At 40.5% G+C, this 71,701-nt stretch overlaps 4 protein-coding genes and 1 pseudogene across 5 annotated transcripts; 2 read left to right on the forward strand and 3 right to left on the reverse strand.

Moving 5' to 3' along the window:
- Positions 1-18,650: 18,650 nt before the first annotated feature.
- Positions 18,651-25,444, forward strand: LOC104598091 (2-hydroxy-palmitic acid dioxygenase mpo1-like). The gene is made up of 4 exons (XM_010259991.3): positions 18,651-19,344; positions 24,708-24,770; positions 24,848-24,919; positions 25,005-25,444. The coding sequence occupies exons 1-4, from the start codon at positions 18,988-18,990 to the stop codon at positions 25,119-25,121; spliced, it is 609 nt and encodes a 202-aa protein (XP_010258293.1). The 5' UTR covers positions 18,651-18,987; the 3' UTR covers positions 25,122-25,444.
- Positions 25,445-26,314: 870 nt separating this feature from the next.
- On the reverse strand, positions 26,315-28,288 carry LOC104598090 (pentatricopeptide repeat-containing protein At4g21065 pseudogene; annotated as a pseudogene). The gene has a single exon (XR_016085156.1). The product of XR_016085156.1 is annotated as a pentatricopeptide repeat-containing protein At4g21065 pseudogene (transcript).
- A 2,191-nt stretch (positions 28,289-30,479) lies between these two features.
- LOC104598089 (pentatricopeptide repeat-containing protein At5g15300) lies at positions 30,480-32,428 on the reverse strand. Its single transcript, XM_010259989.3, has one exon. It carries the CDS (start codon positions 32,224-32,226, stop codon positions 30,595-30,597), a length of 1,632 nt encoding a protein of 543 aa, XP_010258291.2. The 5' UTR covers positions 32,227-32,428; the 3' UTR covers positions 30,480-30,594.
- A 16,333-nt stretch (positions 32,429-48,761) lies between these two features.
- On the reverse strand, positions 48,762-51,130 carry LOC148792056 (cytochrome P450 704B1-like). The gene is made up of 6 exons (XM_088886650.1): positions 50,799-51,130; positions 50,489-50,704; positions 50,042-50,338; positions 49,518-49,904; positions 49,085-49,285; positions 48,762-48,972 (listed from the first exon to the last, which is right to left on the reverse strand). The coding sequence occupies exons 1-6, from the start codon at positions 51,120-51,122 to the stop codon at positions 48,793-48,795; spliced, it is 1,605 nt and encodes a 534-aa protein (XP_088742776.1). The 5' UTR covers positions 51,123-51,130; the 3' UTR covers positions 48,762-48,792.
- Positions 51,131-57,578: 6,448 nt separating this feature from the next.
- Positions 57,579-59,588, forward strand: LOC104598088 (NAC domain-containing protein 100-like). The gene is made up of 3 exons (XM_010259988.3): positions 57,579-58,171; positions 58,278-58,555; positions 58,684-59,588. The coding sequence occupies exons 1-3, from the start codon at positions 57,985-57,987 to the stop codon at positions 59,287-59,289; spliced, it is 1,071 nt and encodes a 356-aa protein (XP_010258290.1). The 5' UTR covers positions 57,579-57,984; the 3' UTR covers positions 59,290-59,588.
- Positions 59,589-71,701: the final 12,113 nt, after the last annotated feature.

A 71,701-nucleotide genomic window follows, 5' to 3' on the forward strand; every position in this document is an offset into this window, starting at 1 on the left:
TCCCCGCTAACGGGGACAATGATGGGGATGGGGATTTTCATGAGGATGGGGATGGGGGGAGACTCCTTGTCCCTACCCCACCCCGTTGCCATTCCTAATCAAACCAGACCAAATGGTCGAAACAAAAAAAAAAAAAAATCGAGAATTGGTCAAGTAACCAGACCATATGCTTTTAAATCAATTCTATATTATTTTAAATTATTCACTAACTATAAACAACTAGTTAACTAAAATACAATATGTTAGGTAATAAACACTTGAAAATACATTAGTTGTATCATAAAAAAGTTGTAAAAAAAAATCTTTTATACAATTTGCAACTTCCCAATCATCATCAATTATAAAATCATGGGGCATTTTCTCATTATAAAAATTAATAAGAATGTCTTTATATGAAATACAACTATCTAATACAAAATAGGTAAAATTCCATCTATGTTAAACATTTAATACAATTTTTTTATTTTATCCTATATTTTTATATAAATATTTAAATTCTTGTTTTCTTGTTCTAGAAGTTTTAATACACATAAAAGAACTTTATTTTCAATACCATAAGTATGTAAAATATTTATACTTACAACAATTTCCAGACCAATATATGGCCTTTTAAGTCTTGTAAAACTTAAAATTCTTTTCTTTTCTATTTTTTTTGTAAAAGTCATGATTCATAAATTAAATGCCCCATGACACAAATATAAATGATTTTATATTTGCAGCCTTGCAAGTCCAAATATCATATGTAAGTGAAATTTTAGAATTAAGATGTGACAAAGTAGAAATTAAATTTTGTTTATATGAATAAAAAAATAAAGCATTTTCTCTAATAGTATTTCTAGAAACTTTTTTGAATTATAGGTTTATAGATTGTTGTAAAAATCTTTCAAGCCTAGGTTTCTCAACTAATAAAATTGGTTATTTAGCATGTACAATATATTTTTCTAATCTTTGCATTATTTTTCTTGTAAATATTCAAAATTACCAAAAAGTCTATTGCCCAATTTGTGATTGATTTTCATTACCTTTTTCTTCAAATGACTAGCTATGTATTTAGCCAAATGGCTAGTACCACCTTTCCTACTATAACTAAAATCATTCCAACATTTTATGCAAACTCCTCTTTTTATCTTTCCCTCAATAGTTTCTATATAAACATATTCCGCTCTTCATTAGTCTTTCTCTTGCCATCCCTACCACTAGTAGTGGCAAGGGTGGCTTCATCGATAACGGTACCACTAACATCCATATTGGTGCTATTGTACTATGATTGGACATCATTGAAGCCAAGGCTATAGGGAAAGGGATTTTGAGAAGAACCATCCATTTAAAAATTTTGAAATATTAAAACCCTAAAAATGAAATTTACTTACCACTTACTCGGTTTGGCAGTTTGAAATCTCAACTTGATTTCAACTTATGAAGCTTCTAAGCCTCCCAAATTGTTAACTGAGACACTTGAGCAAGCCTTTTTTGTTAAAATTTAGATAAAGTTAAGAATTAGGGACTAGGGAGAAAGTGACTAGGAGGATGAGAGAGTACAAAAATTGGGGTTATGAGAATAAGGGAAGGTAAGGGTATTTAGGGGTGATCAAGAAAAAATGAAAAATTGAACCGAACCAATGAGACCAAACTGAAAATTCCGGTCTAGTTTTTATTAACCAATATTAAAAATTGACGATTAACCGAACTAACCGAAATGCACACACACACAAATATACATATGTATGTATGTATGTATATTATATATTTTTTTCATATAGATTTTATATTATATTATAAATATATATTTGTAATATATAATATATTATTTATTATTTATAATATAATATAACATTTTATATTTATTATATAATATTATGAAAATAAAAAAACTGAAAAACTGATGAACCTGACTGGTGGTTAACTGAACCAATCAACTGGTTAACCGATCAACTTCGGTTCGACTTTTGTTACCAGTTTTCCAAAAACCAACACTACTGGTTCAATTTGGAGAAAAGGCCCGTGTTCCGGTTAACCGAACCTTGAGCACCCCTAAAGGTATTTATAAGAGTTGGAAATAATTTAGTTATTCAAAATACCCTTAAAATAGCCATTTTATAATTATTGGAAAGAGTATTTTTGCCTTTCAAAATCTTAATTATTACATTACTAAGATGCCCCCAAACTAGCTATTATATAGTTGTTAGGGGCATTTAAGTCATTTTGCCCCAAACTAGCTATCGCATGCCAACTTCATGTCGTGTTGGGCTGAACTGTACCGTGTTGGGGCACGGGTCACACTAGCACGACCAACTTTTTTTATTCCATGTATCAACCTGTAGGTCTTAAAATGCAATTCAGACATGGCACGAGGCTATGGGTTGGGCCTGGCATTATAGTGATTGGGTGGTGCTAGGCTCGACCAATGTCATTCTGGTCCACGAGTGGTCCATCCCACTTTAGAACACTATTTCTGGCATAATTTTTATTTATTCAACAAATATTTTTAGGGTAAAACACTTTAACCTCCCCTAAGATTTCTCTTAAATAATAAAGGGTTCAACTATGATATGGAAAAGATATGACCTTGGAAAAATAATTGACCAATAAACTGGAATCATAAACATGGTAATAAATAAAGTGTTATTTATCAAAATTCATGGGTGAGTTTTGATTGGTCAAAACTCTTTCCATACCATATCTTTTTCGCATCATAAATTTTCTCAATAATAAAACATCTCCTCATTTTTCAAATTGGACTTAGATTTCCCATCTTGGATCCATAAACCGTTTTCTTTAATAGAAGAAGAAAAATAATAATATACCTTGAATTAAATTTGGAATTAAATGGGTTTAATAAATTGGGTGAAAAACTCCAATCGTCTACACCATTGGAATATTAAAAACTTGATTGTCCTTTATATTACTCTTGGGTTTCTCCAGCAAAAGATAGATGGACCAATTATTAGCACTTTTATAAGGAAATCATATGGGGAAATCAGTCTCATTTTTCTTAGTTTTCCAAAAAAAATCAGTTATTTTTTATCTATGGGGAAGTCAGAATCTGTTATGGGTTTTTACATTTTCATTGATTTTGTATTGTTTGAATGGAAATATAATTGGAGAAATAGTTGCAGTTCCATATCACCGAACAAGAAAACGAATGGTGAAAAAACTGGTAAAATATCTAATAGTCACTCCTTTCTTTTGCCTTCACCTCTTCAAAATAATTAATGGCATCATGTATTCGCCAGAAAATATGGAAGAACTCTTCCACCCTGTTCTTCTCTCCACAGTTCTTATCTTCACAAGCCCTACTTCTTTGTTTTCCTGCCGATTCATCTTATTCGATTGCATTTTCTGTTATTTGTTTCATTGCTAGAGTTTTAATCAGGACGACTGGTTTTCTTCTGGAGGAAGTTGCAAGAAATGGGTAAGAATTTAATAAAGGGTAGAACTGTATTTTTAAAAGAGCTTAAGGCTCAGTTTAGAAAGAGTATAAATGCAAATATGTACGATATAAATATATATAAAATAATATAAAATACAATGTTTTACACCCTACATATTTATATTTGTATTCCTTTCAAATTGAGCCTAAATTGCACATTATGTCATTTACTAACAAATATGGAAGGAAAGGGAGGCCTGGGTCCATTAACATCACTGACAGGGAGGTCTAAATCCAATTTAAAAGGTGAGGGGATGTTTTAGTATTTAAAAAAAACCTTGGGGAGGCTCAAGTCCTTTTGCCATTTTTAACCTGCCAATATATACAACAAACTTACAAATGATTCTTAGAATAAAAAATAATAATAATGGAAATTGATTTCGTGAAAACATGCCAAAAACAGCGTTTCCCGCTAGAATTTAAATTCCTTTACAATAATTATGTTGTCATATTTAGGTACCTCATTTATGTTTACCTACTACTTTCTACCCACCCAGGTTTTTAAAACTAAACCGAACAACGAACGGGTCAGGGGTCTGCTTTATGGGTCTAACGGTTTGATTGTTCAAATTGAACGGACGGCTCATTTTGACAAAAAATAAAAACATTCAAAACCATTGGATTTGGACAGTTCGAACGGTTTGACTGCTCCGGTTGATGATTTATTGACCAAATCAATGGTTTTTGGCAAAATAACGGTTTTGGAGTAAAACAGACCTGATCAGTTCCCAGCTTTTTTGATCCAACCATCCGATCTGGTCCAGTTTTGAAAACCATGCTACCTGCATAAATATCCCTATCTTTTTTCTCCTCTTCATTAATATCATCCAAATGTAATGCATGCCATTTTCCTTTAGGATGTGTTTGGTTGAAGTGCAATTGTATTTTCATTAATACAAATGTATGGAAGTGCAAATGAAAAAAATGCAAATTCTCATTTAATTTTGTTTTGGGTTTTACTTTATTCTGCTTCAGATCTTAATTTACTTCATTTGTACTATAGTCAAAACAAAATAAATTAAAATTTGAGACAAAAATATATCAGAATTTAAACTCAAATCATTTGCATTATCATAATTTTGCATCAATACAAATTTATTTGATTGCAATCAAACACAACCTAAGGCTCAGTTTGAAAGGAGCACAAATACAAATATATACAGTACAAATACAAAATTTTACACTCTACATGTTTGTATTTATACTCCTTCCAAATGGAGCCTTAGTAGAAATAGACGATCCAGGTTGTAGGGACAAATTGGGGGATGGGGACCAAGAAGGATGCAAGGTAAACCCTACTAGACATAACACAAAGAGCTCGTAGATGTGTACATTTGATCTTGTGCCACATTGGACCATTGCAACCAAATAGAAATAGTGAGGATCGATGCCCCTACAAGGTGAACCGGGATATGCTATCCACAAGACACTGCGTACTGGTTTGACTAAGAGTTCACATCAGTGCCCACAGTACCCCACATAACATCCCGACCTTATATTGGAAATATCTCCAGATGATAGTATGAGAAATGATGAGACTTTATCGGGAGATGTTTGACTGGAACCCACCTTACAAATTTTGATGGGTAAAGAAAAAAGCGTACCCTGTAGTTTTGAGAAAAACTACAGTTACCTCTTTTCCATCATTGTTATAGATGGAAAGCGTTGGCCTAATGTATTATTATTTTCTGAAAATACTAAAAGAAATAACTTTTAACTTTAGCTAAAAATATTACTTGGGTCAAATTGAAAAGAGTGAAGACTTTGTAAATTCTTCAATTAGAGTGGTCTAAAAGGGTAAATCTGACATTTTGAATTATGTAAAAACTTGCCCTAACAAATGTATGTCAAGCAGCTCTGGTAAGACAATAGTATTGGTCTAACTCCGAAAGTCTAAGGGAGAACGGCGGTGGTTACAAAGAGAGAGAGAGGAGAGAGAAAATACGGGTTTCTCTCCTTCCATGATGGGTTTAATGGTGAATTATAAAATTGGGTCCCTATGGTGCCCTATTTATAGTTGATGCGGCGCAATCCGGTCACTCCTAACTGGCATTCGTGTGGCCCCTCGAAGACATCTGAGACAGGGAAGAATAAGAAGAATCCTTTGGGGGGCTGCCCGGCGGGGACACTCCGATGCTTAAGTCAGTACTCAGTAGAAGCAAGGGAAAGACGAAAGCTAAGAGTGAGGATAGCGCGTTACCACTATGTTCAAGAGGTCAGAGATTCAAGAAGAAGTTTCTCTTCTGCCCTAAGGGCTTTTATAGGGACACTCACATTAGGTCGGGCATAACCGCCACTAAGCCCTGCCACAGCCGTTACCTGCCAAGGCTGCGCAGGTGGCCGTTGTGGCGTACGCTTCGCCCGGGTGAGTGACACGTTTCCAAAGTGGCAGGCACGCCTTCGCCTGCTGAGAGACATAGACGCAGACTATCGAAAGGACTGGGACTGCGCCGTCAGTAGAGGATATGGCGCAGTCTGACCGGTACGGTCTGTTAGTCGAGAGCTTCTTGAAGAGCGCTAGTGCGGCTCGTTCGTGAGCTATTTTTTGGCGAGCTTGAAACACTCCAGGATCACCCTTGATGGAATTGGTCCTCAGAATGAGTCGTTCTCTAGGGAGCTCAGGCGAGCTAATAACTTTAGCTCGCGAGCTACAGTTGCCTCGGAGTATCTCTTTAAAGATAGCACGGGGAGCCCGGAGTTCGTATTGCAGCGGACTCCTCCCCTCGTGAGCTGTAACGTAGCGGACTGTTTCGTGGGCCCGTCACCTGGGCGCACCGGGCTTCAACGCTGGGCTGTCGCTCATGCTGAGTCAGCGTCTACGTGTCACCTTTTCATAGGTTGGGTCAAATCATCCTTCATCAATAGCCCCCCACTCCTCGAGCTAAGGGTACTGCCTTAGCGCGGGGAGTCTATGAAGCGCGATGGACTGATTTGACCGAAATTCAAACTTGATTGACTGCCCTTATTAAATGCATTTGCTGGAATCAAGAGATTTTCTGATTTTCCTGACTTTTCGGATTCCGAAAATGTGCTGAGGTGGCTTTTAACTCCGAACATCGTGCAGCTGCAACTACCTTAATTGTGGAAGACGTGCCGCCAATCGCCTTCAGTTTTCAGAAGGCGGGCACCCGCGGGCCGTTGGATCTGCTTTGATCCGGGCCGTCAAATTGAAAGGGTGGAGACTATAAATAGGGGGCCCCCTCGGGCCTTATTTTCTCCCACGCCATCTTGCTGTCTTTGGATTCTGAGGTCGCGCACTTCACCTAGTCTACCCGAGTTCCTCAGTTTGCTCTGTTCCGTCTACTCTGGTGAGTCCCAATCGCTGTCAGCCATGTCTGGGTACCCATACCACACCTATCACATGGGCAATAGCCAGGATGATGATGCTCCCTCGAGCTCGGCGGGAGCATGGGAGCAGATCCCGAAGGCTCGGGAGGCCTCTGGCGACATGGCATCTACTTCTAGGGGGAGGGAGCTTGATACCTTTGGCCCTTCCTTGATGATAGCGGAGAGACTCAGGTCTCTGATCCGCTACTTTCGCCTCCCTGGGGACCTGGTTTACAGCCTCCCTACTGACAACTTTCCTTGGGAGCATGGTCCCAATGATATAGTAATCTTTCAGGAACAACGACATTCGAAACATGGTTGGGACTATATTGCTGTGTTATGAGTACTGCCTTCCTTTGGACCTTGATATTTTTGTCTCTATCCTTTGTATAAAGAACGCTGCTCTTGGGGTTCCTCTGGAGAGGCGCTTTTATTACCTCTCTCCCCGCCGCGACTATAAGCTCTTGTACGAGCTGCCGAATAAGATTCCCGCCTGGAAGCAGGATTACTTTGTGGTCCGTAACCCCGAGGGGTGGCCCTTCCCTACTACTTGGAGGGGTGCCATCTAGGACCCCGGGGCCGAGCTGGACCCTGAAATTCGGAAAACGATGCTGTCCTGGGCGTCGGTAGGCTTCCTTTGCTCGGACTACTTGACCGAGGAGAATCTCGTGCAGGCATGCTTGAGCCCGGGTAGGTCGGCCTTTTAGGTCGCATAGTGCCTTGTGACAATATTGTGTACACATGTATTTTGTTTCTTGTCGGACTAATATCTTGTGGTCTTTTGGCAGCCATCATGTCCAGTGCCAATTCGCGCCGCCTTCTCTCGGGCAGCCAGAGACGCCATGCGAAGAGGACGCGCCCCGACCGGACCCTCCCTTCGGGAAGTACTGAGTTTGGGTCTGCCGAGCCGGTTCTACCCTCTCCTCCGCCCGAGGTTCTGATGCCCCCACCTGAGGGGGCTAGTGGGATTAACCCTGGGGGAAACGAGCTCCCTCAACCAGGGGAGGCTCCCTGTAATCCCCTTCAGCCCTGTCCTTACCCCCAGTTCCCAGTGGGAAACTAGGAAGGGGTAAATGATTATCTGGTGGCTCATTGGAGGAGCCGGAAGGCGATCACTAATGACGAGGTCACTCAGTAGGGAAACATGGAGCCCGGGGACCTCTCTGCGTTCGCCTCTGCCCATTGCATGGTGGTAAGTGACCTTTTTCCCTTTTTCTCTCTTGGTTTGCCCTTTTCCGCTGTCATCTGAAATTCTTTTCCGTCAGCAGGTGAATTCCTCCATCCATGCCATGGCTCTCCAGATGCGCATCCATCGCGTCGACGCCCTCGACCAGCGGGCTTCCAACCAGAAGCCCGCAAGGGGAGCAAGTCTCAGGAGCTGCTCGTCCACGACCAAGAGGCTTAAATCACCCGGCTTTCTGAAGAGAGCACACGTTACAGGGAGGAATCATCGAGGATGGCGGCGGAGAGGGAGCTCCTTAGGCAGCAGGTGCGGGACTTGGAGTCCACTCTTCTAAATCGGACTCGAAACTTTGATCAGATGGTGGAGGCTGAGCGAGAGAAAGCGGTCTAGGATTTTAAAGACTCCTAGAAATTTCAGGACCTCCAGGCGGAGTATGGTTCGGGTTTGTACCGCTCGGGGTTTAAGCTTTGCCGGTGGCTGGTTCGGAAGAAGTTCTCCGGACTCAACCTCGATGACATTACTATGAAGGGTCTGTCTCCTGAGACGGTGGACCAAGCAGAGGAAGAGGAGCCTAACTCCCCAGAGGATGAGGAGGCGGATCCTTGATGCGGCGTTTCTCTGGGCTTCTGGTGGCTTCCGGGTGTCATAAACCTGATCTTTCACAAGTCTTTGGTTGGGCGGTTGTGCCCTGTGTTAGTCAAACTTTCCTGAGCTGTTTAGCTCGGTTACCGCATTTGTTATTTTTCTTCTTTCTTCTCTTTTTTTTTTTGAAGTGACAATGAAAGTTCTTTCCTTCTGAGTATGATGAACTCTTTGTATCTTTGCTAAGGTGATCTCGATACCTAAGCTATTAGAGCTATTTACACGAAGTAAGGCACCTCCATGGTGCACGAGTCGATTGCTACGTGCACCCAAACTATTTGTCCGTTGGTCATTCTTTACTTCAATCGTTGTACTAGGACTAGCCACATTTGGTGGGGTTTAAACCCGAGCTGCGTACACTCCTCACCTTGACAAGCTACCTTGGAGACGATTGGGTTTGGCTGCGCCGAGATCGTGTTAGCTCGGCATTTTTGCCCTTAGGCTTTGGGAGCGGCCCGTGGCCTACTCGGTTGTTACAGGTAGTATTGTCTCAAGTTGACGATATTCCATGCCCGAGGTACTTGTTTCCCTTCAAGGGTCTCGAGCTCGTACGTTCCTTCCCCGAGAACTCGCTTCACTCGGTAGGGACCTTCCCAGTTGGACCCGAGCTTGCCAACGCCAGGCTCAGGTACCATAACTTTACGAAGGACCAGGTCGCCAACGCGGAGGTTCCGCCTCTTGACCCTGGCATTATAGTATAGAGCTACTCTCTGCTGGTAGGCTACGGTTCTGATGTACGCGAGGTCCCTTACTTCGTCGAGTAGATCGAGGTTGGTACGTAGCTCATCTCCGTTCGTCTGATCACTGTATGCTTCTAGTCGCAGCGTGGGCACTTCGATCTCTGCAGGGATTACTGCTTCAGTGCCATAAGTGAGATTGAAGGGTGTTTCTCCTGTGGCGGTCTTCTCTGTGGTCCGATATGCCCACAGAACACTGGGTAGTTCATCTGCCCACAATCCTTTAGCTCGGTCCAACCGTGCCTTTAATCCGCGGAGGATGGCTCTATTCGTTACTTCTGCCTGACCGTTTGTTTGAGGGTGTGCGACTGAAGTAAAGTTCTGTCGGATTCCCACGTCTTGGCACCAGTCTTGGAATTTGATGTCTTCGAACTGTTTGCTGTTGTCGGAAATCAATACTCGAGGTAATCCGAAGCAGCATACAATGTTTTTCCAAAAGAAGTTTTGAACATTTCGGGCCGTGATTGTTACGAGGGGTTCAACTTCTACCCACTTGGTAAAATAGTCCACTGCTACCACTAAGAACTTCCTTCCACCCGTTGCTGGCGGGAATGACTCGAGTAGATCGATGCCCCACTGTGCAAAGGGCCACAGACTGGTGAGATACTTGAGGTCGGCAGTGGGTTGGTGGTGAATATTAGCATGTCTCTGGCATTTGTCACATTTTTTAACGAGCTCAATAGCGTCTGCCTTCATTGTTGGCCAATAATACCCCTGTCGAAGCGCTTTCTGGGCAAGGGCTCTACCCCCCAAGTGCCCGCCGCACAACCCCTCATGAGTGTCGTGGAGTACGAGCTCGGCTTCGGTAGGCCGCAAGCAACGCAGATAGGGGAGCGTGTAGGATCTCCTGTACAGCCGCTCGTCTATCATGACGTATTTGGCTACCTGGCGCTGCACCCTTTTGGCTGCATTGCGATCTGCAGGGAGGGTCTCGTGTAGCAAAAAGCTCGTGAGAAGGTCAATCTAGCTCGGCTCTGCTTGAACGACAGGAGCAACCTCCTCTGCCCCCCTGAGAATGCTAGGCCGAGACAGGTCCTCTATGTACACGGTTCTCATGGTGGTGTCGCTAGTGCTGGCTAACTTGGACAGGGCGTCGGCCTCAGCATTCTCCGACCTAGGGATCTGTCTAATGAAGTGTGACTGGAAGTCGAGCAAGGCCTCTCTAACTTTGGTCAAGTAGGCAATCATGGTTAGCTCACGAGCTTCATACTCGCCGGTGACCTGGTTAACCACAAGCTAGGAATCGCTGCAGATAACAATGTGCTTTGCTTTTACTTCTCTGGCTAGGGCTAGTCCAGCTATCAACGCCTCGTACTCTGCTTCATTGTTAGACGCCGCGAACTTGAAGCGTAGTACGTATTCCAGTTTTGTGCCGCTTGGGCCGTGTAGAACTATTCCGGCTCCGTTGCCCTGTTGGTTTGAGGAGCCATCTACGTGAAGGATCCAGGGCTCCTCATCCCAGCTCGCGGTTGGCTGAGCTAGGAGAGATGCCACACTGGCTGCTACTTCACGGGGTTCGGACTCGATTGGCTTGGGAGCTTCGGGCTCATCCGAGCTGGGAGCCTCGTGCTCGACCGGCCTGGGGACTTCGGAACTGAAAGTACATTCGGCTATGAAATCTGCTAAGGCTTGGGCCTTAATGGTAGTTCACGGCTTGTACGGGAGGTCGTACTCGCTGAGCTCAACGGCCCACTTCGTCAACCGATCAGAGATCTCGGGTTTAAGCAACACTTGCCTCAGAGGTTTGTCGGTGAGGACGATAATAGTATGAGCTTGGAAGTATGGGCGGAGCTTCTGAGCTGCAATTATCAATGCGTATGCTAGCTTTTTCATCTCCGGGTATCTCGTTTCTGCTCCCTGCAATACTTTACTAACATAATAGATGGGTCATTGGACCCGATCTACTTCCTTTTTTAGTACCGAACTGACCACTTCGTCGCTCGCCGAGAGGTACAGTTCTAAAACATCGCCCTCCTCGGGCCGGGTTAAGGTCGGCACACTAGCGAGGTATTTCTTGAGCTCGTCGAACACGAGCTGGCAATCTTGGGTCCATTCGAACCCTTTGCTCTTAATTGCCTTGAAGAATGATAGACAGCGGTCTGCCGATTTAGACATGAAATGGCTCAGAGCGGCTATGCGGCCATTCAACCTCTGAACCTCCTTCAGCTTCCGGGGTGGTCTCATATCTAAAATGGCCTTAATCTTATTCGGGTTGGCTTCGATGCCACGCCGGTTAACGATGTATCTTAGGAACTTGCCCGAGGTCACACCAAATACACACTTGTTTGGGTTCGGTCTCATATTAAACTTACGCAGAATTTCAAAACAGAATGCAAATCTTGTATTAATTCATGTGAGAATTGAGTTTTGACGACCATGTCGTCTACATAGCATTCTACTACTTTTTGCCGATTAACGGCGCAAACAACTTATTTACAAGCCTTTGAAAGGTTGCCCTTACGTTTTTCAACCCGAAGGGCATAACCTTGTAACAATATAGACCAAATTCCGTGATGAAGACAGTCTTTTCTTCGTCCACCGGGTCCATCTTAATTTGGTTATAGCCCGAATAGGCATCCAAGAAACTTAGCAGCTCGTGCCCTGAGGTCGCGTCCACCAAGCGGTCGATTTTGGGGAGCGGGAAGCAATATTTTGGGCAAGCCCGGTTCAGGTCGGTGTAGTCGACGCACATGCGCCATTTGCCATTGGCATTTTTTACCCGGACGGGGTTGGCTACCCATTAGTGGAGTTCTCTTATGAAGTCAGCCGCGAGGAGCTTTTCGACCTCCTCGTCAACCGCTTTCCACCGCTCTGGGGCTAGGTTGCGTTTCTTCTGTCTAACGGGCCTAACTACAGGATTAGTATTCAGCTTGTGAGTTATGAGTTCGTGGTCTATACTAGGCATCTTTGTCGTGGACCATGCAAAAATATCTAAATTTTGAAGTAAGAAACTTACCAGTTCGGATCGTAGAGGTTCCTGGATAGAAGCGTCGATCTAAAGCGTCCGAGCTGGGTCTGTGGCGGAGGTCGGAACTGTGACTGTTTCTTCTGTGGGCGCGACTCGTTCTCCGCTTTGCTCCACAGGCCGCTCCAGCTCGAGGTCATCGGCCACCTTGGTTTTTCCCTTCAGGGCGACGACATAGCACTTGCGGGATTCGAGCTGGTCGCCCCCGCGCTACCCCCACACCGAAGTCTGTTGGAAACTTCATAGCCAGATGGTAAGTGCAGACCACCGCCCGTAGGACATGGGTGATCGGTCGACCTATTATGGCATTGTAGGGGGAGGGGGTCACGACCACCAGGAAGTCGTGCTTGAACCTGACCACGCAAGGCCATGTGCCAACTTCCACAGGTATTGTTACTTTCCCAAGGGGTCGGACTTCTTCTCCGCTGAAGCCTACCAAAGGAGTGTCTGTAAGCCTCAGGTCGCCTCTCTGCAACTGAAGCTGGTCAAACGCGGCTTTGAAGAGGATGTCCGCTGAGCTGCCTGAGTCGACGAGTACGCGCCTGACCTCGAAGTTGTTGATTCTTAGCTTTATCACAAGCGCATCGTCGTGGGGGTAGTGGACTCCTCACGCATCATCTTCTGTGAAGAAAATTGGCTCTTCTGTCCTTGGCCGCTTTGGGGGGTTCTGATCCTCCCGGGTGGCCTCACGAACCGACGTCCAAGCTACTGTTGAAGTGCAACCCGCAACGATCGAACCTCCCACTATCATGTGGATGGTCCCCCGAACTAGCCTCTCCTCCGGAGGTTGCCTCTGCAGTTGTTCGGCCGGCCTGCTGCTGGACTCGGGAGCATCCTTACCGTGCTCTCCTTGTCGACCTATTTTATTACTATTATTATTATTCTGTACAAAGTTTCTTAGATATCCGCGACGGATGAGCTCCTCTATCTCGTCGCGGAGGTTTTTACAACTCTCGGTACTGTGACCGTGATCTTGGTGAAAACTGCAATACAAATTCTTATTTCTTTCATTGGGATTCCCCCTCAGACGGAGTGGCCACTTCACGTACGGGGTGTCCTTGATCGCCATCAGGATTTCAGCCTGCTTCGCGTTCAGTGGGGTGTAATCAGATCGATCCACTACAGGAGGTCGGGAAAACTGACCCGGTCTTGCCCCCCGAGCTGTGTCCTTTTTCTTCCGGCTGTCCCCTTGACTGGAAAGCTCTCCTTCCCTCGTTATTTTTTCGGGCGCGCCCTCGCCCTTTTGGTTGATCTACTCTTCGGTGGCTATGAATCTGTCTGCAAGCTTCAGAAACTCGGTTATGGTCGCTGGTTGGTTGACGACCATGTGCCATTTGAACTCTTTGTGTGTCACGCCCTTCTTGGCTGCTGCAAGGCGTACAACAGGGTCCAGGCGTGGTATCTACATACAAGCATCGTTGAACCGCTTGATATAGCCCCGGATGGACTCTCCCTCTCTCTGCACTATGATGAGGAGGCTTTCTTCAATTCGCAGGCACCGTTTGCTGGTGACGAAGTGGGACACAAAGGTTTGTGCGAACTGCGCCCAACTTCTTATCGACCCAGGTGCCAAATTCTGGTACCACGTGCGGGCCGCTCCTCTAAAAGTAGTAGAGAAGGCCACGCACATGCACGATTCACTGGCTCTCGCCAGGTGCATCTGTGACTGAAAGGCATCTACATGATCATTCGGGTCAAACGACCCGTCATACTTGTCAAGAGGGGGGAGCTTGAAGTCTTTGGGCATTGGGGCTGCCAGGAGTTCGGAAGACAGGGGGATGAAACCGAGAGGAGGGGAGCTTTGACTTCGGCTGAGCTTACCTCTTCTTTGCCCATGAGCTCGGGCAAATCGCGGGTGACAAATCGGCAAGCTCGGCGGCGGCGTCTCTGCTTCTTGGTGTGCTCGGTGTTCGTGCTGCTCACCTCTGCGCTGTCTGGAATGGTTTGTGCAGGAAGTAGCCCGGTCTGCTGGTGATGGCTGTGCACAGAGGGATCCCGCTTGGAGTTTGTTGCCAGGATCTCAAACCGGTTTTCAAGGGTTAGGGTTTCAAACTTCGACTGCCGAGGTGATGTAGACTTGGCGAGCTGGGGTCCTCCCGACCTGTTCGCCTGCGGCGAGACCGGGGTAGCCGGTCTCTCTCGTCTGCCGCGGGGGGAGGCCTGGTTTTTTGGGAGGTTTTGGGGTCCCTCTCCTTGGCCAAAGGGGTGCTCGTCCTGGCGGCGAGACTTAGCTTGCTGCAAGGTTGGGTGCCGAGGCGGGAATTGCAGCTGAAGTTAAGGTTGAGGCAGTTAGGGGAACTGCTGTTGATACTGATACTGGGAGACCTGGTGCAGTACGTGTTGTTGATAGAGCTGAAGTTGCTGGAACTGTTGCATTTGGGCCTGCATGGCCCGAATGCACTGCATCAAGTCCTCCAGTTGGTTTGGGCTGGCCACTGGGTGCACGACCGAAGGTTCGGTGAACGTCGCTCCAATTGTAGCAGGGAGTGGGGCGATGACAGGTGCCACTGTGAGAGGCACATTCAAGCTGGGGATTCCGTCCGTTGAGAGGGGGACAGTGAACTGTCTGATACAGACGGTAGGAAGCTGGGGTTGTTCCCTGAAGTTACCCATTTCCGTGCTTCGTCCGATGTTGCTAGAGAAAGCAATGAGAGTTGGATTTTTTCAAGGAAGAAAAGAACCGTGAGGGTTTAGAGAGAAAAGCCTTTTGAAGCGTTTCCCACAGACGACGTCAAATGATGCGGCGCAATCCGGTCACTCCTAGCTGGCATTCGTGTGGCTCCTTGAAGACACCTGAGACGGGGAAGAATAAGAAGAATCCCTTGGGGGGCTGCCCGGCGGGGACACTCCGATGCTTAAGTCAGTTCTCGATAGAAGCAAGGGAAAGACGAAAGGCTAAGAGTGAGGATAGCGCGTTACCACTATGTTCAAGCGGTCAGAGATTCAAGAAGAAGTTTCTCTTCTGCCCTGAGGGCTTTTATAGGGACACTCACATTAGGTCGGACATAACTGCCACTGGGCTCCTACCACAGCCGTTACTTGCCAGGGCTGCGCAGGTGGCCGTTGTGGCGTACGCTTTGCCCGGGTGAGTGACACGTTTCCAAAGTGGCAGGCACGCCTTTGCTTGTTGAGAGACGTGGACGCAGACTGTCAAAAGGACTGGGACTGCACCGTCAATAGAGGATATGGCACAGTCTGACCGGTACGGTCTATCAGTCGGGATCTTCTTGAAGAGCGCTAGTGCGGCTCGTTCGCGAGCTATTTTGTGGCGAGCTTGAAACACCCCAGGATCACCCTTGATGGAATTGGTCCTCAGAATGACTCGTTTGTTAAGGAGCTCAGACGAGCTAATAACTTTAGTTCACGAGCTACAGTTGCCTCGGAGTATCTCTTTAAAGATAGCACGGGGAGCCCGGAGTTCGTGTTGCAGCGGACTCCTCCCCTCATGAGCTGTAACGTAGCGGACTATTTCGTAGGCCTATCACCTAGGCGCACCGGGCTTCAACGCTGGGTTGTCGCTCATGCTGAGTCAACGTCTACGTATAACCTTTTCATAGATTAAGTCAAATCATCCTTAATCAATAGTGTTTAGACCTCCATATTCTGGAATCTTCTTATATTTCGTCTTTGCTAATTTTACAACTCAATTAATGCACATGCTTTTAATTGCTCTTATAAATTGTTCTCAACTCGAGTGCTATCTTTCTAAAAGGTTCTATCCCTTGAGTTGTTTTTGTAAATAATTCTGCTTAATTTGTTTATTGGCCTGAACCGTTTAATTTGACCTAAATTCATGCCCATTCAAGGGAGGTTTTTATATTTTACCCAATTTTTATTTGTTCGTATGGTCACAACAAATTGTAACTTCCAAAACCTCCGGTTATGACATTGACATTGTATCCCTTTGAAGTGGCATCAATTCCCTTTATTGTCACTATTCCCAACTATACAAAGATTTATCAGGTAAGGGTCAAATGGATCTCTTTCCCATTGCATATTGACTAACTTTATAACATCTTTTTTGCATTAATTACTGGGCTCACCGTAAAGAGAAAGGGTTTTCTTGCATATATATAAAGGCAACTTTTTGCCCTGAATATCAATAAAACATAATATTTTTATAAAATAACAAAAATAAAATAACTTTTTTTTGAAAAATATCAACGAAGGATAATAATACTGTTTATCGTCTTCCTCTGCCCTTCCTTTGGTGATGGAGGCCGGAATTCCCTCTGCAACTTTGATGAATCATCTTCAGCTTTCGGTGACTGCAAACAAGTAGAGAACGGACTAAAAAAATTCAATTGGAAGTAAACACGTCATCCATTCGTACTGTTTTCAGATTACAGCAAATAACGTGTTTACTCGTAATTGGGTTTCAGATCCGGAATCCTCATGGTTCATGCATATCGGATTAACCAAAAAAACAAGTGTTCAAAGCATTTCGAAACATCTTAAACGTGTCGATATAATGGTGTATGACATCTGGATAACGATGCTCAGCAGTCAGCACCAAGATTAAACCGACTCGGACAACTCGTTTTACTTGTTCATTAGTTGCCCCGATACGATCCACCACAAACTCACTCACTCACTCAATCCTGGAAAAGAGTGGGGCAAAACTCTTCGAAGTCGTAATAGACAGAGAGATACAAAGTTCTTTCATTGCCTTTGATCAATCATATCCAAATGTATTTTAGAAAAAAAAAGGAGGAAAACGAATAAAGGAACCATCGTAGGTATTGATGAAACATTTAACAGGATTTCAAGTCTTAAACCGCTAGGATGCTGAACAGATTAGATGGAATGCTCGTTAATGGCGAAGAAAATGAAAGAAAGATGGAAAAAGCAAACCTGCGTGATTAGGAAGTGATCTCCAGCTTCCGTGGCCGTTCTTCTTAATATACTCAACGAAAATCTCATCACCAGAGCTGCAGAGAGAATTCCAGCCTCCATCACCAGACGAAGGGCAGTGGAGAGGAGGATGATGAACAGTATCATTGTCCTTTGTTGATATTTAAAAAAAAAAACCATTTTGTTTTTGTTATTTTATAAAAATATTATCTTTTATTGATATTTTGGACAAAAAGTTGCCCTTGTTTATAAGAAATCAAAAGAAAAACTCACTAAAACTTATCAATCTCTCATGTGGATAAACTATTTTTCCACTTAGGAAAAAATTATAAAACATAATGGGATAAATTTACTCATTTTAACATTAATTTTTTTTATGAGTAAAAATATAATTATATTATTTACATAGGAATCAAAAGAATATGAGTAAGTGAATGAAACATTTACCTGAGTAAGTGCACTTACTCAAGTAAATTGTAAACTTGTAAACAAACAAGGCCTAAAAAGATACGTTTGATGAAAACATAAAAAGATGGAATCTATTTGATTTACTAAATATTTTATTTCATATTTTTAGTAATTAGTAATTCATAAATTCATAAATTTTTGAAAATAATTTATTCATAAATTTTTGAAAAATAATTTATTCATATCAATATTTATACTAAGGGTTTTTAAAATATTTAAGTTTTTTGTTTCTATTTTTTAATTTTTTATGCAAACAATAATAAATGAAGATTTTTTTATTAATTTAATTTTAAACATCCCGTGACAAAGTGTCAACCAGTTGGTTGGTAAAGTCTCCATATAATCGCCAGGAAGACTTAGGATCAAATTTAGCTTGCAGTAGGGTTAGGGGGCTTTATGGGTTTGAGGTATGATCTCCCAATTGCCCAACACTGTGAAGCAACAATTTTAAGCCTTTTCCAGTATTTTGACATCTGCAGAAAAAAAATCTCTGATATCTTTTAAATTATTATTTAATAAGATTAATCAACTCTCTAATTTTTTCAAACAATTAATATTTATTATATAAAACAAATAGTTGCTTTGATTTGATTTCATGCATTGAAAATTATATCTAAATATCATATTTTCGCACATATACACAGTATGGGCTGTTACACTAGCAAATACTTAATCACCCTTTTTAATTTAATAAACTGGCTTTGCCATATTAGAAATAAACGGTTTAGTCAACGCCACTTACAAGTTACAATCCATTAATGGTAACATACTAAGTTTGAAATGTGTGACAGTGGCATTTCGTGGATAAGTGTATAGGTGGCAGATCCAGTCTCATTAAGTTGAGAGTAACTAGGTTATGGGTAGCCAGCCACTAGCCGGCCGGACTCGACGTACATGGACCACATGGTTGAGTAATTACTCATGGGTTTTTGACGAGAATAGAAAGGAATTAAGTTGAGAGTAACTAGGACTGTAAATTTTAAAATATCAGATGGGCTGGTCATCAAATCAAAATAAATAGAATAGATAGATAGAGATGGTTTTGTGGTCAGCGACGGTCTCCTCCGTGGACAAGGCTGCTCTTTTTTTTTTTTGTTTAGCACGAGATTGGAATTTTGGAATCAACTCTTTGTTTTATCATTTTCTATCACCCGCATAGCCCCGGTGCACCAGAAACGTCTCTCACTGGACCTTGCTTCCTCCTTACGATTTCAGCTAACAATATTTATTTTTGGGCATTATTGATTCCTCATCTCACAAATTTGTCGCTTTTCTCTGAAGTTATGTTCTTGACTCTTGAATCCTCTATTTGTTTGATTGAATTTACCCAAAACAGTGGTTTGCTCTTTTAGATTCTTCGCAGTTTCTCAGAACTGTTTCAATGGGGAGGACTGGATTGTTTGACCTCGAGAAGCATTTCGCATTCTATGGGGCGTATCATAGCAACCCTGTAAACATATTCATACATATGTTGTTTGTTTGGCCAATCTTCTTTACATCTCTTGTTCTTCTTTACTTCACACCTTCTCTTTTCGGCCTCCCTCACATTGAATTCTCTCCTTTCGGGAGCAACGTTAACTTGGTTTTCAATTTCGGGTTCTTGTTAACTTTGATCTACGCGTTGTTCTACATTGCCTTCGATAAAAAAGCTGGTTCCTTGGCTGCCCTTCTCTGTTTCTTCTGTTGGGTCGGGAGCAGTTCTCTTGCAACCAAACTTGGCTATTCCCTTGCTTGGAAGGTAATTGCGAGCTCTTTATTTCTCCTTGTTCACGAATCTGATGTGGGTTTCTATTATTTTGTGGAATTAGATATTGTATCTTTCTACCGAATGGTACATTGATGGGGTTGTTTTGCTATTCTGCTATGTTATTTTGCAACTTGGGTATCGAATTCTGTTATTTTGGAACTTTTTGTTTGTTTTATCCCTATGTGTGAGTAATTATTTGCTGTGTGATGAAAAATTCTGTCTTTGATTCATCTGTCATTACCAAGGGGATATTTTGTTTGTTTTATGCCTTTTCACAATAAACGATTAGAAGGAAAATGTTTCTGTTTTGTTCACAAACTAGTGTAGTTTTTACTTCTACTATTTTGATATTTAAATCAAGTCATTTTAACTTTCTGTCCTTTCATTCTTGTCATCATGGTTATTCACTATTGGTAAATTCTATTTCTTCTGGAGTTCTAATGTCATTTCTCTTACTCTGAATAACTCTGTAAGGTGAAAAGTAAACTTAATATTTGTTTTATCTTTCTATGTGAATAATGTGTTGCAAAAGATGTATTGATTTCGTGTAGTTGGAATTACTATACAATCTGTAAGTTTCTAATGATAAATACATCATGTTAGTACTCTTTTTTTCCTTTTCTTTTTGATAAAGATGTTAGTAACTCATTTGCTTTGTGTCGGATAGTTGTCTCTTTCAGATGTGGAATCTTTTCTCCCCTATCCTGTGTTCTTCTAATTCTAGATCTGATGGGTTTTCTCGGGGCCATTCCTTGGTGCACGGTAGAATCTTGGGTTGACAATTGTGAGAACACAGGTTGCTCAGAGTAGCCGCTTTATGTGAGAAAATGTCAAATGTTAAGGCCATATCCAGTTCACCCATCCCAAGACCCTTAATAGTATTATGTAATAGTCCTTCATGTGATTGGTTTATTAGTTGTAGTATAGTCAGGCGTTCCTTTGTTCATTCTGATAGTTTTCACCGCGTAAAGCCTACTTCTGTTATTTGCTTGCTGCAGTCCTATTTTCTTTGTTTTTTATTTTCCCTTTGGTTATTTGTATTCTTATCAAAGAATTGGTATTTTAGGACACAGTTGAAATGGTTAACACTGTGTGACCTTTTCATTTTTTTTTCATAACTGACAGATCTAAGTTAGTTGGCTTGTTGGTTTTCTATCTTCTTTTTTGTTATATTAATCAGAAATTACCTTGTTTTCCTTGATTTACTTTTGTTTATCTGACTTAGTTGTGGTATTTAGGAATTGTTTCTGGATTCTCTGCTTCTTCAACCAGTTCTGTTCATCTTATGTTATCATTATGTCTCTTTGGTTTTCATCCTTCTTTCCTTTACATTTTTCTAATCCCTGCAACTTCAATATTAAAAGCTTAATGCTTTTGCCTTTCATTCCCATGGACCTTTGTCAGTGACTTGGCAAATCACTGCTAAGTTTATCATTTGCACAGTTGTGATCAACATTCAAAAAGAACCTCTCCCAAATCGAATATGGTCATCTCTGAGTAAAAGAACATAATTTCTTCTTTTGCATCATATGTTGTTGGGTGTTGATTTTTTTAACCCTGCACAAGTTAGAATGGCCCTTCAGTTTTTGTTTTCTATTGATCAATTTGTGGCATTTCATGTTAGCCTTAAGCAGAATTTTTATCATTCTGTGCTAGGGTATTGCATTGTAGGAAGTCTCATATATCAGACTGTTTGGAGAACATCTTTTCTGAGTTTTGATGTTTCTATGCTCCTTTGCTACTTTGATTCTACGTTCCTTAATGCTAGAAAATACTTGAAATGCTTAAACTCAATTCAGAATTTGGGTCTTTTTTATTCCAAATTTGACATGAGTCTGCACTGAATAATGAGAATGCTCTCTCTCTGAGGACCTGGATAATTGGATCAATAAATCCCAAGAGGCCAAAACTCTCTTGTCTTCATGTTCCTGAATGGTGGTCGCAGTCTGATAGGGTTTTATATTCTTTTCCTCATTTTTTCCCACTGGGGTTTTGCAGCAATGCTATAGAAGCATTTTATCTTTAATTGCACAAAAAACAAGCATTATGAGGTTAACAAAATAGCTATGGATGTTTAGACTGTACAGAGCCAAATAAAAGTTTGAGCTTAGAATAAATTTGGGACTCATCTCTTTCTTGATGGTTCTATAATGAGAAATTCAGCATTTCCAACAATGGAGATATCTAGGTGATTGCCTTTTCAATCATATTAACTTTGTTGTGGAAAAGAAAGAGAATACTAGGAGGTAACCTATTAAGGAGACTTCAGGAAAGCTGGACTTAAAAAGAGGAATAGGGCAAGAATAGGATGTGGTAACTCAGCATGGGGCATTAGGTTAAATGCATATGGAACATAGTAACAAATGAAGCTTCCTGGTTATAGAATAGAGGAACATAACAAATACTCCAGCAGGTAACAGGGTCAGGGCAATGAAAGATTCATAATGATGACAACCATAAAACTTGGACCATATCATTCTCAGTGTATAATAGGAAGAACAGTTATATGATATTAATAGTTGACTTGAAGATTCGGATTGTCATGGATGTTTTGTTTTAAATTTGGATGCTTTTGAAGTTTATGTTATCAATTGTCATTCAGTGATTACAGCAAAAGACCTACTGTTTGGACTGGTTACTGAATACCAATATATATATAGACATACACAGTGTTTTCAACCCGCCGTTGACTACCGGTCGAACCGTCACTCGGCCAAAATTTTGGGTCCAGTTCAGTCAAGACCCGTCAGATGGTAAAAAACCATTGACTTGGTCAAGAACCGTTTGACCCAGCTGGTTCAACTGCTGACCAGTTCAACCCGGTCACCGGGTCATGGGTTGCACACTCAATGTATGCAAACTTTTGAAGGCCATAACTTTGCACTCCGATATCCGATTGGTTTTTTTTTTTTGAATTTGGGTAACTTTTCGAGATCTATGTGTCCCAAGGTGTTGTAGGCGCCTTTCCCCACTATTTTCGCGAAAAAGAAACCCTTTTTGGCCTCAAATTACAATTTTTAATATTTTTTTATAAATAAAAAAATAAAAAACTGAGTTAAAAAATATAAATGAAATATAAAAATACATATAACATATCTAAAACATATTTATACATTATTTATTGATAAATATATATTTATACATATATACACATATATTTATACATATGTATATATGTATATATACACATATATAAGTATATATACTTAATACATGTATATGACGATGTGGAACGGTCTGAACCATTCGACCTGGCCGATCGAACCGGTGACCTGGAGGCAAAAATGGTTCGGCCTCTGGGTTGGTTTTTAAACATTGGATATACAGGAGCCAAATATTAAAATGAAATATTATTGAAATTGTTCCGGTTATTTTAATCATCTCAAATAGATATTGATTTGCTGCCTACTAAAATTTCAGCAATGAATAGATTAGTTATGGTTGGCAGGTGTACTTTGAATCTTTGATGTATGGATTTGAGTTGTATTGATCATGCACAAGACGGGAATCATGCATATTTCAGTTCTCAAAAAGGTTAAAAAAGCAAGATAAGATCTGTAAAAAATATCAGACATATTAAAGCACCTTCTGAATATATGAAAAGGATAGCTTACTAGTTATGTTTTATAGGGGTGCTCATGGTTCCGTTAACTGAACCGTTGGCCTTTTTTCTAAACCGAACTGATAGTACTGGCTTTTGGAAAACCGGTAACCGAAACCGAATTGAATCTGATTGGTCAACCGGTTGATAGGTTTGGTTAACTGTTGGTTCAGTTTGTCAGTTTTTTGGTTTTCTATATTCATAATATTATATATAATAAATATAAAATATTATATCATAAATATATATATATTTATAATTTATAATGCATATATATATATTCATTTATAATATATAAATAATATAAACTATATATAATATACATAAATATGTACTCTCCTTTTATTATCTTTAACGAAAGTTACCGCTTCTTATCAAAAAAGTAATATATGTATACCGGTTGGTTTGGTTAACCGGAATTTTTGGTTCGGTTCGGTTTTTCAGTTTTTCTTGATCACCCTTAATGTTTTATCGTGGTTATGTTTGAAAAAAAAAGAGTACGTATTACAGTGATGCAAATGTAACAGTGTCTTGAAGGATTAGCTTATGGTAAAAAATAGAAGAAACTTTACATTATATGGTTGGGTCTGTGTGTCCAAAGCCTAATGATGCAGCTTTCTTGGCAGTGAGTTCACAAAATCCTTAGCTTCCAGAAGCATGTATAAGATCTTGGACAAACAAAAGTGAGATAAAGTTACTTTGGAGCCCAAAGGAATATAAGCTTCATAGACGATTGAGGCACATAGTGCACATTTAATCAATGAATGCAACAATGAATCTATAAATTCTAAGCTTGTCCATCTTTGTTTCTTGTGCTTAAGTTGGGCCAAGGGAAGAAGCTTCTTGGCAAATTGAATGTGTATTGGCTCTTGTAGATGGACAAACTACCAATGTTGGACAGGTCTAAAATTCTGACACTACCTATGAAACAGTTTTTGGATTTTCTTTTTTGTTTCTTTCCTTGCATGACATAAATTATTATTTACCATGCCTTATGAATTTTACTTTTTCCTGGAAAAAGTTTCAAAGGTGGAAAAATTACATTTTTATAGTTATTTGCCCTTGTCTGTTGGTGTATGATAATATTGGCTATCCCATTGCTTAATTCAATATATTTATTAGGAAAAAATAACTACTTGCTTCTACTTGGTAATAGTAATACGTTTTTTCTTGTTTTGTTGGTTCACCAATCTACAGCTTTATGGACAGTTTAAACCATATGCTGTCACCGTATAATTGTAATAGCTTACAATTTTATGTCCATGCCTCTGTGTATTTCGTTACTACCACTTCAAGTGCCCAACTTTCAAAGGTCTTGGGTCATCCAGGATTTTCTTTTAAAGAAGAAAAAGCCATTTTGATTCCATTTGAAATGCATATGTCGCTAGGAGAGGAGATGATCCCTGCAACATTAATCACTAATTGTAATAGTTTCAAAAATTATGAAAGTGGCCAGTTATATGGAACATCTGACAAACTAAAATCCTACTTTAATTTTGTACTCTAAGAAAGGTTATGGTCAACCTGGATCAGCCACCAGTCTCTTGTTGAAGTTTCTGGTTGTTAAACCTAACTCATGAGCATTTAGTACTCTAGACAACTTGGACAGTTGGACCAGCCACCAGTCTCTTGTTGAAGTTTCTGGTTGTTAAACCTAACTCCTGAGCAATTAGTATTTCATATGTTCTATTTTTCAAGATTGCATATATTGTTGAGGCATCTTGTTTCTCATTTAATTTCAATTATTCTTCAGGTTGTTCTGGCAGCGCAGTTGTTCTGTTGGACTGGACAGTTCATAGGCCATGGGGTCTTTGAGGTGATTTATTGTTCTAATTTGAAACATGATTCATCATTACCATTCAGGTTTATACAACTTATTTTATACTTGTGTAGAAACGGGCACCTGCTCTTTTGGACAACCTTGTTCAAGCCTTTTTGATGGCTCCTTTCTTTGTTTTGCTAGAGGTAATTTTCTAAAGCTTTTTCAATTCTGTGATGTTTCTCTTATTTTAAGAGTAAGTTGGGCATACTTCATTATTGGTTGTTGCAGGCTCTTCAAATGTCCTGTGCTTATGAACCATACCGGGGTTTCCATGCAAATGTGAAAGCAAAGATTGATGCTGAAATCAAAGAATGGCAGGCTAAGAAGCAGAAGAAGATTTCCTAGTTTGGAGCTAGGGTGTCAAAGAAACAGAACATTTCCTATTTCACAGGAGGGGATAGTTTGCAGTGAATACTAGTTGCATAGAGTTGTGGATCCTTCGTCTATGTTCAATTGAATCCATGATAGACTATAGCTTCTGTACATCAGGAGATATACCTTATGAAAGCAACATACAGGTTTCATATAAATATGGTGTTTCATATTGCTTGAAAAATTGCATTCTGGATATAAGACATACAAATGGCACTAACTATGGCTGTTTGAGTCATTGGAGATTCTATTAGAGATGCTTAGGGAGAAATATAATAAATAGAAGATTACAATCATCTGATCTGGTTAATCCTTGGACCTAGGAAATCTATTTGATGGGATGAAAACATAACCTGCTGGTTGTAGTAAGCTCTGTTTTCACCTTTTTTTTTTCATTTTCAACAAATAAACGTATTAATTCAAAAGGGTGTACATGAGCAGTCCATCACAATAAAATTATGGGAACATAGATCTAAAGCTATACAAAGAGACCCTCTCCACCCGAACTAGCAAGTAGATCAGAAACAAAGTTAATTCCCTTGTAATCCATCTGAAATGAATTTGTAAGCATGCTGTGATTTCCCTAGATTAATTAAAAAAATCGAGCCAATTTCATGGACCTTCTCTCTAGATCCTTGATCTATCTGCTCTCATTCACTGAAGCCCCTTCCACAGATAAGGAGAAAGGACCAAGCTGTTGTGCCATTGGATGGCCTGTAGAAGATCAATAACAAAGCATTAGCCTTTAGGAGAAAGGACCAAGCTGTTTTGCCCTGATTGTAAGAGATGGTAATAATGTGATCTTTAGCTTTTAGTTTGTTCTAACCAGTACTTGGATTATCCTCATGGAATGGCTCTACGAAATAACCCCTGTATGTTCTGAAGTTCTTTTCCTTAAGGCTCAACTTGGGATGAGTGCATATACAAATATGTTCAGTGTAAAACCTTGCATACTGTATTTCTAACGAATCTAAACCTTGTATTTGCACACTGAGCCAAAGTAATAGTTGTTTAAACAGCAGTAAATGTAATGTGTAAAAGGTTTGCATTTTTATTAGTTCAAGCAGGAAATTTGGTATTTTTCTACATACTGTAAGGTTGTTCTTCTTTTCTTTTCTTTCCTTTTACTTTTCTCATTTCTGTTGGTTTCAATATCTAGGTTGAAGTTATAGGAACTAATATATACTGAATTAAAGGAAATCTGTCATAAGCTTATAGCAGTTTTGCAGCAATTTGTTTACAGCAGTATGGACAGTGTGGTTTGAATAGGCAATTACAATGGGTCCATTACAACAAAAAAAAAAAATAGAGGACATCCAAAATGTGTTAAATTGGGTCAAGGAAGAATTATGGTTTTAGGCTTTTAGCTGTAGTTGTAGTTGTCTTTTTCAGTTTTGGTTACTACAATATTTTATAGTCGACTCCACATCCAAAGATACAGTATGGTGGACCCCAATGTAGCTGTTGCCAGGCTCTGGTTTTTGAACTCCCATGCTCCTCATTGTTTTTCTTACTTTCAACATGTCATTCCACTGGCCTGCACTCGCATACATGTTTGCAAGAAGAACATAGTCTCCGCTATGCTCTGGCTCCAACCCCAGAAGATGCCTTCTCACACATTCCCCTAGTTCAAGGTGCCCATGAACCCGACATGCACCCAACAGTGCCCGCCAAACAATTGCATTACACCTGATAGGCATGGTCTGTATCAGATGGTAAGCTTCGTCCACTAATCCTGCTCGTCCAAGAAGATCCACCATACATCCATAGTGCTTTATGTTTGGTTGAATTTGGTACTCCATGTTCATACTTTCAAAATACCGTCTTCCTTCATCTACCATCCCTCTGTGACTGCAAGCACATAGCACTCCTAGGAAGGTAACGTCATTCGGTGTGTCAAGCTTCCTTTCTACCATCTTGGAGAAGAGTTTTAATGCTTCATCAGCATGCCCGTGCATCGCGAGTCCTAGGATCATCGAGTTCCACGTTACTATGTTCTTCTCATTCATCTCATTGAACACCTGACGCGCCTTTTTAATTGCCCCGCACTTGGCGTACATATCAATCAACGAATTGGAGATGGAAATGATACGTGCATGACTGGTACAATTGATACGAAAATGGACCCACTTCCCAAAATCTAATGCACCCAATTCAGAACATGCAGAGAGGACCACAACCAAAGTGGCTTCATCAGGTTCTACGTTACTTTGTTGCATTGTTGAGAACAGGTCCAGTGCTTCTTTGTATCGCCCGCAGTGAACGTAGCAATCGATAATGGTGTTCCAAGCTACTAAATCTATTCTGGGTATTTCATCAAACAGCAAACGTGCGGTTTCAATGTCCTTAAGCATGCCGTACATGTGAATGAGGGTGTTCCTCACATAGACATGCGAGTCCAGGCCACGCTTCTGGGTAGAGCAGTGAATTTGCTTGCCCAACTCCACCGAACTCAACTGCCCGCATATCTTGAGCAAGAAAGAGTAGGTGAAGTTATCTACTGTGTGTCCCTTATTCTGCATTCTCCTGTAGAAGTCGAAAGCAGCTTCCGGTTTGTTCGTATTTCCAAATCCCCTAATCATGGTATTCCAAACGAACCCGTCTGGATTTTGGATTTGTTCAAAGACTGAAATCGCGTAATACATTGGTCCATGCCCGGACACTGCACAAAAGTTGATGATTTTGCCCACCACATAGAGGTTTTGGTCAAATCCAGTTTGGATGACTTGGGCATGAATTTGCATCAAATCCTTCATGGTGGAACACTGCTTCAAGAGGGAGAGGAGACTTTGTTCTCTTGAATTACTGCTCTCATGTGGATTTGATTTTAATGTTGTTGTTGATAATTTTGACGAAGGAAGGGGTAGTGATGGTGGTGTTGAGGAAGAAGATGCATGGAGCGCCACCGAGAGAGACCATGATGCATGAAACCATGTTCTTTTAATAGAAAAACAAAGGGAAGGCTCAAGGTATGATTTTAGGCAATTGAAGCAGTTGTTAGTATTCATACTCGATAACTAATAACCGGATTGTTCCAACTTCCAACTAAATTCCAATAGGCCACATCCACACTCCACATAAAGGGCAGAGCCCACCCAAGCCCCAGCTCAATTTTATGATTTGTTTGAGCTTCTAAAATGAGAATGGATAGGATATTGACAAACCCATTCAAAGGTCAACTTTTATTCATTTTTGGAGAAAAGTGAGATATTCCTCAAGTCAACTAATAGCCCGCTTACATAAACACTAATTTGTTGGTAGACCTGTTCATGGGCCAGGTAATTCGATGGTTCAGCCCAGCCTCCGCACCCCGGTCGGGCTTAGTCATGTAATTAGGCCCGCGGGCCTGACCTTGGGCCTAACACAATAAGCCTGACTGTGTTTCGGGTTGGGCTTGGGATTTGTCAAAAAAGCTCTGCCCGACTCAGTATTATATATTTTATAAAATACATAATATGTATTTTATATATTATATAAAATATATAAATAATATAATATTTATTGAAATATATATATTTATAATTTAATATATACAATTTTATTTTTATTTTTTATAATTTCTCTCTCTTTCTCTATTCAGCCGCTTCAGCAATAATAACAGTATGGGTTAAATTTCGGGCTCGGGCCCATATTGTAGGCCCGATGGTTAGGTCGGACTCACCGACGTCATGAATGCATAAGCCACCGACAGCAGGAAAAAATACACCGTCCCCCGCCTTGATCGGGTGACAAGAACTCTGATGGCCGCCTTGATCGCTCTCACTGTCACGGAGCTAACAACAAATAAGGGGGAGAATATGATCTGGAAATGAACTCCGGTGAGAAGAAAAGAGGGGAAGAAGAGAGAGAGAGATGGAACAGGTTGCGCCGAGTTCAGATCGTCCACTGCAATCGACCACAACAGGAAGCCCGCCAGTGTTGACCCACCTTCGTTCGCCTGAAAAACCCGCCGGTGTAAGGCTTCGATCTATAGAAAAGAGAAAACATAAAGCCCTTGTAAGAAGAAGAAGAAGAAGAAGAAGAGGCCAAAAAGCATATCGTCGGAGTTCTCGCCGTCGATGGCCGTTGGTTCGGGTCACCGTCCGCTGATGTATGGTCACCGGTGTGTGGTTAGGGTTCGGTGGATAGAGGCTTAGACAACCGAATATTTTTGTCTTTTTTGTGGCCGGTTGAACCGGTTATCCCATGTTAACGTGCAAAGCTCGTTAATGTTATAAATCTCGATCTGGACACATGGTCGATAGGGGTGTAAAAGGATCGAATTCGAATTGGATTATGTAATATCTGAATTCGAATCTGATTAGAAAATCCAATATCCGAATTTGATTTGATATTTGACAAATATTGAAAATTAATATTCTAATTCGAATTCGATTAAATATTTGAATATTTGATTTTATTCAAATTTGATTAATTTATTATTTTAGATAATTAATAAATATATAAAATAAATACTTTATTGATATAAAGTATATAAATATATAAATTATTTATATAACTTAATTATTATATAAAATATTTTATATATTATCAAGTCATATCTGAATTCGAATTCAATTAACTATTCGATATGAATAGAATATCCAAATTCGACTGATTAGATATTCAAACTATCCGAATTTGATTCGATTTTGTCAAATATCAAATTTGAAATCAGATTTTCGAATACCGTTTACACCCCTAGTGGTCGATTGTGGTTGGTGGATTCATGCGTCCAATAAACCCACCAGTGCGCAAAACACGGACTCATTAACTTCTCATCCCATTTACTCATAATTTATATTGAAATGGTAGGAATAAGGGTGTCAATGGACCCTGTCCAGTCCAAAATCAATTTGAACAGATTGAATGGTTCAGATATTGAATTGAACCGATCCAAATTGATTCAAAACATTCACTGGATTAGATTGGACCTGATCCATTTATAATAGACTCACATTATACTGGATCGGATTGGACCAAATCCAGTCCAATTGACACCCCTAGGTAAAAACCTAACAATTGAAATCCTAAATAAACCTGGGCGGGGCCTCAGATCAAATGCAGTTCAAATTTAAAATCATTACTATTTTTCAAGTCTTCTAGAAGCCACATCATGTTCAATGCGTGGTGCCCAAATACTTACTCTATTCTTACCTTATTCATCAGCAGATTTTATGAATACAATTGATTATGAAATAATGTATAAAACAAATTTAAGCAGGATAATCCAAAACATATATGGCTCATAAATTATCCATATATAGAGTTTTGGATTTTCAAAGAGAGAATCCTTTGTTGTTTGTATTGCCATACAATCCTATATAATCTTTAGGAATTAAGAGTAGAGATGAAAAGGACTTTTTTTTTACTTGCTGGAGTTTCCTATCCTACATAGAATAATCAAACAACACTGTTTTCCGAGTTTGCAGGGCATTTGCTTGCACGGTTTTCTTACATAGACTAATCAAACAGAACTGTTTCTTGGATTTAAACTGGGTTTTGATTCAAACAAAAAATTCATGAGGTCTTTGTGATCGGCCTCAATCAAGCTACAGCCAGGCTCTTTCTTCACCCCACTGTCATCCATCAACTTCCTCACCTTCTCCACGCCATCCCACTCACCCATGGAAGCATAGATGTTTGAAAGTAGTACGTAATCCCCACTCTGGTCCCGTCTCATTGCAAGGAGTCGTTCGTTTGCGCGCTCTCCTAATTCAACATTTCCATGAGTTCTACAAGCCCCGAGCAGAGTCCTCCAAATAATGGCATTGGGTTCAACGTCCATGGCCTCTACAAATTTGAAAGCTTCATCCAATAGTCCTCCACGCCCTAGCATGTCTACCATACACCCATAATGCTTAAGATTAGGTTCAATGTCGTACTGAATCCTCATAAGATAGAAGTATCGACGACCCTCATCAACCATCCCACCATGACTACAGGCAACCAAGACACCCACAAAAGTGATCTCATTTGGCCTGATTTTCTCTCTGAGCATTTCCTTGAATAGACAGATTGATTGCTCAGCATGACCATGAAAGGCTAAACCTCCTATTATGGAATTCCATGTGGAGACATCCTTTTCTGTCATCCCTCTGAACACATCGAGTGCCTTTTCAATGCTGCCACACTTGGCATACATGTCTATAAGTGCATTTCCAAGAACAATGCTTAGTCTCGAATCCGTCTCCAAAAGAGAGGAGTGTATCTGTTGGCCAGCCTCCAAAGCCCCAGAGTCTGCACAGGCAGACAACAGGCTCAACATGGTCACTTCATCAGGCTGTTCTCCTGCACGTCGCATCTCTTCAAACATTTCCAGAGCTTGGTCATTGGACCCAGATAGTACGTACCCCGCAATCATCGCATTCCAAGTCACTACATCTCTCTCTGGTACTTGATCGAAAAGCTTCCTCGCACAATCCATCTCCCCACGCTTGGCATAACCAGTGATCATTACATTCCACGAAACCAAGTCTTTAACAGGCATTTCGTCGAAAATCTGACGAGCCATCTCCAAATTACCTCGTCTAGCATAACCGGCGGTCAAGGCAGACCAAGCGACCACATCCCGTTTAGCCAATCCATCAAAAAGCATTGTAGCAACAACCAAGTTTCCACAGTTAGCATGAAAGTAAATAAGGGTATTCCTCACAAAAGTATTGTGCTCGAACCCAAGTTTGATAATCTTTCCATGAATCCCATTACCCATTTTAACCAATGAAAGTTTAGTGCAGGCCTTGAGAAGAAACGGAAAGGTGAAGTTATCAGGACGTACACCCCTCGCTTCCATTTTGGTATAAATAGAAATAGCATTTGAAGGAGCCGGACTTTGAGCTGAGCCTCTAATCATTGTGTTCCACATGAAGATGTCCGGTTCAGAAATCTGCTTGAACAGTTGGTGTGCGTAATCCATGGTCCCAGAGAGGGCAATGGCGCAGGTGTAGATAAGCTCTCTCAATGCGGAACGGCTGGAGTTGAAACCGTGGATTACCATAAAACCATGAATTTGCTTCAGAGTTCGGATATTTGTACAATGTCGCCATAGATTCGACCGTTGATGGAGGTTGGAGCCGTGGCCGTTTTTCTTCCTGATCATCACAATTCACAATGACTTTTTAACCATTCCATCAGCTTCACTTGCCTCCATAAAAGTCCATTGTCGTCCATTAACCGCTAGATTGAAGTCTTTAGTCCACGCCTATGATGTGAAGTCTTTATTATATTCCCATGATGACCCACTGGCAACGATTAAAGTATTAATATCTTTTTGGACAGTTTTGATAGAGATAAGTTTTGGAAACGCATGGATACAGGCCAAAAACATGGAAACATTTAGATATGATAGGGAACATTATAAAAGTTTTATAATTATATTAATAATATTAAAGTTCAGATGAAATAACAAAAAAAAAAATAATGTATAAATATATATAAAATGTATATTTTAATGATGTATTAGAAAGAATATATTACAATTAATATAATAAGATATAAATATCAAACAATTTTATTGATAATGTATCAATGAAGAATCCAAAATGCAAAACATATGCTCCTATTATATTTTAATTATTATATCAATTATTCTCTATTTTACTATTTTTACATTTTTACATTAATAAAGTAGTCAACAGAATACTAAATTATCAAATGTAAATTAAAATATTAATTAATAATTTATAAAACATATAATCTCAACCTAAATTATATCAAATATATTAAAATATTTAAGATACATATCATAGGCAAATTCATAATTTTTAACTACTAAAATGATTATTTCATTATTAATATTTTTATTTCTATAAATTTTTAAAATTAAAAAATATTTTTTATAGTAATGTAGATTAGTAGATTTGATAGATCCAATTTAATATTATATTCTTGAATATTTTGTAAACAATTTTTTATTTTTGTAAATAATAAATATGTTGTAATTTAATGTAAATTAAAATATTAATTAATAATTTAAATGCAAATTTATAAATTTTAAGTATTAAAATATGTATTTTATTATTATTATTATTATTATTATTATTATATTTATATAAATTTCTTGAAATTGAAATAATCTTTTGAAACAAATATGGATTTGATATATTATTTATTCCATAATTTTATAAAATTTTAATTTTGAATATTTTTTAATTCAAGTTGTTAAACATAAATATTTAATATGTATTTGGATTGCCTTTCGACAATAATAACAAAGGTTATTTTATTTTACATATTCACATAAGTGCTAGGATAACTTCATGGCTTAAGAATATCTGCCCAAGTTTGAATCACCTCAACACTCTTTTTTAGGAAAAGGTGTGTGCACACACATTCGTGTATCGTGCATAGTGGCATGTAGTATTGGTTCGTATCGGTATGTATCGGACTATATCCATATCGGTCCGGTACGCATGACTGGCAACATCACCTCCAATTGTAGCGTATCCCATGGATGCTACTAATACCAATATGATACGCCCCATATCGGACATATCATATCGATATTTTAATCCTTGTCTAGTAGGCAATAGATGATAAGGCTGCAACTTGGGCCAAGTTGGCCCGAACCCAACTAGAAAAAGTTGGGTTGGGTTGGGTCGGGTTGATGCTTGGGTTAGGGTTAGGTTGAAATTCATGAACCCGACTTTATTTTGGATTGTGTTAGGGTTGACCCCTTGGGCAACCCAACCCAATAGTATATGTCATATATAAGTATATGTAATATATATTATACATCATACATTAATTTGTTTAGATGTATATTAGTTTTATAGCCCTCACTACATACTATCATGTCTTTCTTTTAAGATAATCACTTCACTTAATCCCAAATGAAAAGACTAAAACCTTAATAGCATATTTTATATTTTTTTGGATATTTTATTTTTCATCTCCTCTCTAATGTTTGCCACCCATAAAAGATCTATCAAAAATCATAACCCATAATAAATTATAGTCACTTCAAACACTTATTTTTCTGAATTTTGTACTAAATGAATAATAAAAACATCAACAAACAAATACAAATAAAACATAGGATTAATATAATAGTAAAAATTGAGTTAAGATTTGAGATTAAATAGTTTTATGAGATTTTTTTAAGGGATGGAAAGAAGGTTGAATGGACCCAACCCAAAATTGACTTCGGGTTGGATTGGGTTGGGTCAAGAGTTGAAGGAATTTAGTTAGGATTAGGGTTAGGGTCGGGTAGATCAGGTTGAAGGTTGGGTTGGATGAGGATTGAGAATTTAGAACTTAGGATTGAAATAGGATTGGCCTCAACCCAACCTAACCTGGCCCCACTTGCAGCCCTAATAGCTGATGAGGTCACTTGGCATTATGTCATGTGTAAGTTTGTGACTGATTTTTAGACACATGGTCCCACCCTCGGTCTCTTTAAACGAGCCGGATTCGGATTGATTATTATCAGCATTTAATAAAAATATGATATTTAAATAAGCACTTATATATGCAAATATCATCTAATCAAATTAGATTGGGATACCTCAAAATCTGATTCGATTGTAAATTGATCGGATATTTGAGATCCAAATCCAGTTCAATCGAATACAATTTCAAACTCAGACTCGGATAATATGTTGGACAAGTCAATTCAAAGCCTTACTCATCTCTACAACTACAAGTGTGACCACAGGTCCACAGTACATTAGAGTTGCATCCTTTTCCCACTGTTTGCAAACCGGAACGGACTGTATGGTCGAACCATTTGAATTAGGAATTGGTCATGTTTTTGGCTCCGGTTTTGGATTAGACCACTTTTTCGAAGAAAAAGCGTTGAATTGATTAGAAAACCACTGACCTGAATGATTGAACTATTAAACCACTCGACTCTGAATGTATTTGTTGTTTAATAAAAAAATTATTTAATTCTTTTTAAGATTATTAACAGAAAAAAAAAGATTGAGACGATCTTAGATTTGATATTGCTAAGATCAGAGAGAGAGAAGCAAGATCTTAAAAGTCAGATCTAAGATTAGAAAAAGAGAGTTGTCACTGTCATCATTGCTAGTGGAAATCGGCTTTCTCCTTCTTCCTTTATTTTTTCCTTCCTTTCTTTCTTTTCCGTCTTTCTACCTTCATTTCTTTCATTTTCTCTTTTTTTCCTTTCTTTCCTTTCTTCTTTGCTCATAAAAAAAAGAGATATCTGTATATGTTTATCCTAATATCCCAATCTAAGGGTCAAGCTGAACTGCTTAAACCATTTGACTTGAATGGTTGAACTACTAACTTAAAAACTGATGATTAAAGCGGTTCCATTTCTAGTTCGATTTTAAAATATTGCCTTTTTCATTACAAATGGAAATTGTTCATGGAACTGGAGGGTATTGGGCCAAGCATGATTATGCCACATCATTATGATATGGAACCCACGTGTACATAGATGATGTGGTCTATATCAACCCATGTCAGGATTAAAACATTAGTTTGATTTATTTGCAATGCAATTTCATATGCTATATCAAAAATGCATAAATGGATCATATCGGATTCAATCAAGGTATATCCGAATATGATCGGATATTATAAATTGTGGATCAAATCCAATTTGAAGATTTGATAAGATTTCACAAACATTGATTCAAATTTGAATCTAATAAGGATGACGGATATTCAAATTTGATCCATTGAATTTAACTTTTAAAAAATATAATAAATTATTAAAATATATAATAGTTTAAATAAAGAAAAACAAAAAATACAAGTAATTTTTTCAACTATTTTCATCATATATATACAGGGATTGGTTCTCCACCTACGAATCTATTAATGGTGGAGTTCTATTGATGGGCAATAATGCCTCCTATAAAACCGTGGAAAAAGGAACAATTCGAATCAGAATGCATGATGGTGTTGTGAGAACATTAACAAATGTACAACATGTATCGGACTTAAAGAAAAATCTCATCCCTCTTGGCATTCTAGATGCTTAAGAGTGTAAATATTCAGCTAAAGGTGGAGTTCTAAAATTAGTAAGGGTGCTCTTGTTGTAATGAAAGACATGAGTATAGGAAGTTTGTATGTGCTACAAGGTACTACTATCACAGGTTCAGTTGCAATTTTTACATCATCTCTGAGTTTGACACCACCAAATTATGGGACATGAAGATAGGACGTATGAGTGAAAGAGGACTTACTATGTTAAGTAGGAGAGGTCTTCTTTGTGGCCAAAGCATATGAATTCTTGACTTCTGTGAATATTGTGTTTTCGGGAAACAGAAAAGAATCAATTTTAGTACAGTTGTTTACAGGACGAATGTCACTTTGGATTATATTCACTCAGATCTATGGGGACCTTTACAAGTTCCATCAAATGGTGGTGTTTGATATCTTCTTACCATCATTGATGACTATTCTATGAAGGTATGGGTTTATTTTCTGAAGCATAAAAATGATGTATTTGTGACTTTTAAACAGTGGAAAACTTTGCTTGAAAAACAAACAAGAAAACAGGTCAAACAGTTGAGAACAGATAACGGTTTAGAGTTTTGTGAAAATGAATTTATTAAGTTTTGCAAAAATTAAGGCATTGTAAGGCATCGTCCTGCTATCAAAACACCACAGTAGAATGGAGTTGCAGAACGTATGAACATAACTGTACTAGAGAGAGCAAGGTGCATGTTGTCAAATGTTGGGCTATCAAAGGCTTTTTGGGCGGAAGCAGTTAATATGGCTTGTCACCTGGTAAACTGATCTCCATCTGTAGCCATTGAATGTAAGACTCCAGAAGAGGTATGGTCTGACAACCCTCCTAATTATTCAAATTTGAAAATATTTGGTTGTCCAACATATGCACATGTTAATGAAGGCAAGCTTGAGCCTTGGGCCTAGAAGTGCATATTTCTTGGTTATGCTTCAGGTGTGGAGGGATACAGATTACAAAAGGCTACAGTCAGGTATAAGGTATTGATTTTAATGATATTTTCACACCAGTTGTTAGACATGGCTTCATTCGTGTTTTTGTTGCTTTAGTTGCTATGCATAATTTGGAATTAGAACAATTAGATGTTAAAATTGCTTTCTTGCATGGAGAACTTAATGAACATATTTATATGAATCAACCTGAAGGTTTTGCTGTTGAAGGGATGGAAGACTATATTTGCTTGTTAAAGAAATCTCTATATGGCTTAAAACAATCTCCTAGACAATGGTATAGAAGATTTGACTCTTTTATGGTGGCTCTTGGATATTCTAGATGCCAGTATGATACTTGTGTTTATTTTAGGAAACTTGCAGATGATTCTTTTGTTTACTTGTTGCTTTATGTTGATGATATGCTTATTGCAGCAAGAGAAATATCTAAGATCAACAAATTAAAAACACAGTTGAGTGGTGAGTTTGAAATGAAAAATTTGGGTGTAGCAAAAAATATTCTTGGCATGGAGATTCAGAGGGACCGAAAAGTAGGGAAGTTGTATTTGACACAACAGAAGTATGTTGAAAAAGTCTTAGAACGCTTTGGCATGAAAGATGTTAAACTAGTAAGCACTCCTATTGTAGCCCAACTTTCAACAAATTTGTCACCACCAACAGATGAAGAAGAAAAATATATGTCACATGTCCCATATTCCAGTGCAGTTGGGAGTATTATGTATGCCATGGTTTGCACACAACCTGACATTTCACATGCAGTAAGTATGGTGAGCAGATATATGTCATGTCCTAATAAGACACATTGGCAGGTAGTGGATTCTTAAATACTTGAAAGGTACATCAGATACTTGTTTGGAGTTTGGGAAGAGTAGTGACAGTTTGATGGGTTATGTTGATTCAGATTATGTAGGTGATCTTGACAGGAGAAGATCACTCACAGGTTATGTATTTTCTATTGGTGGTTGTGTTGTTAGTTGGAAAGCTACTTTACAGTCTATAGTTGCTTTATCTACTACTGAAGTTGAGTATATGGCAGTGACTGAGACAGTTAAAGAAACTATTTTGTTGAGAAGTTTGTTTGGTGAACTCAGTTTGAGTCCAAAAGTGATTGTTGTTTACTGTGATAGTCAGAGTGCTATTCATCTAACTAAGGATCAACTGTACCATGAGAGGATGAAACACATTGATGTGAGGTACCATTTTGTTCACAATGTTGTAAAGCAAGGAGATATTATTGTGAAGAAGATTGGTACTGCAGATAACCCAACTGATATGTTAACAAAGCCTCTTTTCGTGGCTAAGTTCAAGCATTGCTTGGACTTGATTGGTGTTTGCAGTTTTTGAGTTTGCCCATTGGGGCTTTTGCTGGAGAAGGTGGAGGGGGATTACTATTCTATGATGCTTGAGAGAATTCAAGCCAAGGTGGAGATTTGTTATGTTTGCGCCTTGAATTCTTTGTGTCGACCAGCTTCATGAATCCGTTTTGAATTAATTTGAAAAAAACCTGAAGGCAAAATTTCATAGTGGTTTGTGGTGGATGCGTAGTTCGTAGCCCACCACAAATCACCATTGGGGGTGCGGGGGCTCCCCCGCGGCGGTATAGACCCGACCCATATTCATCTTATAGGTCTGAATCGAATATGAAGAGTCATGTGTTTTGGGGGTTTTCTCTCTTGTATATAGAAGTCTGAGTCTTGTGAGAGAGGAGTGAGACATTGGGTGTATTTGGGGCTTAGGGTTTTTCTGTGAGAGCACAACTCTGTATTTCTTCTCTAATGATGCGCAATCCGGCCACTCCTAGCTGGGAGGGACGAGGCTTCTAGCTGGCGACGGGCAAGAGATACCTGCAAGAAGGACGAAGGGACCCGAGGTTGAACACCCGGCGGGGACTCTCCGATGCTTAAGTTAGAACTCGGTAGGGAGCTGAGAAAGAGAATGAGTACGCAAGAAGATGAGAGCTAGAGAGTGGTGAATATGCGATACCTTTGCCTCTGAGGGGTCGAAGTGCTTATATACCGGCGCCTGACAGGTTCGGTGGGGTTGATCCCAAATCCCTGCTGTGGCGATCCGCTATCAGGTCGTACCTCAGAATGGCTGGCCATTACAGTCAAGGCCGAGAGTAGGCAGGCTACAGTGACCATTGCATGGTACGGTTCCGCCAGCTGGGAGACAACCTGTAGGCACGACACCGCCAGCTGGGAGATAGGGGCGCAACCTTCTGAATTGGTAGGCGTTGCGCCATTAGACATGGGACGCGGGAGCAATCTGGATTTGACCTGTAATTCAAACTACCTTGTCAGACCGCGTGAGGTGCACACGCGGACGTCAGGCGATTTATAGATCCTGCGGGCGCCAAAAAATGCGCTAAACAGCCTTCGGTCTCGGAGGACGTGCAGCCGGTTTTACTGTGAGCCGTTGGATTGCTTTAATCAGGGCCATTTTTCTTCGGGCACAATGGTTATAAATAGGAGGGCCCCAGGCCTCATTTTTTTATACCAACCAACCTTGCTTTCGGCTCTGAGATCGCGCCTTCGCCTCGCTTGCTCGAGTTCTCCCCGTTCGTGTCACTCTTTTCAGCCCGTCTTCTTCGGTGAGTCTTTTCTGCCTTATCCAATTATGTTTGGGTATCCGTACAATAGTGTCCCTTCCCGGGCTGGTAGTCGGGGCGAAGCCCCCTTGAGCTCGGGGACTTCTCGAGGGGCAGTCTCTAGAGGCTCGGGAAGCCTCTGGTAACCTGGCTTCCACCTCCCGAAGTCGGGAGCCGGACATTTTTGGCCCTTCTTCCATGTCGATGGAGAGACTCAGGGCCCTGGTCTTCCAATACAACCTCCCAAGGGAGCTTACCTACAACCTTCCGACCGGCGATTATCCTTGGGAGCACGATCATGACGAAATCGTGATCTTCGAGGAGCAGTTCGTGGTTGGTCTTTGCCTTCCCCTGCACCCTTTGATAGTAGATGTTCTCACTCACTTTAATGTCACCATAGACTAATTGCACCCGAATTCTATTTGGAACCTGGTGGGGACCATTTCTTTGTTTTATGAGTACTGTCTTCCTCTTTCTCTCGATACCTTCGCCTACATCTTGTCAATCAAGAACGCTTCCCCTGTAGCTCCTACAAATAAGCGCTCTTATTATTTTTCCCCCCGTCCCGGCTTCAAGCTTCTCCATGAGTTGCCCAACAGGATCCTGGCCTGGAAGCGGGGCTATTTTGTAGTTTGTAATCCCGAGGGGTGGTCCTTTCCGACCCATTGGATGGTTGCCATTCAGGATCCGGGCGTTAGCTTGGATCTGAGGATGCGGGAAACGCTACAGTCTTGGGTAGAGATCGGCTTCATCTACGCGGACTATTTGGCCGAGGACAAGCTCGTGCAGGCCGACCTGAGCCCCGGTAGGTTACCTTTAGGTTTTTCCTTCCTTTCTTGGTTTTTGCGAGTTGGGCTAACGCCTCTTTGTTTTTTTTTGCAGCTATAATGTCGGACGTGGATGCGCATCGCCTCTTGTCGAACTCTCAGAGGGGCAAGCGTAGGGCGAAGAGGTTTCGCCAAGACGAAGCGTCTGCTTCTAGGGCCGCCGAGTTCGAGGCCGCGGACCCGTCCTTCGTTCCACCGTCGAAGGTCCCACCCACGCCCCCTAAGGAAGTAGCCGCGGAAGGCAGTGAAGATGAGGTCCCTCCTCCGGGGCCGTACCCGCCATCCACGCCAACCGACCCCTCTGCCATGCTAGCGTTCCCCACCGAGGGGCGAAATGAGAGCATCACCAACTATGTCTTGGCCACACAGAGGAGCCGGGATTCAATCTTCCATGAGGAGATCGTGGAATGGTCGGGGATGCACCCTACGCGGCTCCTAGGGTTGGCTACGACTCACTGCATGGTGGTAAGTGCTTGCTCTTTTTCTTCTCTTCTCCTTCTTCCCCCCCCCCCTTTTTTTTACTTACCTCGGCTTTGTATTGGCAGTTGAACTCCGCCCTCCATGCCATGGCTTGTGAGACGGCCGTTCATTCCAGGGACGCCCACGCCCAGAGGATGAAAGTACGGAGGCTCAATCGCGAGTTGGACCGGGCCCGGGGTGAGGTCCTCAAGGCCAAGAAGGGGAGCGATGCCCATGGGCTACTTGTTCAAGACCAAGAAGCGCAGATCTCCCAGCTGATCGAGGAGAACACTCGTTACAGGGAGGAGTCCTCAAGGATGGCCGAGGATAGGGAACGCCTTCGGCAGGAGGTTCGAAGTTTGGAGGCCACCCTGCACGAATGAGCTCGAACCTCCGACGCTACCATGGAGGAAGAAAGGGTCAAGGCGGTGGACCACTTTAAAGAGTCCCCGGAATTCCGCGACCTTCAGGTCGAGTACGACATAAACTCCTATTGTTCGGGGTTCAAGCTCTGTCGGTATCTGGTCCGGAAGAAGTTTTATGGCCTTAGCCTTGACGGCATCACAATGAAGGGTTTGGCCCCGGAGACGGCGGATGCGGCGGAGGAGGAGGAAACCGATTCCTTGGAGGAGACCGACGAGGACGTGGAAGTGGTGGACCCTTGATGCTAGGGTTGTTCTTCTCTTTTTATGTATTTTCCTGGGCCGTTAAGCCTAGATTTTTATAAAAACCTCGGTACTTAATGAAATATTGTTTTTTGCTTAGAATGGTTCCTTTCTGGTCCAAGCCATACATATATAGGTTACCTGAGTTGTCGAGCTACCGAGCTGGCAACAAGCGAGGGTAACTGAAGTGGGAGTCGTCCCGAATTACACGAGTTACCTTGAACTATCAGGCTACTGAGCTTGGTAGCGAGTGAGGGTAACCTTAGTAAGATTTTTCCTAAGTTTCTTGCCTTGAGCCATCCGCATAGAATCCATCTGTATGAACGTAGGTCCTCTGATGGACCCGAACCGTGATCGTTGCTAAGGTGATGTAGGTTTCGTAGGGTTGATGCCCGAGTTGTCTGCACTTTTGACTCTAGCAGGCGAGGAGGTGAGGTCCTACGCACTGTTTGGAGCCTCCATTAGTTCAGTTTCTAGCCCTTAGGCTCAAGGAGCGACTCGAAGTCCACTCTTAAGCTTTGCCCATGCCGTAGAGGCGACTGGGACTTAGTTGGTGCCGAGGTCCTTATCAGTTCGGCATGTTGGCCCTTAGGCCCTGGGAGCAACTCAGAGTCCACTCTTAAGCTTTGCCCATGCCGTAGAGGCGACTGGGACTCAGTTTTCCCATGCCGTTGAATAGATTGGGACTTTGTTGGTGCGAAGGTCCTTATCAGTTTGGCATCTTGGCCCTTAGGCTCTGGAAGCGACTCAGAGTCCACTCTTAAGCTTTGCCCATGCCGTAGAGGCGACTGAGACTCATTTCGCCCATGCCGTAGAGGCGACTGGGAGCCTAGGCGGAGCGACTCGATGTCCACTCACAATGCTTTCTGGGTGAGGGCCCTGCCCTCCAAGTGTCCGCCGCACAGCCCTTCATGAGTGTCGCGGAGAACGAGTTCGGCCTCTGAGGGTCATAAACAGTGCAAGTAGGATCTTCTGTATAGCCATCCGTCTATAATGACGTACTTAGCTGCCTGTCGCTCTACCCTTCTGGCTGCATTGCGATCTTCAGGGAGGGTCCTATGCAGCAGGTAGCTCGCGAGTGGGTCAATCCAACTCGGCTCCGCTTGCGTAACAGGAGCTACCTCCTTTGCCCCCCCCCCCCCCCCCGAGACTGCTAGGCCGAGGCAGGTTATCTATAAACATGGTCCTCATGGAATTGCTACTTGCGCTGGCTAACCGGGATAATGGATCAGCCTCAGCGTTTTCTGATTTTGGAATTTGCCTGATGATGTACGATTGGAAGCCGCGTAGAACCTCCCTGGCCTTGGCAAGGTAGGCGGCCATGGTGGGGTCGCAAGCTTCATAACCACCAGTTACCTGGTTAAACACGAGTTGCGAGTCGCCGTAAATGACGAGGTGCTTCGCTTGTACTTCGTTTGCTAGCATGAGTCCGGCTATCAGTGCTTCGTATTCCGCCTCATTGTTGGATGCCACGAACTCGAAGCAGAGCGCATACTCCAGCTTCGCTCCGCCTGGTCCATATAGGATGACTCCGGTGCTGCTTCCTTGTTGATTCGACGAATCGTCTACTTGGAGGATCCAAGGCTCTTCATCCCAAGTTGACTTCGTTCTAATTGGGGATGGTTCCGCACTGGTGGAGGCTTCCTTCACGTACTTGATTTCCATCAGTTCGGGCGTTGTGGTGCTGAAAGTGCATTCTGCGACGAAGTCGGCCAGGGCTTGGGCCTTAATTGCCGTTTGAGGTTCGTACCGAATGTCGTATTCACTGAGCTCTATAACCCACTTCGTCAGCCTCCGAGATACCTCGGGCTTAAGCAGTACTTTTCTCAGAGGCTGATTGGTAAGGACAACGATCGTGTGGGCTTGGAAGTACGACCGAAGTTTCCAAGCTGCTGTGATCAACGCATATGCCAGTTTCTCGATCTCTGGGTACCTAGTCTCGGCATCCTGCAAAACTTTGCTCACGTAGTAGATAGATCGTTGGACTCGATCTACTTCTTTTATCAGTATCGAGCTGATTACCTCGTCGCTTGCGGAGAGGTACAGCTTTAAAACATCGCTCTCCTCGGGTCGAGTTAAAACCGGGATGCTGGTCAGGTAATTTTTTAGTTCGTCAAAGGCGGACTGGCATTCCTCAGTCCATTCGAAGTCTTTACTTTTCTTAATGGCCTTGAAGAAAGGTAGGCAGTGATCTACCAACTTAGACATGAAGCGGCTCAGGGCAGCTATACGACCATTCAGCCTATGAACCTCCTTCAATTTGCGAGGTGGGGTCATATCCAGGATGGCCTTTATTTTTTCAGGGTTGGTTTCGATGCCACGTCGGCTAACTATGTAGCCCAAGAATTTTCCTGAGGTGACACCGAATACACACTTGTTCGGGTTTAGTTTCATATTATACTTGCGCAAGATTTCAAATACGCATTGCAGGTCACTTATTAAATAGTTCGAAAGTCGGGTCTTAACGACCATGTCGTCTACATAACATTCAACTTTGTTGCCGATCAGTGGCTCAAAAATTCGATTAACAAGTCTCTGGTAGGTCGCCCCGGCATTTTTCAGCCCGACGGGCATGACCTTATAGCAACACAAGCCCAGTTCAGTAATGAAAGTCATTTTCTCTTCGTCGGTAGGGTCCATCTTGATCTGGTTGTAGCCCGAGTACGCATCTAGGAAACTCTGCAACTCATGCCCTTAGGTCGCATCCACCAGACTGTCGATTTTGGGGAGCAGAAAACAGTCATTTGGGCAAGCCCGATTTAGGTCGGTATAGTCGACGTGCATGCGCCATTTACCGTTGGCCTTTTTAACTAGAACGGGGTTAGCCACCCAGCTCGGGTAATGGGCCTCCCTGATGAAATCGGCTGTGAGAAGTTTTTCGACCTCCTCGTCGACTATCTTCCAACGCTCTGGGGTGAGGTTGCGTTTTTTTTGCCTAACGGGCCTGACTAGGGGATCAGTATTTAGCTTGTGAGTAATTATTTTTTAGTCTATGCCGGGCATTTTTGCCATGGACCATGCAAATATGTCTAAATTTTGGAGTAGGAAACTTACCAACCAAGTTCGAAGGGGTTCCACTACTATTGCTCCGATCTGGAGGATCCTGGTCGGGTCTTCCTTTGAGGTCAGGATGGAGACCGTTTCCTCGATCGGCGTGGCTCGTTCTTCAGGGTATTCCACGGGCCGCTCGAGCTCAATACCTTCCGTCAACTTGACTTTCCCTTTGAGGGCCGCCACGTAACACCTTCGAGACTCTAGTTGATCACCTTGGGCTACTCCTATGCCGAAGTCCATGGGGAACTTCATCGTTAGGTAGTAGGTGGACACCACAACGCAAAGCGCGTGGGTGATGGGCCTTCCTATAAGGGCGTTGTATGGGGAAGGCGTGGCTACTACCAAGAACTCAAATCTTGCGACGCTAGGCCACGTCCCGATCTCTACAGGCAATGAGATTCGGCCGAGGGGCCTAACTTCCTCTCCACTAAAGCCCACTATAGGGGTGCTCGCGGGCTGGAGGTCATTCTCTCGGAGCTGTAACTTGTCAAAGGTGCTTCTGAACAGGATATCGGCTGAGCTTCCTGAATCCACCAAGACACATCTGACCTCGAAGTCATTGATCTTCATCCTTATGACCAACACGTCGTCATGGGGGTACTAGACTCCTCGCGCATCATCCTCGGTGAAAGATATGGAGTCTACAGGCCGTGGGTGCTTTGGCGGGTTCCGTTCTTCATGCTCCAGTTCGTTGACCGAGGTCCTCCCTGCCGCCGAGGTGCAGCCCGCGACGATGAATCCGCCGGTAATTGTGTTTATCACCCCGCGGACTGGTCTTTCTTCGGGCGGTTCTTGCTGCTCGAGGGTGTCTCTCCTCTGCTCCCCCTGTCGATTTACTTGGCTTTTATTACTTTTCTATACAAAATTCTTTAAGTACCCGCGACGAATGAGTTCCTCAATCTCATTGCGGAGACTTTTACAGTTTTCGGTACTATGACCATGGTCTTTATGGAAATGGCAATATACATTCTTATTCCTGGTGGTGGGGTGCCCCTTCATCCGGGTTGGCCAACTTACAAATGGTGCATCTTTAATTGTCATTAAGATTTCCCCTCGCCTCGCGTTGAGAGGGGTGTAGTTCGTCCTTTCAACTAGAGGAGCTCAGGGGTGCCAACCTGACTTGTCTCCCCTGGCTGGGGACTTGCTCTTCTTCCTCTTACTGTTTCCGTGGTGTGCCTTGTCGTCGCCTCTCCTCCTTTTCTCCGCTGGGGCTCCGACCTTCTGGTTCATTTCCTCTTCAGTCTCAATGAAATGGTCGGCGAGCTTGAGGAAGGCAGTGTTGTCCTTAGGCTTGTTCGCTACCACGTGCCACTTGAACTCCCGGTGAGTGACTCCTCTTTTGGCTGCGGCGAGTCTAACCGCAGGGTCCAAGTTCGGGATCGAGAGGCAGGTGTCGTTGAAGCGCTTGATGTAGCTCTGGATGGACTCTCTCTCTTTCTGGATGATGTTGAGAAAGCTTTCCTGTGACCTTGAACACTTTTTGCAAGTGATGAAGTGCGAGGTGAATGCTTGCACGAACTGCGCCCAGCTCCGGATTGTCCCGGATGGGAGATTTCTATACCATGTGCGCGCTACTCCTCTGAAGGTCGTGGAGAAGGCGATGCACATGCAGGCTTCGCTAGCTCTGATGAGGTGCATTTGGGACTAAAAGAAGTCCACATGGTCATTCGGATCGAACGACCCATCGTACTTGTCAAGAGGGGGAATTTTAAAGCCTTTTGGCATGGGATCCGTTAAGAGGTCAGGAGAGAGGGGAGATGGTACCGGAAGGAGGGGCGCAACCTTCGTGACCCCCGGGTCCGCTCCCGCCTTACCTTCGGGCTGCTCGGGCTGGTCAAGCTCCGCAAGTTGTTCAGGGATTAGTGCACGGCGGGCTTTGGGACGCCGCCTCCGTTGCCTTTTGGCTGAGTCTGCGCTAGTGCTGGTTGTTTCAGTGCCGCTGGGTCGGGCCTTGGCCTAGTGAGAGTTTGACAGAAACTGGCTTTCGCGAGCTGAAGGACTTTGTCCAGAGTTTGTCGCCAGGACTTTGAACCAATTGCCCATCAACGAGGCTTCTGGTTGCACGTGCTGGGACAGACTGGCCTTGGTGGGGCGGGCACTCCCCGACCTGCCTTGTTGCCGCGAGGCAGCGAGGGCTGTTGGTCCTCTCCTGCTGTGGGACGAGGCCTGGGAGGTCTCCCCCCTGCGGGGAGGTCGGCTACTTCGGTGGCAATCGAACGGCTGTTGGTTCAGTGGTGTTATGGGGCACCGCGGTTGGGCTGGCTGCATTTGGGCTTGCATGACTCGTACGCACTACACTAAGTCACCAAGCTGGCTCTGCCCCACCGCGGGGGGGACCACGGTGGGTTCAGCGAAGGTGGTGTTCTCCGTAGAAGGGAGTGGGGAGTTCACAGCTTCGGCGACCTGGGGTAGGTCCAGCGTGAGAGCTTCGAAGGTGTTGAGGGGTACAGTAAATTGTCCAATACGTACAGTGGGAGCTTGGAGGTGCCCCCCAGAAGTGTTTGTTCCATTGTTAAGCCCGGAGTTGCTAGAAGACGCCATTGATGCTGGTGAAAGTTTGGTAGAGAAGCCTTTTGAAACGTTTCCCACAGACGGCGCCAATTGATGATGCGCAATTCGGCCACTCCTAGCTAGAAGTGACGAGGCTTCTAGCTGGCGACGGGCAAGAGATACCTGCAAGAAGGACGAAGCGACCCGGGGTTGAACACCTGGCGGGGACTCTCTGATGCTTAAGTTAGAACTCGGTAGGGAGCTGAGAAAGAGAATGAGTACGCAAGAAGATGAGAGCTAGAGAGTGGTGAATATGTGATACCTTTGCCTCTGAGGGGTCGGAGTGCTTATATATTGGCGTCTGACAGGTTCGGTGGGGTTGATCCCAAATCCCTGCTGTGGCGATCCACTATCAGGTCGTACCTCGGAGTGGCTGGCTGTTACTATCAGGGCCGAGAGCAGGTGGGCTACAGTGACCATTGCATGGTACGGTTCCGCCAGCTGGGAGACAACCTGTAGGCACGACGCCGCCATGTGGGATACCGGGGCGCAACCTTCTGAATTGGCAGGTGTTGCGCTGTTAGACGAGGGACGCGAGAGCAGTCTGGCAGGTACGGCTTTGTCAGATGAGAAACTTCCCGTAGAACGCCGAGCCGCCCCGTAGCGAGCTACTTTGTAGCGAGTTACCTTGTGACGAGCTACTGGTGGCGTGCCGAGGTGATTTTGCCTGAGGCAAGTTGTCTTCGAGGTGGCCCACTTGTTTGAGCCTGGAGCGAATTTGTTGTTCTAGTTCGTGAACTGGGATGAACTTAACTCGGAATGCAGCTCGGGACATCAGCGTACTCGAGCTCGCTTTGTGGCGAGCTGATACTTGCTGAGCTGTCACCTGCGTCGAGTCATGTCCCCGTATCGGTCCGCCTATGCCGAGCTGTCGTATATGCTGAGTCACGCACATGTGTCACCTAGTCAGGAGGTCGGGCCAAATCACCCTTCATCATTCTCCATTACCTATTACATTGTGGATTTCTGTTCCTCTTTTGCCTATGAACGTAGACTATAAGCCGAACCACGTAAATCTATGTATTCTTTGTGCTTGTTTTCTCTTTATCTCTGTTTTATTTTTGCTTGAGTGCCATTTCGAATCTGTTTTCTTGGGGTTTTTCTGCAACACGGTGCGATATAAATCAGAATTGTCTGCTTATCTAGAACGTTTCAAAATTCGTTGAATCTGTCAGCTTAACCGTCCCAAATGGGCCGTAGGCCTTTCACAATTGGGCTGACAAACACTTAATGACAGTGATAATGTTGATCATCAAAATAAAAGTGGGTTAATATAAGGGATTGTCACTTTATTTATCTTTATGCATTGATAAGACCAACGCAAATAGACAGCTAGGCCTAAATAATGGGTTGTCCGCTTGAATGTGATGCATTAATAATGGGCTGTCCCAACTCCAATACTCGTGTTAGATTTTTAGGGGAGGGGATGCTGGTACTACGATCTTTATCTCGCGTGGGGTGTATTTGTGATATAATCCAGTTCAATCCAGGTTATAATAACAGTTCAAACTACGTTGCACCCTCAAACTAAACTAATAGCTTGTGAGTATCGTAGTAAATAAAAAGATTTACAACACTTCTAAAAACAACAGATCGAAAGCCTAAATTAGCTTAATCTACAAAGTGACAAGTTAAGAACGTCTGGTTACAGTGAGCTTCAGTTCATGTTCCATTGATAGAATTGTCATCATCCTGTACTTGACAGGATGGTTGGGCACCAGTCTGAACTCGAAGAATCTGCACAAGATGGCGAGTGTCATCTTCATCTGCAGGTATGCGGAGTCCTTCCCCAGGCATATCCTGGGCCCAGCCTGCAAAACAAAGGAGCACGTTAATATATAATAATGTGGAGGTTAATTTGTGGAATGAAGGTGACTCTGTCTGTCTGTCTACTCCAGTATGAGTAAGAGTGACTAAAGTTACCTGGAATGCAGTGAACTTGAACGGGGAGGAGTTGTGGAAGAAGCCATCCTTGAACCATCTCTCAGGCTTGAAAGAAGCTGCATCAGGGCCCCAATTGTACTCCATTCTCCCCATGGAGTAGGGGACATAGGTCACCATCCCTCCTGCTTTAAGTTTGGTTCCATCAGGCAACACATCATCCTTTAGGATGCCCTTGGGGTCCTACAATTGTACATTCATTTTCAGATGGATCCAACCAAACATTTACTCTGCAAAAGCTAAACCAATTAAATGTAGTAGAAATTTCCGGGCTCAGGTGAGGATTCTGGTTCTGGACCACCATTTTAATGTCTCCCACATAATTTTATGTACTATGTCACGATCACTATGCCTTATGAGCTTAACTACTCCTGAAATATCAGTCTCAAATAAGAACCGGAGACAGATGACACACCTGAGGGACTGCGGGGTATAAACGAAGTGTCTCTGTAATGGCTGCATGCAAGTAAGACAACTTTCCAAGCGAATCATAAGTTAGGAACCTTGCAAATTGGGTTACTCTTTCGTTGAATGATGTGTGGTCTTCTGGGTCGTATGGAAGCAAACAGAGCTTCTCTTCTTTGGTCCTATCTTCCTCAATTGCTTTGAGCTCTGAGTACAGCTTAGCAGCTACATGTGGATGAGTCATTATCATGTAGATAAACCAACAGAGTGTTGTGGCCGTTGTGTCACGTCCAGCAATTACGAAGTTGAGGACCACATCTCTTAGGCTCTTGTCAGTTAAGTTGTTGTCTGGGTCCTCGCTCAGCTCAATGAATCTTGACAGTATATCATGCTTTAACTGATAAAACTCATCATAGGTTTAATCCGTTAAATGAGGAATAAACAGAGCAACAGAGCGAAAAATAAACTAAGTTCCTAGTTTTGGATTTTGGGTAACAATTAACAAAATGGTTTAATCATCATCAGCCTGCCTACCTTAACATCCTTACTGTGAACTCTAGCTTCTTGTATCTCTGCTTTCCTTTTCCTAATCACAGAGTATGTGAAACCATCAATAGTTTTAATGCTTTCATCAAGTTGAGCTTCAGAGCCCACATTGAGGAATTTCTTTATTCTCCAAAGAGGATCAATGAACCGAAGAGTGACGATAATGTTTGCAGTGTCAAAAGCCCGAGCAAAGCAATTCTCAGGTAACTCAGGAGCCAAGCTTCCAATTTCTACTCCAAATCCCACCTTACATATAGAGTCCAAGGTCATCCTCATTAATAATTCCTAACCAAGAGAAACTCCAGAACCCATTAGCAATGCAACATGGTTATGGTTACAAAATGTAAGATTTAAAATGTATGTTATTAGGGACATATAACAGAGCAGAAACTTGTGAGTAGAATATAAATATAGGGTCAGAGAGTTGCTAGTGACCTGCATGTCTACTTGTTGGTTTTGAGCAGATGTTTGGGATAAAATATAAGAGAGCTTCAATGCATACTCTCTAAATACAATGGTGCTGAAATCCCTCAGGTTCTTGGATGCAAACTCGAAACTTGCAGTCTTCCTTTGCTTCCTCCACAACTCCCCATCTGAATTGAATATCCCATCTCCAAGCAGAACTTCCATGTACGAATGGTAAACTTCACCCTTTAAAGAAAGAAAAGTATAAGATCTTAGAAATTCAGGATCTATCTTCAAGGACAAACAAGAAAAATAATCTACTTGACTTAATATATTTTACCTTGGGATAGTTAGCAAAGTTAGTCTTGAGAACATGCTCCACATTAACAGGATCTGCAATGTAAGTATAAGTAGTGAAGGGCATAGGAACCGTCACAGTTTTCAATTCAGACAGATATTCCACAAGCCAATCGTGCATCCGGTTGTAGTTCATTAGCTGTTCAATTGCTGCTCCAACAAGAGGCCATGTTTTAGGTCCTTTCATGTTCCTCTGGTTCCATCTATGAACAAAGACCCATGATATAAGCATGCAAATGAACACCACCATTCCCTTGCTGTATCCAGTTGGGGATGAAGAAATTGATGAAACATTCTGTTCTTCCATTTCAGAAACAAAATGAATAGAAAGGGCTATGTAAATTTTAACAGATATGTCAAGAGGATTTGGTGCTTATAAAAGGTATGGGAAAACAGTAGCTAAGATGTGGGTGATTAAGTGGTGAAACCAATGAACCTGCTATCTTTTACCAGCAATCTTCCTGTGTATGGGTGTAAGGATGCCTTCATTCCTTTAGTGTGGGAAACCTAACTCAAGTTGTGCATATTAAGTATAAAAATATGTTGGATGTGCAAAGAATATGCATATTATATAATTAATATTCCTAATCTACATAGACATAGATATATACATATAAATATACATGCATGTATTCTTGTAGCACATATTCATCCTCTGTTTATTCCTAGCATACTGCATCTGCATGTACATGTAAGTAGGGGTTAACATGGATTGGTTCGGTTCAGTTCCAAGCCAAAAGTTGGAACTTATCCTGTCAAAGTGTCAAGATTGGTTTCAGGGTCAGTTTTGGTCTTAGTGGTTGAAACCTATTATTTCTTTAACTCCCTGCTTACAAAAATGGAACATGTTCTTTATAAATTTGATTTTTATACTCAGTTTGGGAATGATACAAATACAAATATGTATAGTGCAAATACATACAAAATAATACAAAATACAAGGTATTGCATTCTACGTATTTGTATTTGTACTCCTTCCAAATTGAGCCATAATAAAAACAACAACAATTATAATAATAATATAGTTCAAAATTATATATATTAACTTTAAAAACTTGATTTTCAAATCTTCACATCCTCAAAGTATTGGAATTTATTTCAAGGCAAGTTTGATACCAAGGCCGGTTCCACCAAGGCCAATTGGATAGGTAAACCCCTAGGCCCTAGAATCAACCTGGGTGGAGGTCGATTTCAAGAATTTGGAACCAGACCCTACCTAGTAACAGCTTGTGTAGGGTTGGTTCAAGGTTGATTCCATTCAACTCTAGGTAAAACCTTCCCATTTGCTCACCCCCTACATGTACACTCATCAATTTCCAATCTCAACTTATAATTGCAATCAGAGTGAATTCAAATTAAATTAGAGAATTCAAGATCTAAATCAGACCAATTAATTGTTTTAATTAATTAATATAAATGTATATATAAGTATTCTATTTACATAAATAAAATATATAAAATATATTATATATTCATTACCTAAAATAATATAAATATATATAACTTATATTTATAATATATGTAATCAGTTTGGATATTTATTGAATCGAATCATGTCATATCCAATTTCAATTTGATTAAATCAAATCTAGAATTCAAACACAGATTTTCGAATACCGTTTACACACCTATTCACATAGTTCCCCAAATATATGTATAACTATCGTTGGTTTCGTGGATGGAAAGAAAAACAAAAGCTTTACTTAATTTGAATAATTGAATTACCTCATGGAAAAGAAATGAACAATAATAATCACAATTCTCATTCAAGTATTATCATGCACAAAAAAATGTATATTGTGTGAATAAATAGAAACCCAAACAAACTTCATGTGACTCAACAAAAAGGGCAGTTATTTCAGCTAGCTGTTGTTTTGGCAGTATTAATTGGTTGTTATATTCAAGCTACCCAAACCCATCTATTCATCTTTCCTATTTGTAGTTTTCTGTGAGAAACCTAGTTTCAGATAATTTAGAATTAATACAAAATCCTGGGAGAGGACAAACTAACAAGGTTGTAGATCTTTTGGGTAACAAAATAGCTTAACCATGGTACCTACTGGTTCACACTGTCCGGAAGATGTGTATATAACATGTGTGATGCGAGACCAGATTTGTCCTTCATCCTACCATGCAATGGGAGCGTCTCGCGTACTTGTAAGTTATTTTTCACGGGAGATGTTCCCAATTCACGGTGGATATACATGTGAAACGCCTAAGTGTGAAAAGGATTTCCCGTTCCGTATGATGCGACATCCGAAGATGGGAAATTGGGAATTAATTCACTCCACCTTACATCAAATGATTGATGACATACCGTTTGATCTGAACCACCCAATTGTTGGACTCTCTCATGGACCAAATTATCTAATTATGTGGTCACATTAATCGAATTATAATAGAACAAGGCAATCTACATGAATAGGGTCCCGCACATTTTTGTTGACTAATATAACAATAAAAAGTAAAACTGCAAATTGGATGGTGTAGATCAATGGGCAATTAGTCAACTCTTCCTTGTGCCATACACACCTCGAAAATAAATAAATAATGATAAAAAAATCAAAACAATCATCATATGAATAGATGACTAGCTCTTAAACGAAAACTTAGATGTAGAATCCTTGGTTGTTATAAAATAGACCAACCAGGATCTACCACTTCATATATTATACAAAATCCTATGTCACACATTGGTTGGTTGCAACCCCGAGCTTGACATGTCCATCAAAAAAAAAAAAAAAAAACTAAGATCCAGCTTGAGAATTATATTAAACTGTTAATAAAGTCTTAGAAATCAAATCATCATCTAAGCCCTATCTTAATTAACTATAAATCTTATTTAGCCGTTTCATATTCTATTTAGTGCCATATCCATTGTTAAATTATGAATATTTTCTTTTTATATGTAGTTAAACTTTTTATACCCTTCATCAACTTGTAACTTGTACTCTGAGCAATATTTAATGAACATTCACATAGAGGCATTATTATCTTCCATAGATATTTTGTTACATGATAATAAGGCTTTTTGTCTTTTGGTGAAGAAGATATAAAGCCCTCTCCCTTCCATTCTCCTTTTTCTTTTCTTTTTTTCCTTTTGGCATTTCTTTCACCTTTTGAACATAAATTTGAAAACGAAAAAATATCAATAAATTGCTTCCATTATCCAAATTCCACTTTGTTCTTCTTCCTTTTCCTGTTTCTGATTAAACAGTTGGACTCAGGACCACGTGAGCAGTGGGGGTTTTGAATTATATTCCTTCTGACTTCATACACAAATCACAGTTACACCTAACACTAGTATTTGTCAAATTGTCAAGTAATTCAATTTGCAAAGCAAGACTCTTTCTCCCTCGTAAATTGACAAAAAGAATGTGGAGAACTGTAAACCACGTAGAATGAACCGACTTACTTCTGAGTTAGGCCTTCCATGAAAATATTATTCAAATCAGTCATTCATAAATGTATAGATTTTAGTTTAAAAAAGGTAGAAGAATTTCGCAAGTCATAATGCATTCCAGAATTCAGACTCGCGGACCATCTTCATAATTGCCCCAAACACAAACAGGTTGCCTAACTCTCTAATCGCCTCTATCTACGACCTTAGTTCCCGGGCTTCTGGATCAATAACGTTCTGCCACGTAGCTAGAGTTTTGTCGTAACCGCCTGCTGCTACAAAGAAAGCATTATTTCACGCCAGCTCAGCACCACCTAGGGTTGACAGTCAAACCAAGGGTAAGTTAAACCGGGACAGGTTCGGTTTAAGTGCGTCCAATCGGAAGTCGCTTCATGGAAAGGGTGGATTACTGCTTCACTGGTCATTACTTCCTCCCATCCAATGCGGCGGTACTGGTCCATGCTTTTTTCTCGGCTGCTTACGTGGCAGATATAGACGTTGACTGTTAGAATGAATCCTGATCGTCGGTTTTATGGTTCCCAAGACGATTGAAATTCCTCGGCATAGCCGAATTTGCCACGCGTCCAGCACATTATTCCATCTGTTTCCTGAAAAGGAAGAGAGTTCTTACTTTGCACAATGGAGAGCTTTATTAAGAAGGGAAAGATTAAGGAGTAATAGTGATGTGAGAGACGGAGAATAGAAATTAGAAAAGCTCAAATTACTTGTATGTCTCTACTTTAGGTGAAAATGACAAATGTCTCCCCTATCATTCTTTTGTTTTTGTTTTTTAGTTACCAAGCAAATAGCTACCAGATAGCAGGGTAGTTGGCTATCGATCACCAACTTCAAGTAAAACCAACCCACAAATGCATATAGGCCAACCAACTGGGACTTGAAATAGTGAAGACGGATAAACAAAACCCGGGCCGGGTGGAGACTGATAGTAGGAGTGGCAACAGGCAACCGGGTGGGGACGGGGAGCCCCAACCCTGTCCCGGCTGGCACAAGGTTATCCTCGCCCCCATCTTCATAGGGATGGGATCCCATCCCTCATTCTTATAGGAATTCTCATTCCCCTTAATTTTTTAAAGATGCAAATATATTTAATCATATGTTTAAAAATATTAATACACAAATGCACACATATAAGTAGAGATTCCCACAGGGCACTATTGTTCCGTCTTCACCAATGAATGGGGATGAAAAATTATCCATCCCCATCTCACAGGAGAAAATCATTCCTATGAGACAGGTTCCCACAAGTATCAGAAAAATGAAAAAAAATTATCATCTCTAAGTGCTAGACTAGCACTAGCATAAGCATTAATTTTGAAGATTTAAGGTGTCTTAATATAGCCCGATCTCATAAAAGCAAGAACTCTGAAAATACAGCATCCAACAGCATATCAAGAATATCAATTATAATTCATGGAGAGATATTTTCAATGTGGGGCATTTAGACAACTGTGCTTTCAGAGTATTTATAGAGTTTTTGCTTTCAAGAGATCCCGTCTCATCTTAATACCCCCTACCAAATGAAAAGGAAAAAGAGATGAGATTACCTCAATACCCTTGAAAAATGTTTTATCTTGAGACCAAGATTTAGGGCATTTTGGAACTATAATATAATGACACTAAGAAAGGGTCCAGCCAAAATGGCCCGGTGGTTAGGTGGTGAGCAAAATTAATCACAAAAATATAGAAAACATCCTTTCAAGAGATATGATTTGGAGGATGATAACATCCAATTCATTGTTATTATGTGCATGTCTATATGTTTTATGGGTCTCTAATTAAACTAAATAACAATCAACCAAAAAATAAATTAATTAGTTATCAAACCATACCTAATTAGTTGGGTGGCAAAGATTAATCTTTTATAATACTTCTCAGTAAGACAAATAGAAGATATGTTCAACCCATCAATCAAGCACCAGTGTGTCATCCTTATGAAACATTCTCCAGCAAACTCGAGCCATAGTACAAAACCAAACTCTCCCCTGACGCAACCCAAAATGTTTCTTTAAGATCCACAATCACAAGACCGTAGATCACTCCAAACGAAGGGCCCAATCTAATCAGACCCGGACCCACCCATTTCTTAACGGCTGGGAGGTGTAGTGTAGATTGGGCCCCCTCGTTTTTAGAGATGTTTTACCCATAACCCATTTAAATTACACCAACTCACAAGTCCAGCATTAATATAAGCCACGGCCACATCTGTAGTCATTATTTGTTATACTAGTAGGAGAGGTTATATAAACCTATATTCTATACCAGTTAATTTTAATGTTGTCATCCCAAGGTTTATGTCCTTTCAACCTTCAATGCAGAGAGAGTTCAGACAACCTAGCACCCCACAGCTCCAGCGAGGAAAATTGATCGATGGGTCGGTGTGTTTCTTTGTGAGTATGGTCCATATCCATAAATGGGTTCATAAATTAAAAGGTGGAGGATCAATAAAATATTAAGACGCTCCACGTCTAGTGGTTAATCATCCCGTTAAATAATCAAGTTCAATTGAATACAAAAATTAAAGAGTAGGAATTAGTAAACTCAAAACTTCTCTTATTATATGTTGATACGACAGAAGCTTAATCACATTATATTGGCCAAGCCATGTGGTAGAACCATAGAGGTAGATCAGTCGACTTGATCAAGAGTATATACCTTGTGAACAGTTCTCTAGAACGTGAAAAAAAGAGGGTGATGGGAGAGGAACATGAAATATCATGTGGAATATAATTAGGGTCATATTGGTCAATTTGATAATACAAAGGTGCCGTTTACTAGTTTTTGGAAAATTTTAGGGTAATGGGCTTTCGTATATCTTCTTCGCATTCAGACCGTTGTAGATGTGATAACTGATAAGGTTTGTTGAGAATGTCTTTTTAGCACTAAAAAGAAAAGAAGAAGAAGAAGAAGAAGAAGAAGAAGAAGAAGAGGAAGAAATTTATCCACCTAAAGTGAAACAAAAATTTGCTAAGCTTGATTTCCTTTTCCCTTTTAATTCTATTATATTGCATGGTAGATAACTGTGGTTGGATTGATTCAAACTAAGAAAGCGACTTAATAGTTAAGAATTTAGTTGATCTTTTCACCACCTTATAATTATAATGACTATAAATGTTATTTAAATTTAATTACTCACAGTAAGATTGTAACAGTTCTTTTTCAAATTTACAACCGGGATATTTAGATGGATTGCATCTGGTCAAATTATAGAGGAAAAAAAGAGAAACTATTTGAGATAAGTTAAAAGGGAGCTGAAACGACCTACCCGGTTGCCTTAGAAACCACGTTTCTTTCTGTCCAAAACCAGTATTTAGGGGGTTCTGCTCCTCAGAACACATTTTTCTTAACACCACCTCTCAATCTTAGAGTGAGGAACTTTTCAGTTCTATCCTCTTCTCTTCTCTTCTCTTATTTTCTCTTCTCTTCATCTCATCCATTTTCTTCCAACTTCCATCGTTTTCTCTTCAGCTTTATTCCGTTCATTAGAAATCTCCCTCTCAAGTTTGATTTTGTGTTGGGTTGAATTAGCCTGAATTCGGGAAGGAAAAATAGTTTCAGCTGTTTGATTAGAACTTATTTGAAATTTAGAGATTCTACAGCATGCTGCAGGCCTGGTTTCAGGAAATTAGTATTCTTTGGGTTGGGTTGTTTGGTTAAGTTGTGTTTTGAGAATTGGTTCTTGTCGGTCAGAACCAATTTGAATCCTGAAGAAATATCTTTCTGGTTTCTGAAAGATAGATCTCAGGCAGGAATGGAGAATGTTTCTGGGTTTAGCAAGGAAGAAGAGCAGATTGATTTGCCTCCTGGTTTCCGGTTCCACCCGACTGACGAAGAGCTTATAACACACTACCTGTCCAAGAAGGTCGTTGACAGCAGCTTCTATGCTAGAGCAATTGGAGAGGTAGATTTGAATAACTGTGAACCTTGGGATATGCCACGTAAGTCTTCTAGATAGGTTGTCTCTCGTCTGTATTTTTCTTTCCTGCCTATGATTTAAAGCGAATTTCGTTTTAACTTTGAGATTTGTCTTTTAATTCAATGAAGGGAGAGCAAAAATGGGAGAGAAGGAGTGGTATTTCTTCTGTGTTAGAGACAGAAAATACCCAACTGGTTTGAGGACGAACAGGGCCACTGCTGCTGGTTACTGGAAGGCCACAGGAAAAGACAAGGAGATTTACAGAGGGAAAACACTGGTTGGAATGAAGAAAACCCTGGTTTTCTACCGAGGAAGAGCTCCCAAAGGAGAAAAAACCAACTGGGTCATGCACGAGTATAGGTTAGAGGGAAAGTTCTCTATTTCTAACTTGCCCAAAACAGCGAAGGTAGAGCTCCTCTCCCCTATTTCTCTTTTTTTTTTTTTTTTTGTTTCTCCCTTGCTTTTTCATTGTCAACAATGTTTTTGTGAAATAATTGATGGGTTTCTTTTCTCCTTCCTTTCGTTCTTTTACAGAACGAGTGGGTAATCTGTAGGGTATTTCAAAAGAGCTCAGGTGGGAAGAAAATTCACATTCCAGGACTAGTGAGAATGAGCTCCTTGAGCGATGAATTGGCTCCATCTACTCTACCTCCATTAATGGATTCTTCTCCCTACAACAGCAAGACCAAAGCATCTGTTGCTGAGACAGCTCACGTGACCTGCTTCTCCAACCCAATGGAGGACCGGAAAAACCAGGAAGAGATGATTGATTGCTTCAACTCTCCTCTGTTCGCTTCTTCTACAAACCCTTTTGATCCATCCCCTGCTTCATTGCTTTTTTCAAAATTCAATCTCCCAAACTCATTCTACACCACGCAAGGTGCTACAAGTCTCGGAAATCTGCAATACCCAGGTTCCGTTTTGATGCAAGACCAGACCTTCTTAAGGGCTTTACTTGAAAACCATGGATCAACCATGATGAAGCAGAATTTCAAAACAGAGAGGGAGATGGTAAGCATTTCTCAGGAAACGGGATTGTCGACTGAAATGAACACCGAGATCTCTTCGGTTGTCTCAAACCATGAGGATCCATCCACCTCGGCTGGACCTGTGGACCTTGACTGTTTATGGAACTATTAAAGAAGACGGAGGAGGAGAAAGAGCAGCTTCGCTGTTGTCTACGATTAGTGTTGTGTGCATAAGTTCTCTGAATGAAAAAATAACGTGAGGGAAAATGAAGGATATTAGATGTTGTATCATACAAAAATTAAACTTTTTTTTTTTTTTTACTTTGTTATTTTGATTTTTTGGGGAGATTTTTATAATTGTCATAAAAAGCTTGTATTCACATTGTGAAAGAGGATTAATTTGGTAGCTAACTGGTGACAATACGAGCTTATATTTTTAATGGCATTCAGCCCCACAGATTGCTGTGCTAACGACATGAGTTCCATTATTATTTTGCTTGTTCTTTTATCTTCTCCTGTTTCTTCTTTTTTAATTAAAAGAAATGTGGGTCCTTGATTTTCTTCCATGATTTGTTGTGTAATGTGGGTATAAATGCACCCACAACTAAAGCTAACGATACAGCTACATCGATGGGGTTGGCAATTAATTCTTGACCTGCCAAACTTGTCCCATGTTTTTAGCCACGGTTTAGGTTTGGGCTCACATGTCTTGTTTAACTTTAATCACCTTACTTTGGATTATTTAATGGGTTCGGTTCGGTTTGGGCCGATAATGTCTCCGGCCCAACTCCAATTTCTTTCCATCCCCACATTAATTTCACTGCCAGTTTACCACCCCCTGGCTACGGTTCTGGGCGTGTTTCTTTTCTTCTTTTTCCTCTCGCATAGATAGATATTTTGGGGAAGTGAGGGTGGGCTCAATTAGTTATTAAGACTTTAAGAGTACGTGTAATGATGTGTTGCTGATGGTTCCTCGACTCGACCCTATCCAAACCAGTGTGCATGGGAGAGACGAGAAACGTTTTATATGCTTGGCCACCTACTATATCTATATATACCCATTGATTGATGAACCATTTCGTTACATATATTTGAGCATTTATCCCCAAGGTAGATTTCACATGAAGAAATGACTTGAGTAGATTTCTTCTTTTTCTTTCTCATTCTAACAAATCTGCTTCATTGGCTTAAAAAATGGGTTCGATTATTATATACGGGAAAAACTTATAATCAAATATTATAACAATGGTGATCAATCAGATGGTATTCATCAAAATTCAAAGGGGGTGGGGATTGGGCTGGTCAAAGTTATGATGTCTTTACGGCATCATTAGATATGCCCGCCCCATAATGGTCTATTTTTCTTCGTATTTGCCATTCCACGCCATCCGAAGTTCCTAACCAGATAATAATTCTGGTATTTTGTACCCAATAAAGATAATGTATTTCTCCTTTCGACACCCTCTTTACAGCATATAAATTATATATAAACAAAACTAATATAATAAATGGTCCCTTAAGTCAATTCAAATTTGGGATCAAAAACCCTTGCCACGTGATTAGAATAAACCCTTCTCTTAAAACTTTCGACAGCCCGCTATTATTTAGAAGAAACAGTTAACCAGGCTGCATTCAGAGCTGACGTGGACAAAAGGATTGAACAGGTGGCCATTCCAAAGGCTCCCCTTGGTGTCTGTTCGAATTTGCCACATCATCCTTCCATATGGAAGGGCCGTATGACAAAACTTCCGACTTGAGACGATTAAGAAACTTTCTCTTTTTTAATGGAAATCATAAAATTTGTTGGATTTTATTCTGAATGTTGTTAACCAGTTAAAGTGTATAAAAGACAAACTACCAATAATTTTGAGTATCATCTTGTATGCATATAACAATTGCAACTTGCAAGAGGGAGAGTGTCGACCTTTTGTTGATACCATGTTGACACGTATCACACAGAATTCAGCGATTAGCGGAGTGTTGTGAGTTCGGATCTCATGCCCAAGTTTATCAGAGTCATACATGAAGAATATCTCATCTTCTGTATAATATTATACTGGAGAAGATGTTTTCAATTCACGAAAGATAGTGTATTGTAGATAGGCATGGGCAAAGTTCTCGTGAATAGGAGATCTGGAGTCGAGTATCGCACCTGGATGGGCCCCGCATGATTAGTATAATCAGAACGATGATAGAGTTAAATCCAACGGCCATTTTCACGTTTCAACAGTTGGAGATGTAGCTCGATCTGTAAATTATTATCCCTCTGGCTATGGGTACCCTTCACGAGCCGGATGGACGTCTTCTGTACGTATCCCGCCCGCTTGGCTATTTTAAAGCCGTAAATAAGTAATAAGAGATGGGTATTGAGGGCATTTAGGTAATTGTAACGACAAAGACAAAACCTACGCAATCGAATTCCATTGTCTAACAGGTTCTCGTGGTGAAAATTCTGAAGAAGTGGGGCCGGCCGGCTTCGGGAGTTTCCAGTTTCTAAGTAGAGAAGGTACGCCTTGGCCTTTCGCAACGGTCGACACGTAGGCAGGTTGGCCCCACTGCGACTCACACGTTAGTCGACACGCAGTTCAGGTTTTATTGACGTCAAGAGGTTGACGTCCAAGCGTTATCGACTTTGGCATTCTTGTCGTGACTCGTTAGTTGTCATACATGCATAATAGCATGGCGCGTGTTTTTAGCTGCGGGGTCCACCGCTAGCTAGGGTCATGCTTACGTGGAAGAACTGCACCCGTGAAAAGGACTTTAGAATCTTCGGGCGCATCCATTGACGATGATGGATCTCAAATACATCAAAGCACACCCTTCTATTCGTCCAAAATAACTGAAAAGTGCACTCTACCAATCACAACGACCCACGTACCCTACACATCCGTACCTACAAGGCTAGAACTAGGATCCTATATCAATGAATTGAACCAATGGAAAGGCCTCTCGCCCAGTCGCCCTCGCCCAATCACGAGCGTAAATACGTGTATATTTCTGCAACTAATTTTGATTAAGCAGACTGCAGTAACCTAAGAAGGTAAAAAAATAACAGAAAGAAAATTCTTGTTAAATTGGGAATGAAGATGGGTTTCGTTTTCAATAATAAAATAAAAAAATACAATCAAGATATTCGTGATTTATATTCTTATAGCTAGTCTTACATTTCTGCGGCCTATGAAGACGGGCTTTGCTCTCAATAAAAAAAATAAACAAAATAACAAGAAAATTATAATCATGATTCCTGATTTATAATCTTGTTTTACATTATTTCTGTCTGTGATGAGGATGGGTTTCGTCCTCAATAAATAGAAAATAAATAAAATAACAAAAAAATAATCCCAATTCGGGATTTTATAGTCTTGTTTTATTTTCATTTGTCTGTTAGAATTTTGGCTTCCACTGGCGTTAACCCTACTCCACAGTAAAGATTCTGTAGTTTACCGTAACCATTAAAGCAAAAGCCTGATTAGGGGCCTTTTGATAACAACTAGAGTGGTTGAGGTTGAAGTGAAAAGCCTGTTGCTTTTATCTTTTAGGAATGAATTTGTCAGAGGTGGTGAGCTTTTTAATGGCTGAAACTGAATTGAGTAGATTAACATATACTTGCATATTTTATTATTTAATTAATTTGTCCATTAGAATAAAAAGTTGTAATAAGTCCAATTCAGCTACTTCAGCCATTATATTATCCAATGGAATCAAAGTCCAAGGTTTCTAGCCACTAAAAATATATTAATTAAGCATAGTTACCCTAAGTGGCTCTGGCTCCACTAGATTAGATAACCTTTTAAATGTTAATGCACCCTTAGCACCGCGAACCCACATGATAAGCACATGGCAATACATAAACCAGAGGGTAAATATATAGAGTGCACAAATTCCAGCCTAATGTTGGCCAGTTGGGTTAAGACAGATCACAAACAGTAGCAAACATTAATTAAGCAGAGCTGAACCCGGAAACATGCATGACCCCACAGGTTCTAAATACTCCCCTTTCCACAAAAAACAACGATATGTCATCGGCACATGACATTTAGGGGTGTCCATGGTTCGTTTAACCGAACCATGGCTACTTTTTGTAAATCGAATTGGTAGTATCGGTTTTTTTATTTTGCTAAATTGAAACCGAATTGGTACCATCGGTTTCGGTTTTTGATCGATACGGTTTTTTGGTTCTTCGATTTTTTGATTTTTTATATTTATAATATATATTATATAAATATATGTATAATATTTTATTATAAATATTTTAAAAATATATAATATATTTATAAATAGATCATTATAAATATAATATAAATATATATTTATATATAATGAATATATATTTTTATAAAATACATAGAAAATATATATTTAAAAACCCTAATCTTTACTTTTCATGGACACCCCTAATGACCTTGTATAACCCTAATCCCTAGCTGGTAATATTCTCTTTGATGAAACCCTAATCTTTACTTTTCTTTCTCTTTTAAGTTTTAATTAAGCATCTCATCCTTTTGTGGAGCAATATAAAAGTTGATAATTCAGCTGTGGTTTGGAGAAGCTTATCTTCTGAGTCCATAGATGAAGCACTAGAAAATTGAGTAAGTGGAAGAAATGCATGTTATGCTTACCAAAATCAGTCTGGATTTCTTGCCCACAGTAGCCCTATTCACATTCTACATCCATAATCCAATAAATGTATTGTGGGTAGAGTGTGAGTACTGAGTAGAGTCATGTGGCAGGAAAGGCCCGTGTTTAGTGAGATAGGATTTATAGAGAATTGTAAGTGAGTGATATAATGCATGGGATCGATGATGTTGAAGGAGAGGTGATGACACAAATCACAATCAATCAAAATACATTTTGATAGCATCTAGGGAACGTACACGTGTCACTCGGTTGTCGTGGTGCATTTTGCAACTATAAATATCCCAATCATGTTTGATGAAAGCTTTACCAAGTTCGGATGGTGTGTCGAGATTTCTGATTCAGAAACCAATTTTGATTGGGAGTGCATCAACACGTGTAATGAGTCCAGCAGTTGCTTTGTTCTTTTCTTGTTTTTCTTTACTTTATTTAATTTATTGGCTCTTTTTCGAGAGCGGGGGGTGAGGATTGAGGAAGAGGAAATCAGGAATAGAATAAAATGAAAGGCCTTGATATTTAGATAGCTGTAAGCAACCCGTTAATTAAATTAAACGTGAAGTTACCATGGAGTACTCATGGGGAGATTAATCGGTTAGGCCTTTTCGCATCATCCTCGACCTGACCTCGTGATGATGAGCATGTTGAAAATGTTGGTTTGCATGTGAGACCCATCGTCGCCCCTCCCGGTCCCACCCATCTCATTAATTCTCAATGCATCCCATTCATTCATTGAAATCCAACATCAACTCCAATCCAATTATGATGTTTGGAATCGTGGCCGTTTTTAAAAGAAAATGGTGTCATCGGATTTATATGAGCGTTTTAATAAATGTTTATGTATCTTATTATTTGGCTCAGCTGATTATTAAAAAATTGGGCATATCTCGAAAATCAAAATCCTATTGATGCATGAAATGCATTGGTGAACCGTTTTCCTCAATGATTGACTGATGCATATTCTATGTAGTGTTTACTTGTCAGTACATAGATGAAAAACGGTGATGAACATCACATTACCAAATAGCATAATATTATTCACTGCCTATATGATAAAAGCGTTTTTTTTATAAAAAACGGGTCTTAAAAATATCAACGTTTTTACTTGAAAATCAGTCGCAAAAAACACCCACAATTTCAAACACCAAACCATGTAAGTAGCTCTACTTAACGCTTAGCACAAAACAATAAGTTACGTTTCGTGTAGCAGTAGCACATCTTAATTAAGTACGTCAAAGTTTTGTGAGGTACGTGTAACAACCGTATGTGATACGGTATATGATGTGTGGATAAATACAATTGGGCAACTTAAACGAGTCGTCACGGCGCTTGACTCAGTACTGGATGGGTTATGGTCTTATGGATAGACTGCCTGGAGTTGGACCAATCTTTGCTTGCATCGGCTGTAATGCACTCGAGCGGTTGGTGAGGATGGATAGTCTTCATTTTGATTAGAATTAGATGCATATATGGTTGATGGTTTCATCTCTGTCTCTCTCTATATATTCTCGTTTGAACAGTCTTAATTAATAGATGATGGTTGATGGATCAGCTAGCTGGGCTGTGAGAGCAGCTGGATAAAAAGTAAGAAAGAAACCCATCATCACCATCATCAAGAAAGAAAACCGGCCCCTCAGTCTGAAAAGGATAAAGAAGGGAGAAAACCCAGTTGAATGACTGTAACCATCACATCACATCCATGGAACTTTCAAGTTTCAAGTGGGTGGAGTGGGAGAGAATAATATGTATGGATATAGGAAAGAGAGGAGAGAGTAATAATATAAATCCTGAAATTAATGATGGAGTTAGACTTTAGAGGGTATTCGCAGTAGCTTTCAAGTGATGGATGAAGACATGTATAAGTAGATGTATGAATTTGCCGGCCGTTTCTAGACTGCATTCACCATCTTTATTTTTTGGTCAGATCTGGATATTTCTTTTGTTTTAGAGGAGTTCGATTTAAGTTGTTTGAATGTCGTTCTCTTGGCCCCTGGGACTGGGAGAAATTTCAAATGCATTCATTGCTGTTAGACCCAATAATGAATGGGACGAACTACTCTGAAGAGAGTGCAAAGTCAAGACTTTATAATGTGTCTAATTAATGTACCAAGCTCTCTGGTTCGAGGACCCACAATTGAGTTTTGACATGCAACTAGCTCAACTCTCCTATGATGTGCTAATTTTTCCTTTTATTTTATTTTATTTGGTAAAATCCTATGATGCTCTGACTTCGGATTGTTCTCGATCTACATGTACTAAAACAGAGTCATCCATCTCATTTTACGAGCAAGTATTTCTGTCCGTCCGGTACCAAGAAACTGCCCGTCTGGGAGAGTAAATTTGAAGCTACTAATGGTAGTTTATGTGAAAGAAGATTTTTTATGAAAGAGTATCTGGGTTTTCTGGGGTTTTCATCATCATAACTTACTTTCCGTATAGGGCTCACCTTGCAAAGCCCATTATGTCAAAGCTCTCCAAAACATTTGGGATGGCTTTTGGACGCCGCTTCTGGCATTCTAAGCTTGACCCTACATGGAAGCCTCTTAAGTCTAAAGCGTATTTGGTGAAAATCTGAAAAGCCAACATGAGCATTCCAAAATCCAACAAACACCAGAATCATAAACTACTCTGAATAGCTTATACAGAACACGGGTGTTAAACCAAAGCGTATTTGCCACGCACGATCATGAGCTGGGACTTTGATGGAAATTCTCCCGCATCCCCAGGCCGCGGGCTTTACTTGATTGAAGGACATAGAGGCGTAGAGTCTCAAACCAGCCGAACTTTTCCCAGCTCAGCTCTAGCTCACAAAGTAATAGTTTAGCTTGGGCTTGGCCTAGGCCTACAATTTTGTTGACATTATACCTAGCCCAAGTCCATCCAAGAAGCCCATGAGGCCCACACCTAAAAATATCAAAGTTAAGTTATGATAATATGCAAAATATACCATAATCAGCCAATTACATAAAATACCTAGATAACCATATTTCCCATCTCCTACCTTGCACTTAGCACTTACAGGACCCACCCCAATTGCTTTAGAGAGAGAAAGAAAGCCGCGTCATTTTGTTCCAAAATGGGGCCTAATTCTAACTTATGAGGATTCTCTCAAGCTTGTCCAACGAAGCTTCTGTCGTTTCCGACTAAAGTAGTGGGAACTGGGGACTGACTAAGCAGCTAAAAGTCACAAAACGTAAAATAACCTAATTCCGTATGTTGTTTGACATGTCCCATATTCTCATGAAGTGCGATGGGATACATCATCTAGTAACCTTTTAGCTATAACAAATTACTAATATTAAGTAAGCTACTTCATAGGGTGGCCCTAATGGACATAATAGGATTCCAACCCATCTTAATGAGGCAGGTTATGAATCATGGTCCACATTCCAATAGTCCATGTAGGAAGTGTCTTAACAATTTCTAGTTTTAAAGCTTAAATCATCAAGCCATCAAGTGATGAATTTGGTGTAATTATCCTCAGAAGTAAGAAATGCATGTCAATTGAGCAATACCCAAAAAGAAAAAGTTCAATGGATCGGTTTTGGATTGGACTCCGTCTAAATCAAAATCAATTTGGATGGACCAAGAAGATATATTGAATTGGACCATTCTAGACTTAATGATCCAAAGTATTTATTGGATCGGAATGGACTTGGTCCATCCGTAATAAATTTATATTGAATTGGGTTGGAGTGAGCCTATATCTGGTCCATTGATCCATTGATGGAAGATAAGAATATAGGTGTCAATGGACCGGATTTGAATTAGAATAAATCTAAACTAAAAAAAAAATGAATATATTAGATGGTCCAAGCATTGAGTTGGACCAGTCCAAATGGTCCAAAATGTTCATTGAATTGGATTGGACCTGATCCATTTGTAATGGATTGGCCCAAAGCTAGACTCAGCATCTACCATACATGGCTTCCAAAGGAGCTTCCATGTTTTGTTTTATTTCTCAATTCTCAAATTATAATTAATTATGTTGGAGAATTATAAACTTTGAGTTTAGTTAGAAGGTTCAAAGTATAGAAAGTTTCTCAAAAAAAAAAAAAAAAAGGTTCAAAGTAATAGCCACAAAATCTCCCTAATCGATGACAACATAAGACATGAGCATGCATAATCCAAAAGGAACAATGCTACGCAAATTAGGTCTAAGAATTTCTCATTAATTTTGCGGGTAAACTGAAAAATAGCTTCTCAACTAGAAAAAAGGAATATTGATTAAAATTTCACAACTATTAGTGCAAATTCCTACAAAATACAAATAGTAAATAGTAAACTTTGTATTTAGGGCTGCAGATGGGTATCTATTTGTCCAAATTCAAAGTTGTATCTGGTTAAATCTAATCCAATAAAGCCGAATGCAAATTTGAACCGTTTATATAACTAGATCGAATATAATTTCAGTTGAATAGTTTATGTTTATTAAGGGACTCTTTACAACATAAATGTTTTTATTTTTACTTGTTTTTAAATAGCAATATCAGCAAAAAAAATAAAAAATAAAAAATAAAAACATGTTCATGAATTCTGTTTTTTTTTTTTTGAAAGGCAAAAAACAAATTGATTTTGTTTCAAAATATAATACATGTTTTTGGAACCATCAAAATAATGATTTTTAAAACAAAAAAAAAAAAAACAAATTTTGCAATGTAGGAATTATATGATTTATGGAACATGATATTAAATAGTTAGATGAAAACATGTTTTGAAACAAAAAATTGAAGAACATGTTTTTTGTTTCAGTTTTGAAAACTAAAAACACATATACAACCAAGAACAATTGGTTTTCAAATCAGATAATGTTGATTTGTTTTTGAAACTGCCAACAAGAAAAACAGTTAATGTTGTAGAACACCTCCCAAGGAGTCATGGGTTTCAAATCTCATAGAAATTATTTTAATCCAAATCATTTTATTTCATGGGTTCCAAGTCATTTTTAATTCTTTATATTGAGCTCCAAGAAATCAAGTTGGAAATTAAACAATAGAAACACAGCAATATCAAATAAGTTGAACACTTGAACTATAAGAGGAAGAGCATAACATCCATTAGTAAATTGTCTCCCATTTTAGTTTTCATACCCAAAGACAAAAAGAGTATGAAGTGGCCAGAGTATATATAATTTTTGCATGGCGAGAACCAAAGGTTTAATGGTTCATGCGACGAAGTGAAGAATGTCTCTGCATAAAGAGAAGAGAGAAGGAACATTACATAAAAATTGTGGAATCTATGGAACATGAAAACTCAAAAACTATAGGTTCCCTCAATAATTTCCAAAATCACTTTGCTTCGCTAAATAAACATCCAAATTCACATATTGTTTCTGGGTACCCGTTCCATCATCACAATTGCAAAGAGACTGGTTGACCAGTCCCCACACTAAAACACCTACAATAATTAAATCCTAGTTGATACTGTTATAATATAAGAAAGTGAACTTTCCTAGATATATACATACCCAGATTTCTCGTATTAAAAACTATTTATCATTAACGGCTTTGAAGTCATGATTTTATCAAGGAATTAATAAACCCTTCAAAAATATATCAATGAATTAATAAAAGGTTGGTCTCAAGGAGTTTCCAAAGTCCATTAATGATTGATCAAGTTTCCCTTGGTGTTATCAATATATAACTAGCAGGACCCGTGCGATGCATGGGTTTTGTTAAAACAATTTCAAGCAATAAAGTTAGGAGTGCAAGTTGAGTGTACCCAATTCAAGCCCAACCCAATTTAATAAATTCTTTTGCATAGGTTGGGTTTGAATTTTTTAACTTTAAAATGGGTTTGAGCCAAAAAAAATTTGGGCTTAAACTAAACTCAGATTGGATTTAGGTTGAAACCTCGGGTATTAATCCAAATCCATTTAAGTTGATGTACTTATTGTCATCTATTATAAATGAATAAGTGCATAATTGGTTCATGTTATTCTGGTGTGTTTCTGTGTAATACTCTTAAATTGGACACTTATGAGACTCGTGTTAGTTTAGAATCTTCATAGCCGTTGGATAGATTTGGGGAGATTTATCCTAATAAGACTGACACTGATGTGCCGCCAAGTGGGTTGGCATGGCTTGTCTCAACTAATAGGGTGAAACGTAAAGTACATGTAGTGTGGGTTTTCTTAAAACCCTGAACTGGACCAAATTCTAATATTGCCCTGGACCTTGGAGATAGATGGGCAAAACTAGAATGTTACACCTAACCCCTAGACTCGATTATGATACTACAGTAGGTGTCGAATTAGGTTGTCTTTGATACGCCAATCAGTGAGATCCTTGACTGGGTCAAAACCTGGGTATGTTGGGATAGTTCGAGAATTCACCTGAGTGGGTGATCATAGTGACAAAATCATCCCCTTTGTCGAACAAAGTGAATGATCGGAGAATGCACTCTCTTTAATGGAAACCTAAATTGCCAACAGTTGATTTCAAACTTGTTGAAATTTGTTTTGTAAAATATATTTATATAGAAATATACTTATAAGTTATGGTTTCACAAAACGTTTGCAAAATGTTATAATTCCTGGGATCCATGTGAGTAGAGAGTGCAACACTGTACCTTCTACCTTGCAACCGAGGGAGGGGTTCTCTCTTGTCGGACAGTGTATAATCATTAAGGGATAAGAGATTAAGTGTAAGATCATTTGAGGGTAATTCCTGATGGGCTAATTTTGCATCTGCCCACAATCCTTGGGCCTTCACAAGATGGCTCGACCCAAGGACCATTTAATGCAAATGTTGGGCCCATTAAGAACCCATGGTGATGGACTCAGGGGTTTATTGTGACCTACAGTGAATTCAGCTAGGCCTTGTAACAAATGCTGGATTGAACCCATGTGGCTGATGTGTAGATCAATGCTAGGGTCCCACGCCATACAAAGAGAACCAAACTAGCTAGCATATAATGGGTTAAATGAGCAATATGACTTAATGGGCCTAAGGCCCCTTTTGAATTGGGCTTAAGAGAATTAATTAAATTGGGTCATTTTGGGTTTGTAATCTAACTGGGATTAGCAATTGGATAAGATAGGTCTTATCAACTTAAGAGTCCAGATCTAAATACAAGATTTAGATTAAGAAATCTCATTCCTAATCAGATTAGGAAGTTGACCCTGAAAGAATTATAAATAAGGGGCGAATTCCACAAAAAAACACATTCTTTTCTGTAGTCTTTTCAATCCCTTAGATCTTGGGCCATCCTAGTACGATCTCCACCTCTTGGAGTGATCAAGAACCATTCTTGATATTGTTTCTTGGTGAAGAAACAATCTGAAGTCGTGATCACACCACCCTACTCGATTCTTGGTGAAGAATCCCAAGTTCTTGTTGAAGAACCCTTCTTGTTGATCCTGCCTCTACATATGTTGTGTCATCTTCAGTGGAAGCGGATTTGGTATCCTCTTTGGGCATGAATACCTACGTTGGGAGTTCCTTTTGATTTCGTATCAGGTATATCCCTCTCCCTCTTTTGATTTCAGATCTAGTCCGATTTTATTTCAAGAACAAACCTTGAAAATGCAGTTTTCAAGAACGAACCTACCTATGAATTAGCATCAAATCTGACCCTGGGCTGATCGATCATTCTCCCCAAATATAATTGCCTTCAAATACGACTTTTCAATTTTCATTGGTAGGTGATGATGCAATTCATCCTTGGAACCTACGGCTAAGGTTGTTGGTGGAAAAAAAAATGAAATTGATTTTTTGTGCGCCCAACATATTATATATTTATATTCTACCACATCCATCCATAATAATGAAGTCCAATTGGATAAAGTTTATTCCAACCTTAGGCTTTTGTACGGTGTGACCTCATATAAATATAATTGCCTTCAAATGCGACTTTACTTTTCAATTTTCATTGATAGGTGATGATGCAATTCATCCACTTGGAACCTACGGCTACGGTTGTATAATCACCTTAGTACTTGAGTACTTTTG

The sequence above is a fragment of the Nelumbo nucifera genome, chromosome 4 (assembly GCF_055504915.1).
Source record: "Nelumbo nucifera cultivar China Antique chromosome 4, China Antique-T2T, whole genome shotgun sequence".
NCBI lineage: Eukaryota > Viridiplantae > Streptophyta > Magnoliopsida > Proteales > Nelumbonaceae > Nelumbo > Nelumbo nucifera.

What these genes read in the sequence shown, in the direction of transcription:
- LOC104598091 (XM_010259991.3), top strand. Translation starts at nt 18,988, where the DNA reads ATGGGGAGGACTGGATTGTTTGACCTCGAGAAGCATTTCGCATTCTAT. An exon ending in GCTATTCCCTTGCTTGGAAG is followed by an intron (nt 19,345 to 24,707) that starts GTAATTGCGAGC and finishes ATTATTCTTCAG; the next exon opens with GTTGTTCTGGCAGCGCAGTT. An exon ending in CTTTCTTTGTTTTGCTAGAG is followed by an intron (nt 24,920 to 25,004) that starts GTAATTTTCTAA and finishes TGGTTGTTGCAG; the next exon opens with GCTCTTCAAATGTCCTGTGC.
- LOC104598089 (XM_010259989.3), bottom strand. Translation starts at nt 32,226, where the DNA reads ATGATCAGGAAGAAAAACGGCCACGGCTCCAACCTCCATCAACGGTCG.
- LOC148792056 (XM_088886650.1), bottom strand. Translation starts at nt 51,122, where the DNA reads ATGGAAGAACAGAATGTTTCATCAATTTCTTCATCCCCAACTGGATAC. An exon ending in ACCAACAAGTAGACATGCAG is followed by an intron (nt 50,339 to 50,488) that starts GTCACTAGCAAC and finishes TCTCTTGGTTAG; the next exon opens with GAATTATTAATGAGGATGAC. An exon ending in TCAAGTTCACTGCATTCCAG is followed by an intron (nt 48,973 to 49,084) that starts GTAACTTTAGTC and finishes TTTGTTTTGCAG; the next exon opens with GCTGGGCCCAGGATATGCCT.
- LOC104598088 (XM_010259988.3), top strand. Translation starts at nt 57,985, where the DNA reads ATGGAGAATGTTTCTGGGTTTAGCAAGGAAGAAGAGCAGATTGATTTG. An exon ending in TGAACCTTGGGATATGCCAC is followed by an intron (nt 58,172 to 58,277) that starts GTAAGTCTTCTA and finishes AATTCAATGAAG; the next exon opens with GGAGAGCAAAAATGGGAGAG. An exon ending in ACTTGCCCAAAACAGCGAAG is followed by an intron (nt 58,556 to 58,683) that starts GTAGAGCTCCTC and finishes GTTCTTTTACAG; the next exon opens with AACGAGTGGGTAATCTGTAG.